The following is a 71,894-nucleotide window of genomic DNA, read 5'->3' on the forward strand; positions in this document are numbered from 1 at the left end:
TAGGCAATGATCCTCTGTCATAGGCTATCTTGATAGTGCTTTTTTTTTTCTTGTTTGTCCTTCTTTCTCGAAAGCATTAAAAAGTATCGTGTTCATTTTGTTGGGTATCATGTGGTCTTTTCCTTTGACCCTACTGCCTCTTGTTTATGAAAAATAGCAAGTCAGCAATTTTGGCCAGCAGTGATCTTGCCTTCAAAGTACGTAGACATTTTTCTTCTCCTTATTTTGTTTTAAAAATAACAAGTTATTTTTCCTTTTGGGAAAATATCTTATTATTCAGAGATACATAGCATAGAGAAAAGCTCTGAAGTCAGGAGACCTGGGTTCAAATCCCAGACTTGAGCAAGTTACGTAAGTTCTTTGGAGCCTCAGTGACTCTTGGGGATATTATGAGGACCAAAGTGTGGAAGCTCTTTGCAAACAAGGAGATGCCCACAAATGTTCTGATTACTGCTGCTTTTTTCAGCAGCAACCTAGCAGGCAGACTTTTCGGAGATTCTGGTTGGAATCTGTATCGTAGCTGTATCGTAGCATATGTGTATTTGATTTGAAACAAGAAAGTCCTGAAAAACGTGTCAGATCTGCTTCTTTACCTCAAAAATGTGGAACCCTATTTTTGAAGTCCAGTCCCTACCTGCTCATTACCCACCAACAATTAGGGTCCACCCTGAAGTTGGAAACTAGACTATAACCCGAGGCTTTCTTCTGCTGATCTGCCCCTGTGGCCATGTTCTTTATTTCATCCAGCTCCAAGGTTGGCTGAACCCCAAAAGTGTCATGCGTGATGACTCTCTTTCACCAGACAATGTGTGACCTGGAGATGAGGCTCATGAATCCCCTTGGGGCCAGATGTGTGGTCCTAACCCATCCGTGCCTGGATTTCCTTGCATCTTCTAAGACTTTGTCATTATGAACAGTCAACAACAATCAACATTATTCTTATAATTTATGTGTAGTCAGCTTTCAGCTTTTCCCCTTTATGGAGGCTCATAAGACTGTAAATAATGAGAAGACAGAACAGCACAACAAGCAAATGTTACTGCTTTTATCTCGGGAGATGCTGACAGGCAGTCCCTCGCCTTTGCCACATTGTGCCCTGGGATCTGCATCACAGCACGGGCTGCGGAAAAGCAGACACTGGTCAGGCAGATTGTATTTTACCCGTAAGAACAGTATTGTAATTGGGAGGCGGAGGAGATCAAGGACTGAGCATCCCGTAAGTTATCGTTATGACTACCTATGTATCATAAAATCCAAAGAAAGTGGTAGAAGGCCGTTAATGTGATAGAGCGGAGCGTAATTAGAGACTGTCAGACTTAGAAAGGATATTAGAGACCATCTACTGTGAGGCCCATATTTTACAGATGAGGAAATTAGAGCCCTGAGGACCAGCCACTTGTGCCAGGACACACTGTTAGTTAATGGTAGAGCTGGGACCATAACAAGGTCTTTGATAGCAGTCCAGTGTTCCTTCAGCTTCACTATTCTTGAGGTCACTGATTAGAATGAGACAGACCCAGCCTGGAATCCCAGCTCTGCCATGTGTTGTGAACTTGGGCAAGTTATTTCACTTCTTTGACCCTCAGTGCCCCCAACTATAAATCTGAGAAATTAATACTTAACTCACGGGGTTGTTGTCAAGATTAAACTAGATAATTAACATAAGAACAAGACTTAACCAATGGCCAAGACAACGCTCAGTACGTGACAGTTATGGTTTTGCGAAGGGCCAATATACCAGTAAGTATGCATAAATCACTTTACCAAGACGTAAGTTTAACCTAACTGAAATGAATTCCTCATCAATTCTAATTTTCTCTCAGCTTGGTTTGCCTTTTATCAGCCTTTGAGTGGCTTTCAGAGGTCGATCTGGATTATCTACACGTGTCTTTCAAATGCAATCCAGAGAAACTGATTTCAGTTTCTCCACTTTACCTTGCTAACTTTCTCAGCCATCGTTAGTCATATTGGAGTCTTTCCGTTAATCTGAGACTTCTACTTAGAATTCAGACATTGGAGAATCCAAATACTTAGAGGCCTCACTAAAGACTTTAGATTCTGAGGATTTTGAATGTAGGTCTCTCTTGAATCGTCCTGATCTCTTTTTCTCTCTTGCCTCTTTTTTTAAGCCACTAAGAATTTCAAGGCTGCTTTGAAAGAAGTAAAGGAGAAATGAAGAAACAACCCAGGACCATGTGAGGTGGAAATGCTGAAGGCGGGAAGAAGGGGCGCGTTAGCTGGTTGCCTTGGGGGCAGGTACGGAGGCTCCGGTGGGTGGCAGCAGTGTTGGCAGTGGACCACCGTGGGCTAAAGGCACCGAGTCGGGGGCAAGTCTGCAGAGTTGGAGTCTGATAAAGGAGGGGAGCAGCGAGAGGCCTAGTGCTGAAGTGCCGGAAGGTCTTGTGTAGGATTAGAAGGGGCAGCGGGCTTCCCTCCGGGTCTTTCCCTGGGTGTGCTGCTCCACAAGACCCGGAGTATGAGCCATGGCAGGTGAATCCATTTGAGATTCAGACGAGGGACGCACCTAAATCCCAGAGCGTGTGTTCACACGGGGGCATCTGAGGGTGGGCTGAGGTTTCTCCTCTGCACCAGTCAGCTTTCTGCAAATCCTGCCTCTTTCTCCTGGCCATGCCCCTTAGAGGCAGGGCAGCGACAGAGTTTCTGTTTTGCTCCTAAAGAAACAGAGGGACAGGGACTTAAATTGGCAGTGTGGCTAAGCTGACCCTGGGATCAAGAGTTTCTATACCCCAAGATGGCATTTTATGGGCATTGTTTATAAATATCCCGTTAACCCTCAGACACAGGGAAGGTGATCTGGTCTTAGAAAATGCCAGATCAGAGATCCCGCAAAAGTCAAACCCATGACTGGGGTGTAAGTCATGGGCTTGGGCAGCGTCTGTCTGGGCAGAACATAATTGTAGCCATTGCTGCATTACTAACCTCTCGCTCAGCCCTTTGTTGAAGCAACCATTCTTTGGCAAATGGGGTTTGGACCCTTCCCCCCTTCTAAAATCCAAAATGCCATCAATGATATCCTTCTCCATACTGCCCATTTTGACAGCTTGTGGTGTCTTACAAGCTGCTGAAAGAATGTTGCCCGGAGGGAGGTTCTCTGGATTAAGACACGCTGTGGATTCAGCCTTCCGGTGGATGGTCTTGCCATAAAAGGGTGATCCAATATCAGGAGAAACTGATTCTAAAACGTTAGACTGCAGCAGAGTCATCTGGGGGACAGTTATAAAAATACCAAATCCCAGTCATTCAAATTCAATATATTCCCGGGGCAGGGCCCAGGAATCTGCATTTGTAACTAGTGTCCTGAGTGACTCTGAAACAGGACATCCTGGACTCTCCTCCATGAAGCACTTCTGAGGAAGGAACACTTCACTTTCCTTCTGATTCTGAACTGGGGTAAATCTGGAGACTTGGGGCCTCAGGTGCCCTGAAGACCTTGACGGCAACCTGGCTGAGCTGAGAGAACGGCTGCTTGATCTGAGAAGCCCCAAGGAGGTTTTCAGTCTCAGCCCCACTGCAACTTCTTGATCTCCTATTTTTCTGCCTGCAAAATAAAGCACCTCATTTTTCTGTTTCTTTTTTTAAAATTGAAGTATATTTGATGTCCAATATTATATACAACATAGCGATTCACAATTTTTAAAGGTTATATTCCATTTATAGTTATTACAAAATACTGACTATATTCCCTCTGTTGTATAATACATCCTTGTAGCTTGTTTATTTTATACATAATAGTTTGTGTCTCTTAATCCCCTACCCCTACCTTGCCCCTCTCCTTTCCCTCTCCCCACTGGTAACCACTAGTTTGTTCTCTTTATCTGTGAGTCTGTATCTTTTTTGTCATATTCACTAGCTTGTTTCATTTTTTAGATTCTATATGTAAGTGATATCATACAGAAGCACCCCATACTTGGCGTTCTTAAGAGGAAAGGTACTCTATGACAATAATGTTGATAAAAAGTGTGCTGCCTTAAACCTAGATACAATGTAATAATAGCTTTCACTTTATCTTTTGATTTTCACAATAAACTTACTTGAATTTCACAATAAACTATTCCACTCCTGAAGATGCTGAGGCACAGAGATGTCTTCTAGAGCCAACAGTGACATCCATCCTTCCGTTACCTTGCGAGTGGACCTTAAGGTTGGGGTCCTGCTTTTCCAACTGGCCATTGAGGAATCTGCATGGCTGATTTGACCTCACCAAGGAGACGGGGTGTGGTGTTTGAATTTCTTCAGTCTCTCGTCTGCCCAGGCTCTCACAGAACTAGATCTGGAACTGGAACACGAGCCAATCACCAGGGTGGCAGTCTTCCTGGTAGGCCCTCCTGCCTTTCTGTATCCAATCCATGGAGTATTATGTGGTTATTGATAATGATTATTGGGTATAGGTGTTGCCACTAGTACCTTAATCCAGAGAGTTACCAAAAAAGAAGTTTAAAATGACCAGGAAAAACACAAAGCGGCCTGAACCAGGACAGGGGCTTTGGAGATGGAGAGAGATTTTGGCTTTTGGAACAATCTGGTGGGTTCATGTTTTTGTGGCGGCCATGGATCCAGGTGGCCCTGACCGCCCCGCCCCCATCATTATCCGCCAGGGGCTGTAAAATGGTCGCTTACCAACTTTCTTGGTTTGGTTCACGTGGCACTTTTTTTTTCTTTTGTGAGCGGGACCCTGAGCTACACTCTCACTATGCATGATTTGATTACTCAGAGAAACATGGCATTATTTTTTATTGTGCATTACTTTCCAAAATAAAATACAGATTTTTAATATCTAGTGGGTACGTACTGGTCCACCTGAACCAGTTGTTAAATTGGTGAAATCTTCCTGTTCTCTTTGGTAAATACTTTCCTGAGTGCCCTTAGTGTCCCCCTTCCTCCGGGGGGACATTCCCCAATTGCACCCTCAAGCCCACTTCCCTACAATCTGGCTATAAAGAGGTTCCATCTGGCATTAAGGGCTTCAGGTCCCCGTTCCATCGCAAGGTCTCACATCCATTTGCTGACTAGTCCTTGCCCTGAGCCATGATAGCTGTTAACTACTTTGACTGTCTCCCCTGCCTTTAGGTGACAGTCTGTGGCCTCTGGGCTGGACCATGCAATCTTGCCTCTGGAGCAGGGGGTGTATTCCAACACAGATGGCTTCGGCGCTTGTGTTGATTTTGTTTTTAACTTTTAATAATAAAAGCTCTTTTATTTTTGGAAGTGTTTACATTTCCATAGCACAGTGCTAACTCTGATCAACCTGGAGAGGATTAGGTAAATTTTTATAACTTAAGGGAAACAGGAAATTATTTTTAATTTTTGCAGCTCCAACATATTAAAATAATGTGATTTTTTTTTTCGGTTATTGAATGCCATTCCAGAGACATGTCTAAATTCTTCATAGTCAGCATCAGGTAGCAGTACAGCTTAAAAAAAAGATAATAATAATAAAATACCTATGGTACTTTCTAAAGCCAGCCTGTTTGCCTTTCTTTCACAAACAGCCCATCTACATGAGACTTAAAGGCCAACCTTAGAGGAACCTGCTGTTTCTCCTCCAAGAAATTGTTCTACGTCTAGAGACACATGTGTTCCGTTTTAATTAGAAACCGGTGGGGCACTGGGCCGGCTGGCTAGCAGCTCAGGCCATGCTGGAAACCAGAGGGCTGAGTGGAGGCCAGGACGTCTGAGCATATCTTCAGGGTAAGATATTTGGTTACATAAGGGAGGGGAGCTATGGCCAGTCCGCCCATCTGGAGAAAACTTTCTGGGTGGCAGGAGCTAAGGATAGGTTGAAAGAAAGTGATACACTGGGGAGAGACGTGAGGTGAGGGGAAGAGGCCAGGCCCTGGCTGCCTGTGTCAGCCTGAGAGGTCAGCTTCGCCTCTCCCCTGTGTCTACCCGTCTACCCCCAAATCGTGGTGGGACTAAATCGTGGTGGGGTTCACTTGGTGCCTGTTTCCACGGCTCTGCAGCTCTCCTTCCTCATGATCACCTGGATAAACCCACTTCTCACCGCGCTGGCTAACCGGCTGACCCACTGGCCCTCCCTCCAGGTTTTCCTGAGTTGGCAGAATTAAGAGAAAGGCAGGCTTTTCTGAATTCCCCTCCCTCTGCTTCAGAGCGAGTAGCTTCCCCCTCTCCTCCCTTCCCCCTCTCCTCCCTTCCCCCTCTCCTCCCGCCACAGTTGGACTTTCCTGCTTTTATAGCTCCCATTCCATCCCATCCTAACTAGAGCTTCCAGACCTCTCTTCCCACTAGGATGTGACGCTGGTGACCAGACCTTCCACTTGCTTGTAGAGCCAGCCTCTGGTGCCATATCTGCACAAACTAATTCAGTAAGTGGAATACATGTTTGTCAACCAAATGCAGGCAAAATCCAGGCTTGGTGGGAAACAGCACTGACATTATCGTGTACTTTTGCCACCATCATGCCGCTTTCAAGGATGCAAAGCGTAGTTAAGACCTTGAGGTTCGTTGGGGATCGGGATTAATGCATCACACGGGACGGAAGATTGAAGCAGATAGGATCAGTAAACTTTCAGGCACTGAATGGTTTAAGAGCTGGGAAATTGGTTGTGGCTTGATGGTGAATAATCGCTCAGATATATGCGTGACCCTCAAATGTCAGTCTCACATTCTGGACAAATCAGTGTTCCATTTGTGTAATTTATATTCACTTTGATTCCACAATACATTTTTTTTTTTTTTTTTTTTTTTTTTTTTGCGGTACGCGCGCCTCTCACTGTTGTGGCCTCTCCCATTGCGGAGCACAGGCTCCGGACGCGCAGGCTCAGTGGCCGTGGCTCACCGGCCTAGCTGCTCCGCGGCATGTGGGATCTTCCCGGACCAGGGCACGAACCCGCATCCCCTGCATCGGCAGGCAGACTCTCAACCACTGCGCCACCAGGAAAGCCCCACGATACATTTTTTTTGCTCACCATTGCCGCTCTGTTGGAATTAGTTGAGCTCATTTGTCGAGCTCTCGCGGCGAGCCGAGGCCTGTGGGAGACGCCTTGTGGGTATGAACCATCACAGCGGTGCTGGGAGACGGAGAGTGTCCTCACTGCACACGTGAGGGTCCGGGGCTCAGACTGGACCCAAGGCAGCATGGCTCTGTGCTCAGAGAGACTCCGTTTCCAGGCTCTGCTGCTTATAATTATGGGACTTCGGGGAAGTTACCTAAGTGTAGTCATTAAAGCCAGAATATTTGGTAAGAAATCAATGTTTGTCTTGGCCAACCCATGCTGGGCCAGTGCAGTTAGAGGAGCAGTGGTATGTGAATGACTTGCTACGCGTCAGATGCACACATATTTACGAGAACTTTGTGACCTCTGTTCCCTTTCTCTGGGATGTGAGAAGTATGCTCTAAAGTCGGCATACTTTCAAGTGTGCTAGTTCCGGAGTTGGGAAGAGCCTGTTCAACTCACAAGCTGAGCAGGCCTTTCTCTTGGACCAGAAAGATTTACGACCTGATCAGAAAAAAGCCCCACCACAAAAACCTCATTGAGCTGGTTACACATTATCTTCCAATATCAGCTCAGATAAAAAGGACCGTCTGGCCCCCTGACAGTCATGCATTGGCTTCTGCACAGTGTATTATTGTACAGCGCTTCCTCGGGAGCTATAATTAGGTGATGGTGTAAGGAGTCCACAGCGCACATTTGAATAGTGACTCTATTTGTTTCATGATGTCACTTGCTCACTCGAGTCCCTTCTCATCATATGGCCTTTGCCGGAGTGTGGTTGGAATTCAACACACATGAAATCAGACCTTCACTGAGTTTTCTGTGAAGTAATGATAGCACTTAGGATGAATCATTTGGGACAAGAACCTTTACATACCTGAAACATTATGACTTAAGAGCCAAAGTTCTGGGAACCTCACTTTTTAGCTCTTTAATCTGGACAAGCCCCTCAGCCTCTCAGAGGCTTCCTTTGTTCATCTGGAACTTGGGATTCATGGTACTAGTTAGTTCAGTGGGTTATAATGTACAGTGTATAAAATACCTGCCTTTCTTCCCCCCAACCCCAATCAATGACCACGTCCTAAACATTCCACCTCTCGACTCGTCCACGTTTCTCTATATTCACAGCCACCATCCTGGGCCCAGCCGCTTTCCTCTCTTGCCTTAGACCGTTGCACTAGCCTCTTGGCTGGTGTCACTGCACCCACTCCTATATTCCTCTTATAAACTGGCCGCTTCCACAGTGATCTTTCAGGACAATTGCCTGGAACATAGCCTCTAGCTTAAAACTTTCCAGTGGCATCGCTGTGCTCTTAGGGTAAAGCCCCCAGTTCCTCATCTTGACCTGTAAGATGCTGCATGATCTGTCCTTGTCTGTATCACAAAGTTCATGTCATGCCACTCTTCCCCTACCACCAGCATTCCAGCCAAATAAGTTTATTTTCAGCAACTCAAATACATCAAGAGCTTCCCTCTTTAAAAGCACTCTGCACTGGATGTTCCTTCTGCCTAGTACGTTCTCTACCCCTTCTTCATCCCCTCCCTGCCCTGCCAACTCCAGATGCTCCTTCAAGAGCCAGTTTGAAATGCCACCTCCTTGGGAAATCCTCCTGAGACCTCCCCCGCCCCTCCCCCCACATTATATAATCTCCTGATAAATAGTCAAACTCTTCTTCCCGGCATATGTCACAACTCCAATTAAATAATTACCTGGGAAGATATTTGTTTAAAGCTATCTCCCTCTCTGGACTGTTTCTAAAAGCCAGTCTTATTCCCAGTACACTAAGTGACACGTGACGCTCACTGATAAACCATTGTGGAGGGGATAAAGCTTGTTACTCCTCTCAGCACTTAATGCTGCCATTTTTGCAGTTGAATATTCTTGGGGCACCTTTACTATTTAATCTCCAGCTTCCTCTTGGTTGAGGACAGATGGCTCTGTGTGAGGGAAACTCATCTCTGGGTTTTCTTGGCCACTGAGGGCTGGGTGGAAGGCATGGCAGGAGTCAGGAAGAGTCACTGACCTGCTGAATGTCAGAGCTAGAAAGACATTTAGGGTTCAACAAACCCCATGGCCACATTTTACAGATGGGGAAACTGAGGCCAAGAGAAATTGAATGTTACGCCCAAGAGCAGAGTTAAGGAATGGATTCAGTGACCCTAAAATATTGTTTTCTCAGGCATTAATACACCCATAGAAAAAAATATATTTATACATGATTTGTAGAACATTTTCTAATTTTCATTTCTATTACTCCATTGATCTTCATAGCAGCCTTAGGAAGAAGGAAGGGCAAGCATTGTTCATCGTCATTATACAGATGAGGAAACAAGAACAGAGGGTCTAGGTGATCTATACCTATACCCAAGGTCAACACAACTTACAAGTGCAAAACCTTGAGTCCCTGAGCTTCTGGTTCTTGGAGGCATCTTTTCCCTCCTGTATTGCTCTGTTCCTCTTACAAATAAATACTTGGGTAACTCCATTTCTGGTAAGAAATGCATGGGCTGGGGAGCACCAGCTGGGAGCAAAGAAAAATTCTGTTTCATTCTCTTCCTTGCTTATTTAGTGGCTGTGATGTCTGTGACCCAGGCTTCCCACTGTCAGGTGACACTGCATAAAGTCAGAGGGTGTGATGGGAAGAGAGTGTAAGCGCTGCGGATTCAGCTTCATCTGGGCTTAAGCCCTGGCTCTGCTACTTACAACTGGGTGACCCTAACCAGCTGAACAGGAACCTCTCTGAGCCTTAGGTGTCCAGCTATACAATGCAGGTACTGGCTGCCTCTCCCTAGCTTTGTTTAGGATTAAATGAGATAGTGCTTATAAGATACAGAGAAAATAGAAGGCACTCCATAAACACTATTTATCTTAACAACCAAGGCAGCCTGGAGCAACAAAGTTGAGAAGGAAAATGTCAGAAAAAGCCAGTCTTTGGGTTGAAGAGGCATGGGGAGTTGTCAGAAGGGCAAAATGAACCCTGGAGGTGTGGTTGGAAGGGGAGCAGCTCGGCGGGCTGAGGCAGTTGTATTTTAGCTGCAGTCTTGTTGGCTGCCTCCTGATGTCATGAGTCCCGGTGTGTCCTGCTACGTGAGGGTGTGCCTGCTCGCAGGGGTGGGGGGCTGGGGGGCGTGGGTGTGGAGTGGGGGGTGCTGGGGGCAGGTGGTATCCCAGCTGTGCCCCCCTCATCGCCAGCATCATCAGTACATTTCCACGCAAGTTACGTTTCCTACTTCTGCATTTGGAGGGTGAAAGTTAAAGAAGTAAAGGGGAGAAAATGTTTATAAATTCATCTGATTGTCAGTCTGAAAATGGTTCCATTCTTAAAGCCATTTGGGAGCTTTTGTTTCTCTAAGCTGTGACTTCACAAAATGCAGCCAGAAATGGTGATTTAAGGAATCTACTCAACTGCACTGACACTATTTTATGAGTACCTTTCTTCACAGTCTAGAAGTTGATGGCTAAAACACCATCCCTAATGGTTAAACTAGAAAATATACATTGAGGATGGTTTTTCATGAACAACATTTAAATAAAAATTTCACGGCAGACTCAGGAGCGAGGTGGAAGGGTTGTGGAAAGAGGTGACAGGTGATCAAAGTAGAGAGACCCAGTCAGAGAAAAGAGAGCCCAAGTCATTCCTGTGGAGGGTGGCCTGCTTCTGAGGCAGAAGTCATGGCCTTGGGGAATTTACCAGGTCCAAGGGCTGTGCCTCAGCCCACAGGCTCTGTCACTGCATTTTGTCCACAGATCAAGGGCAAGTCCAGGGGCAGACCCCTCCTCCCCAAGCTCCTAAGACTGAGATGAAAGCAGCAGCTGGATTAGTTAATTTCCGGCGCAAAATCACCGTGGCAGAGGTCCAGAATCCCCCATTGGCATAGCGAGCTCATTCTCTCCTTGTAGCAGGCAGCCGTAGAACCCAGTCGAGTCAGAGGAATCGAATGTCTAATGGGGAGGGAGAGAGCATCTGAGTCAGCCCTGCCACGGGGGCCCAAGGGCACCAAGTCCCCAAGCCAAGGCTCCTCTTCCTTTGGGAGGACACTGCCCACATCTGCATCTGTGAGAGCTCTGTTCCCGTTGCCACCAGACCCCATTTTAAAGGGCACATCCTTTCTTCTGAGGAGACGGCAAAGCTTTCTCTCCTCCACGGAGTTGTACAGTCATATATTTTCCAAAGATTGAAAATGATGAATCCAAGTTAATAAATGAGATATTCGGTATGGCAAGGAAATTGAGGCATGTGCATATTCCTTGAAATGTCTCCTATGTGCAAAGGAAAAGAAAGCAAGTGATGATGTTACAACGTGTGTGGGTGGGAGAGGAAGGTGGTCTCTAGACTGCTCTGACTACCTTAGGTTAGTTAAATTGTTGAGAATAAGGAAGCAAGCAGTAAGTGTCTAAGTGGTGGTGGTGTGTCAATATGATTCACTGTCTTCTCTGGGTCTGGCTCCAGGTTCCCATTCTCCTGCTTCAACCCACATCCCTGGGATCCATCCACCCAGTGGCATCAGTGATCACATGGGCGCTGGTGACCCTTACCTCTCTATCCCCTTCCCTTTTCTGCTGAGCTTGGGGCTCACCTTCAAGTCCATCTTTGCCTTCAAGTCCCATAGGCAGCCTAAGTGCGCCACATCCAATGTGGTGAACTGGTCATCAAGCATCGGTGGGCACCTGCTGTGCCCACCAGTGGCTCCGTCAATCCCATCATCCAAACGTAAACGTGCGAATGAGTCACAATCCCACCTTCCCCCCCCCCCCCGCCCTCAAATCTAACCTGTTACCACATCCAGTAGATTATTTCTTCTTTCTATTCATCACACTGGTCTCCTCCTCTCCTTCCCGTTCCAGCTATTATTGCCTCGGTTCAGACCTTCAGCCACATCTTTCTCCTGGGCTGTTGCAGTTGCCTCCTAACTTGTGTCACTGTCTCTCCTCGTATCTCCTCCAAGCCATACTCCACGCTGCTGCTGCAGGGATCTTTCTGCAGCTCACATGTAATTACGATGCGACCCTCAAAGCTTTGTGTCACCTGCAAGATAAAGTCCAAACTCTTCACTGAGGCAGGTGAAGCTCACCTGCACCTGGACGCTGTCCACCTCTCCAGCTTTCTCTTTTACTTCACTTCTCTAACCTCTTCACTTAGTACACGTTTATCACATACCTGCTTTGTGCCAGGTACCATGTAGGTGCCGGAGACACAGCAGTAAAAATAACTATCATCCTGTACCTTACAATCCGTCTACACCAAGCACGTGTTGTTTCAGCTTAATGCCTTCGCTCACTCAGTTCTCTCTGCTGCTCCCCTGAGACTGGACATCTACTGGCAGGAACAGTAATCCTTCAAGCCTTAGCTTAGGGCCCCTTCCTTAATGGAGACACCCCAGAACTCTCCTTCCTCTGTGCCCCAACTGCCTTGTATACACAGTTCTTTCCTGTGCTCAAAGTATTCGGAGGCAGGCCTCGCCCACCACATCCGACCTGTGTGACCTTGGGCAAGTACTGGCCCGCGGTTTCCTCATCTGTGAAATGAAGACAGTGATGATATTGCAGGAAAGGCAAAACTTTCTCTCTCTTCATCTTAGGTTTTCAGTTGGGACTCTTCAACAAAAAGATTAACAGGAGAAAAGCAGTTTACTAATGCGTGCAGCACACATCACTCGGGAGAAACCTGAGTAAAAAGTAACTCAAAGCGTGGCTTAGAATTTCAACTTACCTAGCATCTTCAACAAAGAACAGTAAAGCTGGAGAGAAATGACAGGACAAAGGAAAGAAGCTACAGGCTTCCAAGGGTGGCAAACAGTGGGAAGGCAAATAAATGGGAGGGAACTAATGGAGTGAGATTTGTCTGCAGATTCCTCTGGGGCTATCGCTGGTCTGGTAAGAATCTGTCTCCAGTAAAAGGAGAATTTATATTGTGCTTTTAGACAGAAAAAGGGGAACTTCTGAGTTTGTTGCTTCTTAATTGCCTTTAGCTCAAGATAATTTTTATATCAAAGAGGCATATTTTGGGGTGACATATTCTGGTTTCTTTCAATATCAACTTCATAATGTTGTTTTAAACATAGTCTGGCCCATTGTGCGCCCAATAAATATTAGCTGCTGTGATAATGATAATGATGATGGCAACAAGGGGGAGAAAAATGGTGCAGCCACCGTGGAAAACAGTTTGATGGTTTCTCAGAGTTAAACGTACAGTCATCACATGACCCAGTAGTTCCACTCCTAGGTATATACCCAAGAGAAGTGAAAACACATATCCACACAGAAACTTGTGCGCACAGAAAGTTGTACACAAATGTTGACAGCAGAATTATTTGTAATAGCCCAAACCCAGAAACAACCCAAATGTCCACTGACAGGCGAATGGATAAACCAATTGTGTATATAATACAAAGGAGTATTATTCAGCCATGAAAAGGAAGTTCTGATACATGTTACAACTTAGATGAATCTCTGAAACATTATCTGTCAGATGCCTAAGGGATGAGTTGGGGCTTGTAGAAAACAGCCTTCTGACAGCTTGTTCCAAAGTGATTCTGTTAACAGAGACCTGAATTACTAGAATTTGGATGGAAAAGGGAGGAAGTGGTCCCAAACAACAGGTAGCGTGAGAAGAGGATCAAGCAAATACCAGGGAAGATGGTGGGACAGGGAGATTCTTGTCAGCACTGGTAAGAGGGTGGCAAGGAAGGAGGAGGTGGGCAAAGTGCTATGGCCACCACAAAGAGCGTGTGTGACCCATTCTCTGGGGAGAGCCCTGAAGCCAGGGTAGCGAATGAACAGTGAGACTTGGAGCAAAGGGATTTGGGAGGATTCTGTGGCTATGATTTAGAAGTCTGGAGAGAAATAAGGCAGCTGTAAGGAAAGATGTCAACTGTGGAGAATGCACAGGACAGTGTGCCAGGTGAGGCTGAAACAGTCAGTCTGCGGGATTCAGTAGAGTCTGCACCTAATAGCAGGGGGAGCGTGCCACCAGCCCAGGTTGAGATGGTGGACGCTATGGTGTCCTGTAGGACAGAGATGAGGCTGTGAGAGGGGACCACAGACCCCCTTACTCAGGGTGTATCTCCTAGTTCTCCAATTCCCAGAGTTCACTAGACGTTATCTCCCTTGGGTTCCTGCAGCCTTTGGTACCTGCCTCAGTTTTACCTTGTTCTTCTTTCTTAGTAGGTTGAGAGCATCTTAAGGGCAGATGTCTTGGTTGCCACACAGTTCAGGCAGGAGGCACTCACTCTCTGCTCATTCGGTAGAATAGCATCTGATTATTTAGGGAATAAGCCTGCCTTCCAGATACCCTCAGAGAATGAAAATGCCTTCCCAATTGATGGTTACAGATGGCATTCCTAACTTGTTGTCTGGGGGGGACAGGAAGTAGAACTCATAACCATCCTCCAGAAGAGGAATGAATAAGTCCCTAGGAGAGGTCAAAGGTCATCTCTTTTTTCTTTCAGCATCTGCATTTTTGCATGCGGGGGTGCATTTTGGTGGGAAGCTTGGAAGGGCTGTTCTTGGATAATGGTATGTTTGAGCTGGGAAGGGATGGAAGAACGTGAAGAGACTTGGTATGTGATGAAGCAGAAAATAACAAGGAAGAGCTTGGTTTATTGGACTTTACCATGCAAACAGGCTGGGCCGCAGGCATTGGTGGCAGTGAGGCTGTGATCAGGAAACCTTCACTTGGCTGGGTCTCTGCTGCTTCTGGGAGGCCCTGCGCCATGAGGCTGTGTTTCGGGGCTGTGCTTAGTGGACTGGTTGCAATAGTCAGTGTTACAGATGCACTGCAGCTTCTCTTCTGGGTTCTACGTTCCTGGGGGGTTGGTGAGGGGTGGGCAGGATACCATCTGCTCTTCGAGCCTGTGTTACTTGCCTGATAGGGCTTTTCATACAAATTTTTCAGCTTTCAGCATTGTCTGCTTATGACTATTTACCCCGCCACTAAGGCCAGGAAGGTCAGCCTGGCCTCGTTGAACGTAATCCCAGATTGATAGTGTTAAACTGCCGTCTTCACTGTGTCTCCCCACTGTAAACGTCTCCCCTGGTCTGCATTGTTGCTACCCAGAGCATGCTTTGAGGGCCAGCAGCACCTGTATCACCTGGGAGCTTGTTAAACATGCAGAATCCCAGGTTCCATCCCAGACCTGCTGAATCAGAATCTGCATTTTAACAAGCTCCCTGGGTGCTTTGTATGCACATTGAAGTTGGAGGAGGTCTGGTTGACGTAGACTGAGATAAGCACAACTTCTTAGCTGACCCCATATCACTCATTGCCCCTCCAAGTAAATATTCACTCCAGGATATCTTGATCTAAATCAGCTTGGTGTCCTTAAAAGCTCTCTCTTCACATGTGTGCTTCTGGCTTTTAGTTTCAGACCTCATTCTTATTTTTGTGTACAGAAATTTGTCCAGTACTTATTCTTCCATAACTGATTTCTCCTAAGGTGCTGCCTTTATTTCCCCATTATTCCATGTCCCACAATCAACCCCATGTCTTCCCCAATTCCACCTCAAGCCTAAAATTCCGGAATGCTACACCATATGAGAGCCCACTGTCCCTTTCTTTGCCTGGGCATGAGTTGCGCAGCCTTCAGAACATACCATGTTTTTTCATTCACACTTCTGTATCTTTGCTCAGCTGGGGTCACCTATGGAAGTCCTTTTACCCCTTGGCTCATGCTTTCAAGGTCTGTGGGAACAGCTGTTCCCACATGACTTGCTTGAAGCCCTTCCTAGAGACATCAAAAGTATCAAGGCCACACTGCTCCCTCCTTTTCTCCAAACTCAGATAATTTGTCTATACCTACAATTAGGGCAGTAAATCCTATGGACCTTTGCATTGAGGTGGCAACTGGTTTATACATTTACTAAGAAAGAAGACAATAGTTTTCTTTTTTACCTTAAATTTTGAAATAATTTTAGATATAAAAATTGTCGAAATAATAAGAGGAGAGCTCGCATATACCCTTCACTCAGCTTCCGCTAACGCTAACATTTTCCATGGCCGTGTACAGTGATCAAAACCAGGAAATTAACTTTGGTGCAGTACTATTAATGAAACTGCAGAACCTATTGAAAGAGATTTCTCCAGTTTTCCTACTAATGTTCTTTCCCTGTTCCAGGATCCAATCCAAGATCCCACCCTGACTTAGTTGTCATTGTCTCCTTAGTCTCCTCCAACCTGGGAATAAGTCTTCTGTCTTTCCTTGCTCTTCCCATTCTCGACACTTTTGAATATTGCTGGTCAGCTATTTTGTAGAATGTCCTTCAATTTGAGTTTGATGCTTTCTCAAGGCTAGTTTGAGGTTTTGCATTTTTGGCAAAAATTACCCAAGGGTGATTTTGTGCCCTTCCCAGTGCATCATTATATCAGGGGACATGATGTCAATATGTCTTATTACTGATGATCTTAGCCTGCACCACCTGCTTAAGGTGGTTTCTGCCCAGTTTCTCTACTGTAAAGTTACCATTTTCCTCTTTGTAATTAATAGCTATCTTGGGAGAGATTTTTTGAAATTATGCAAATATCCTTTTCTCCTCAAATATATGCCCACTATTTTTAACATCCATTAGTGGATCTGCCTATAAAACATATCACTGTGGCATCCACTGTGTATATATATTCATAAACGCTCAGTTGTGTAAGGTAAGTAAGCCCCTATTTAAATCACTGCAGTAGGGTTTTCTATTAATTGGACCTTCTTTGCATTGTCTTTCTAATGGGGTCCCTTATAACAGGGTTTTAATCTTCTAGATGGCACAATCAAATAAATTAAAACAGTCCTTCATCCATCCATCCATCCATCCAATATTCCATTTTTTTTGGTAAAAAAGTTGATTGCCCATCTTCATTTTTCTCCCAGTTATGCCCTGACTGGTGTCCCCTACTCCCTGCTGCTGTTTTTTTTTTTTTTTGCGGTAAGCAGTCCTCTCACTGTCATGGCCTCTCCTGTTGCGGAGCACAGGCTCCGGACGCGCAGGCTCAGCGGCCATGGCTCACGGGCCCAGCCGCTCCGCAGCACGTGGGATCTTCCCGGACCGGGGCACGAACCCGTGTCCCCTGCATTGGCAGGCGGACTCTCAACCACTGCGCCACCAGGGAAACCCCGTCCCTGCTGTTTTGTTTGAATTATTGTGTGAACTGTTTTGTGCTGTTTTGGCCAAATGAGTAAGCCAAGGTAGGAATGTTAATTTTTTTGAGTAGATGGTTGTCAAAATCAATCTGAAAGAAGAGGTTCCAAATTGTTTTGCTGGAACGTGCCACTGTAGAACATGCCTCTGTCACGGACACCCGCTGTCTGTGCCTGCTCAGTGTCTCTCTTCCCTTCCTGAGGTCGCAGCACACAACTCTCCTGTGCGGAATCTGCCCGTCCATGTTCTGAGTCCATGTGGTTTAGTGGAGCTGGGCCACCTGGTGGTACCATAGGTGGGCACATTCCCTAGGCCGGGACAGAATTAGCCATCCCTCTGGCCATAGTAATTGACTGAGAAATTGGCATCTGGCTGTAGCTGGCCAGTCAGAATCTCCTCCAAGATCTTTGGTGGCATTAATCACTGGGTATTTAAGAGAGTGGGATCAAAGCCTACAGCTTTCACTGGACCTCTTTGCCACCACGTGGGGATAAACAGACTGAGACTAAGGCCCACACAGTGGAAGACAGCGAAGTGGGAGAGAGTGAGAGGGGCCTATTCCTCACGATGTCAGTTGATCACCTGGATCAAGCTTTTCCTGAAGCGATCCACCTCAGGACTTTGCAGTTGCACGAGCCAATCAGTTCCCTTTCATTGTTTAAGACAGCTTGAGTTGAGTTTCTGCTGCTTGTAACTCAAAGTCCTGACAAATAAACATTCTTTTTGAGCATCTGCTACTGGTGAGGGCACATGCTTGGGGCTCTTCAGGATTCAAAGACGAGTCAGATGAGGCCCCTGCACTCAAGGGGCCCTCAACCTAGCACAGAACATAAGGTCAGTGCACGAATATCCACAAGTGAAGGGACCCATGTGGTCAGCCTGATCCACCCATGAAGAGCTTGGCTGTAGGACCACAGTGAAGTGAGTGATGAATACCAGCTGGGGGGAATTTGGAGCACTGAAGAGATGAGGGACATTATTCCTGGCAGAGGGAAAGGCTTGGGCAAGGGTCCAATCATGGAAAGTGTAAACAGCTCAATATGTAGTTTGAGGTTCTATGGGGTCATCCATAGTGACTGAAGGGTAAAGGTTATGCTAAAAAGGAGGACTTGGGAGACAAAACAAAACAAAAAACTAGAGAAAAGATTTGTTGGAAACAAGTTGAGGAGGCTGTGATTGGCAGTCTGAGGGGTCTGAGTGGCAGCAGGAAGGTAGGGCTGGATCTTGAGAGAAGTGAGGTGAGGAAGATGAACTTGGCAACAGCGAGCAGAGCTGGAGGGGCAGGGGACCGGGGCGGGGCCCGTGCAACAGGCCGGCTCCACCTCAGTGCACAGCTGGGAAGGACCAGACAGAAAAAGAAGGCTGGAGGTGGGTGGAATCCCAGCCTCTGAGAACATTCTGCCGAGAGGCTTTGGCCATGTTTGCTCAAGAATCTTCCTCGTCGCATCATTTGAAAGCCAAACTTTTTATTTCATGCTAAACACTGTCAGAGGGAGCAGTGGCAGAGTCCTCCTGAACGCGAGTCAGCCGGCCCGGCACACACACGTTTAATGGCATTCCAGACCTCGGGGCCTGGCAGGCGCCCTCGGAACCCTGCCCCGGCTCTGGCTCCTGCCTCACCCCGAGTTAGGATGTCGGGACCAGCGTCCCTCTTCTTACATGGTGACTTTCCGAGCGGAAAAGGTCCATCATGAGACTGCGACCCTCCCCGACCTGAGCTGTGCACAGCTCGGCCTTCTTAGAGAGGCCGCTGCTTTGCCCTCAGACTCGGCGCCATCCTGTTCGCACCTTCACTCCTCTTGCTCTCCCGGCCTCCTTGCCACCCAGTCTTGAGCGAGCCCCGTCTGCACCGCCATCGCTAACCCCCAAGCGATGGGGGATGATGGTCCAAGTCACCATCATCACTCGTGTGGACTCCTGCCTCAGCCTGGCTGGCCTCCTCGCTTCCATGGTCTGTAACTCAACGAAGCAGCTAGAACAGTCCCTTATCATCACAAGCCAGATCCTGTCTCCCCTCTTAAAACCTCCTGATGGCTTTCTGCCTGAGTCAGAAGAAAATCCTAAATCCCTAGGACGGCCCCAGGGACTCTACGTGATTTGACCCTTGCTTATCTCTCCAATTGTATTTCCTACCACTCCCCCTTCCCTTTGAGCCTTCCCGCCCGCTCCATTGCCTGCCTCTGCTGACTGCTCTCTTTCTCTTCGTGGCCCATAGTGTGCCTCATCACAACAGAAGCTTGTATCTGTCAGGATAGGCTAAGGCATGCTGCAGTAACAAATAACCTCCACATTTCGGTGGCTCAGATGACACAGGGCTACTTCTCATTCACCAGGCCATGTCTGCTGCGGTTGGCGGAGTTGCCTTGTTCATCAGAGGCACTCCAAGTTGACTGAGCAGCCATCTTCTTGAACAGTTCTGGTGGCCATACTATAGAAAAAGAAAGAGATTCTTTTTTAAAAAATAATTAATTTATTTATTTCTTTATTTATTTTGGCTGTGTGGGCTCTTCGTTTCTGTGCGAGGGCTTTCTCTAGTTGAGGCGAGTGGGGGCCACTGTTCATCGCGGTGCGCGGGCCTCTCACTGTTGCGGCCTCTCTTGTTGTGGAGCACAAGCTCCAGACACGCAGGCTCAGTAGTTGTGGCGCATGGGCTTAGTTGCTCCGTGGCATGTGGGATCCTCCCAGACCAGGGCTCGAACCCGTGTCCCCTGCATTGGCAGGCAGATTCTCAACCACTGCGCCACCAGGGAAGCCCAAGAAAGAGATTCTTGAGTCTCACAATGGCAATTAAATGTTGGCTCAGGAGAAGCCCATGTCACTTCTGCTCATGCTCTTTGGTCGGTCACTGGCCTCCGTCAAGCACAAGAGAACCCAGCTGTGTAATCTCACCACGTAGCCAGGAATGGAAGGGATCTGTCTTTATCTGGTGAACAACACAAATGAAGACCGTGAGAGCTGATTCTTCTGTGTGTGTAGCATGGATTAGAACCCCTTGGAGTGTCTTCCAGCTCAGCAGTTGTGAACTATGGCAGGGTTGGCCAGCTGGGTGGAGAGTGAGGACAGGGAAGGAGGGTTGGTTACTTCTGTTCAAGCTCTGGGAGAAACGAGAACACGGCTGAATTTGGCTGCTCACTGGACCAGTAATGCATGTAAGAAAACGTGACGGTTATTTCTCAGGTCCTCCAGGCCAAGGGTACCTGTATACCAGTGGTGGGGTGGAAAGATCCCCTTGGCCAGCAATAACTTACTACCCGTGTCTGCAGTTCTTCCATTAGATGTCCATTCCTTTGGTTCTAAAATAGCATTTCCCAAGTTGTGTCCAGCAAAACACTTACATTAGATGTCAACAGATGCTCCTTGGTCAAATAAGATTGAGAGATGCTGAGTTAAACAACATGAAACGTGTTTTTCCTCTGCAGGTCTTCTCAGGGCCTTGTTTGATAGGTAACATGTACTGTTTCTTCCTGAGATGGAATCAGACTATGCGGCATTTCCCCAATTTTTAAAATCAAGGAACTCTTGCCTCCATGGATGCTTCCCTAGTGTTCACCTAGACAGTTTGGGAAATGCTAGTCTGGGAGCCTCTTCAGTCCTATGGAGTCCCCTGGGGAAAGGGAACATCCCCAGGGGAGGCTTTCTGTGGGAGAAGGAAAGCAGTGTGGACAAGGATGGGACTCCAGAGGGGCCTGGGGGTGGGGGACAGAGGGTCTGAAAGGGAGAGGTCAGGTGCAAAGATTATAAGTGATCCTGTCTCCAGGGTGGATGCAGAGTTGGAGCCCACACTTCTCACCACCCCCAGCCTTTCTGCTCCCTTCCCTCCCTTGCCCAATGACGCTCACCAGTCCTGCTCTCCAAAGCTCTGGCCTTGCCCCATCTCCACCTTCTCCAGCTACCGACAAACCAGGCCGCCTCTAGTCTTAGCCTTCGAGTCCCTGCTGCCCGAAATGTCCTCAACTCCAGTCGGGGAAATTCCTATACTCTGGTTTCTCTTCAGATTGTATAAATCTTTCGCCTTTTAACTCTAGTCTGGGAAATTCCTTCTCTCCTTTAATAGTCTGTCAGGCAGACCACCTCCAAGAAGCCATCCCTGATACCTTTCCTCACCCCACAGCCTCAGCTGGGTTTATTGTCCCTCCAAGCTCCCATAACACACTGCGACTCTTCATCACTGCCCTTATCACTTTGTATTTTCATACTCTTATTTCTATCCCTCTAATCTGGGAGCCCCTCAAGGGCTTTATCTTTATATCCTTATATCCTCCTCTGGTAGGAGATAGATACTCAATAATTAATTGGATGAATGAGGCCCAGGCACGTACAGGAAGTGTGTTAAAATCCCCTACATGTCCCACTTGAAAGAATTTCCCAAGTTAAAAGAATCTATTCTACATGTTTGAAAACCTCATCTTGTGTGTCATGCCCACCTCTGCTGGTTCTCTGACCTCCTGGGGCCTGAAGTCTTCTCTCTGCCTTTCTCTCCATCCATCCTTCTGTCTGCCTGTTCTTCCCTCCGTCATCATCCCCTCAACTACATCTGATCCAGGTCACCTGATTCATGTCCTTTTTCAAGAAGAGCGAATGAGTCTTGGACTGTTAATGGCTATCCTTAGGTTTATGTTTTCCTAAACAGGAAGTAAATATCTTAAGAAGACAATCTAACCTGAAAGGTGAGAAGAAGTTTTGTTTTTTTTTAGTTCAAGGTCGGCTTTAATGATTGAACAAGAAAGGGAAAACTAGAAAAAACTTGCAGGTAGAGAACCTGGACAGGTTGTTGTTGGCAGCCCAGCCAGGGCTGAGTCACGACTTTTGTGGGTCGGAGGCCCTTTTGCCTTTGTGGGCCCCTTCTCCATAAGGAATGTTAACAATTACCAATGACTGCACTGGTATATAAAGGCGAATATAACCCAGGCTGCTTTGGTATTCCATATTCGTTACTGTTACATTCACTTTTTCTTCAGATTTTAAAAATACTAAAAGTTAAGCAGTTTTTGGATCACGAAACATTTCGTGGCCCCTAGGCATGGTGTCTGCTGTGCCCTGTGTGATGAGGAAGAAAGCTGCGAGCCCACCACCCTGCCTGCTACACCCTGAAAACGCACTGCCCTTCCATCCTTTTGCGTCACACTTCTCTTCCACCTGGAATGCCTGTCCCTCAACCCGCCCGCGCCCTTTGCACCGTCTACCTGACAGATTCCTGCTCACGTGCCAGTCCCAGCTAGAACGTCGCTTTCTTTTGCCAGATTTAGCAAATTAAAATACAGGATGCCCCGCTGAACTTCAGATAAACAATGAGTAATCATTTTAGTAGGGTTAAGTCCCAAATAGCACATGCCCCAAATATTGCATGAGACATAATTATACTAAGAAATTATGCATGTTTATCTGAAATTCAAATTATCCGGGAAGCCTACTCTGTAATTTTCCCTGACTCATTTTTTTTTTTTTTCAGGCTTTCTTCCCACCTGCTGCTTGTGGAGGCATTCTGGCACTTTCCACGCACCCGTCACTGCACATCCTCCACCCCGTCTGCACTCCCATCATCATTATCCTCACCTGCCATGGGGCCGGGACGTGGCAGTGTATTACTTGTCACATATGAGTAAGTGGGTGCTTTCCTCTTATTTCCCTAACTCTCTATTTATTTTCAGTGATGACTTGGCAGGATCTGGTTTTGATTTCATTCAGGAAGTTGTGTGGGGAGATAAGAGTCAAGTTAGCTACTGTGTGGGATTGCAGTAACACCCTTTTAACAAAGATGTGTCCCAGGAAGACAGTTGGGGCTCAGACACTTCACAACCTGATGGAAAAAAGCCCGAGGCCCGTGGTGGGCACTTATGGTCCCTCCCTGCCACCGTGCTCCGAGAAGGTAGAGGGTGCGAAGGCTCAGGCTCCCTCCTCCCCGTGATGCTGGGGTCAGGTAGCAAATCAGCTGTGGCCCAAGAGGGTGCCTGTGTGTGAAGGGGAGGGGCTTTCTGTTTTTGAGACTTAGGTTCAGGGAATTCTTATTTTCCATCTTAACTTTGGGAGTGGATCGATTCTTTTAAAAGTTCTTTTAAACTGTTACTTTGGCATCTGACACACAGGAGAAAACCAGTCCGAGATGACGGTGGGTACAGCCCCACAAGACCGTCAGAGCCTGGTGTCCGGGCTCCTGGTCCCGTGCTCTCAAGCCACCCTCAGCAGCAAGGACTCAGAGTCAGACGCCCAAAGAGAGAAACATTCCTCTGAGGACCACTGTGAGGGGGCACCCGCCCCCCCAAAACTATGGACCAGCCAAAGCACTGGTGGTTCCTAACAAATTGAACTGCGTGAGCATTTGCGGTAAGCACGGCGAGAGTTCCTTTTCTTATTGCTGCTAAGAATTTACCAGCTTTCAACTCTCCCTTTCTGGGTTGAACGAAATTTCCAAAGTTGACCACTTGTTGATCATGCTGAACAAGAAACCCACAATGCCCAAATGTCCATAACGTGTGTGTGTGTGAGTGTGTGTGTGTGTGTGTGTGTGTGTGTGCGCGCGCGCGCGCGCGCACGTGGGGAGCTGCCCAGTAGTTTCTGACTCTTATTAATCTCTAGTCCCCCGCTCTGCTCCTCCCGGTGCTTATAGGAGCGGGCAACATGGCCCAAGGTAGTTTCAAGGGACGGGCAACAGGTGTTATGAGAAAGAAAACAAAACCATGGGCAGTTTCATGGTCCCATCCATCTGGGGAAGTCTGCACGCTCTGCCCCTCCTGGACGGTCACAAGGTTCATTAGTTTAATAAAGGCTCTGATAAGTTCTACACTTCTCTAACTTCAAAAAGACGTTGTTTAACTCAATGTTTTCCAAACTTGTTTGATCAGAGAACTACCCCACTTTTTACGAGCATCTCACCTGGTCCATCACCCTGGGAACACACTTTGGAGAGACGGTAAAAGGAGTGGAGGTAAGCAAGCGTTCGCATTCCTCTCCGAGCTTTGGACCAGAATCTGGCTTAGAGAAGGTGAGCTGGCCTCAGCACTGCCCTGGCAGCAGGACTCCAAGTGCCCACAGTGGGTACCAGCCACTCTACCTGGGGGATGGTGAGTGTCCGGAAGGGGAGGGCATTTCCTGTACTTCCCTGACTGTGGTCGGCTGGAAAGCCTAGGCTGGTGGCCACTTAGAAGAGTCTTAAGAGCGTCAGAGTTTCATTTTGGGTTTGAAACACTGTACAAGGCCACCTTTTAATAGTCACAATGCCGCCTGTGACACAGCACGGGGTGTGTGTCATCTGAGGAGGAAGCGTGCTCCCTCCCCGCAGTCCAGGGCCGTGGCATTTCCTCTCTTCAGTGTGTTTTTCTTGCCAGCAACAACTAAGCCCAAGGCCACCATTTGCACAATTCCAGGGATTCTGCTACTTTGCTGCGGAGAACCCACGTGAACGGCGTCTCCCAGGGCTGTGCAAAGCGGTGGTGCGGTCCAAGCGCTTGCCTGCCGCAGGGTTTTGCCAGGACAATCCTATCTATTTCGTAAGTCCCGCCTCAATGTCACCTCTAGTTAGAGCAGGCCCCGGCTATTTACTATTATGATATCCTGTTTGTATTCTTTACAAATGGTGACTCATTTATCGACACCTGAATCCCTACATATTTTTACTTTTTTGAAAATTGTCTGTCTCCCCCTCAAATAAAATATCAACTCCACAGGGTTGAGCAGAGTTTTGTTTGTTTTTTTGGCCAATGCTGGATCCTTGGTGCCTTGGACAGTGCCTGGCACAGTGTCGCTCGCCCCAAGTATTTGTTGAATGAATAAACGAAGAACAGCTTTGCAAGTTCTTCCCCAGTTGGGTGGTGATTGGTTGTGGGGAGTTGATGGACAAGGCCACTGACCAACCAGTGGGCTGAGTGGTAGTGAAGGGCACGGCCTTCCAGCCTGGGCCAGTCATGGTCCGGGCCGGTGAGGAAGCACAGAAGTACAGAGAGCAATAGAAATGAGTTTTTATTTGTAAAAAGTTACAAAATAATATTGTACAAAAATAAAGTCTGTAGAGAACTTTGGTTGTATAACACAAACGACCGAGACAGATCAGAGAAGTCAAAACTTCCAAAGAAGTGCACTCCTTACTGGATCAGATGGTAATCGCGATGATAGAGAAAAATCACAAACTTTACCCTTTTGTGGATTTGGTGGAGCGATTTGCTTCAGTTAAAACCTGCTTATGGTGTGTAGCTGATGCTGGGAACAAGCTGTCAGCACCCGTTGAATCCCACGGCCCCTGTGGGCAGAGACTCTCCACGGGGAGCTGGGGCTGGGGCTGACCCCTGGGGACACCAGCCACCAGGTCAGCCAGGACTCTCTGAATCGGACAGAGGATCCTGGGGCTGCATCGAACTGTGCTTCGTGAATGACTGGTCGGCTGGGTCTGTCCCTGTTTTGAGCAGGCTGCTCCTCAGCAAGGTCCCTGCTTGGGCCCCAAGAAAGGACAGAAGGGAGGCCCTTTTCCTCTATTTCCGAGTCGTGTACGGGGAACTGAAAGGACAGAGGGTGCAGAACGATGGACAGCTCGGGTCTTTGGGGGCGGGGCGGGGGAAGGGATGTCTGGTAACTGCTGCTTCTTGGTTACTTTGTAAAATGAACATGATTATTTGAGGGAGGCCAGTAGGCTATTTAACGGCTAAATCTGTCATAGTTTGGGGCTAATAGTGATGGATGATCTGATAAAAATCCCTTTTATGAGATGTGTAACAAGCTCTACGGTAGGGCTCAGTGCATGGAGCATGGGCCAGCTGCCAGACGAATCCATGATCTGGGGCGCTTAGGAGAGGGTTGTTCTCACCCTCCACCTCCACCCCGTCCAAGGCTTTCAGCATCCAGGTGGCAGGGCATGTGTGCTGAGGCTGGCCCGGGCCCGTCTTGCTTGCCCACCCTTCCGGGGCACCTTCTTCCGAGGGAGGGGCAGCAACTGGTGGCTTTTTTGGCAACTGGCTGACCCCACTTCCGGGAGGCCTAGGGCACTCCTTGGTTGCACTGGGGCCAAGCATGTTTCTCAGGCAGGTGGTGGATGGAAGGATAGAGGAAGAGTCTCCACAATCAGGGCAGAACCCTGGCTACCTGACAGGATTGTTACTTTGAGGTCTGCATTGAATCCAGGACTACCTACTAAGGGGACTTTAACCTTTGATATATATGGTTATGCACATGATAGACAGATACACGTGGAGGGGAGTGAGAGCTTAAATACAACAGGGAATGGAGCACACAGCCTATCTGCTGGGAGACAGAACCGTGAAGAAATGAAGCCGAGTGCCCCGGTCTCTGTGTCCTGCTCCCCAAAAAGGGAGCCGGTCAGAAATGTTCCTTCTGACACGTTTCTTCTCTAAAATATGAAAACAACAGGTAAGACGCTGAGATCTGGGGGAAATCACACGAGAGCTCTTCTTAAAAAAGGTAAAGTAAGTGATTTTTTGCCTAGCGAAAAACTTTTTAATACTTTGAAAAGCATGGACCCTTGTTCCCAATTAAAATTTCCTTTGTCACCTTCTTTTGCATTTTGCGAGCACATATACTTTGGCACCTTTGAAAAGAAACTTTAATAAATAAGGGAAAAAAGAGAAACTCATTAGTGAACGGTAATAAATAACAATAACTTAAATCTCAATAAATATTTTCTCTATACTTCTGTATCTGAAACAGATGCATTGCATCGAGTAGCTTCTCTGGTCACTGGTGACCACGCATAACGGAGCTGGGGTGTATGTAACATCTGTCTCTCTGTAAACCGAGAGCCCGGCGGCCTCCCCGCCCCAGTGCAGCTGGGGGCCTTCCCCGAACGCTCTCCTGCAAGAATGCTGCCGAAAACCACAACTGGTTTCCTGTTTCCAAGGACAGAAAGGAAATACCTTCAGGTTTGGTTTTAGTCATGAGGACAGCCTTTCTGGTTCCTAGCCAACCTCTTCCCACCTCACACACCATGTTTGAAATCAATCACCCACTGTTCCCCAAAACGCTGGCTGGAGTAAACCTCAGGCCTGAACCTTCAAAAGCAAAGGTTACTACCTCTCGTGTGTGTCTTTGCTTTTTTTTCTCCTCCTTGCCGGTGTATGTCTCCACTGAGTGACAGAAAAATAAACCTTTCTTGCTTTCAGCAGTAAAACGTAATGACAGGGAATGACACCAGGAGGACCATTTCCCTGGTGTCTCCAGACATGTGAAAACAAACCACAGGAGATACGCTGGTTTGGTTTCAAGTGCATCCGCAACTGTACCCTTGACCGGCGACGGTGGACTGTATCGGATGAAACGATGGCAACACCCAAGCAGGGACACCAGCCCTGAGCTTCTGGTGACGCTGGCCGCCATCTGGGAGAATGCAGACAGCTGTTTCCTCTCTCTCCCGCCCAGTTTTCTGTCGCTGGATCTCCCTCTGCCAGGCTCCCACAACGGCTGCCTGCCTCCTCCTCGACTCCTTGGTCCTTATCTTCCACTCCGGGCAAACATTTTCTGGGAACCTTGGTCCCTTTCTTTGCACTTTGTGGCAGGAATGCAATACACAGCGGTCTCTGGAGCGGGAGTCAGATACATCCACAGCGTTTGGCGGAATGCTTTCTCAGAATATGGTAAACCAGGTTATCGTCTAAAAAGGACAGGTCGTCATCGAAGGCGAGGGGTCTGCAACACGCCTGCCCGACTTTGTCACTCACCAGCCTTCTATTTTTGGACAAGTTTTTTAATATTTTGTCATACATTGTCTCGGCTGCATCGCATGAGCCGCTGCAGTACCTGAAAATGAGTTCCTCCTTGGTTTCGTAGCCCAAACCCAAGTCAGTGACATTCAGATGCACGGCAGTTAAGACGCACCCCCGATTTCGGCCCCTCTGGCCCCGCCGGCCTTTCCCTCGGGAACTCTCCGGGCTGGTGGCTGCAGCCTGCCGGTGCCGCTCTCTGCGAGGAAGCACGGCCATTTGTTTATCGGGTGACCTTTTCAGTCTTCTAATGGTGGCTTGTATGAAATCCATGACATCATCAAACTGATCAGGAAAATCCTCTGGCATATTTGCTGTGCAACAAGAAAACAGAAATGGTCACGTGAGACAACAGCAACGACCACTTCGAGGAGGCTCCAAGACCCCAGTGTCTCCTAAAGGCGGCCAAGCTCGGCCTCGGGGTGAGACTGCCAGCTCAGGGACCGCTGTCACCCCGTCCGCCCCGACCCTGAGGACACAGGCCGAAAGGTACCCTCCAAGACTCCGCGGAAGGAAGTTCATCCACTCGGAAGAGGAGACTGACACGGGGCGTGACACACTTCCTTGCTGAAAACAGATCCTTAGAAGTGGAATCATCTGCCATTTTGTAACGCGTCCGTATTGAGCGTGCAGATGCTGACGGAGGCCCCTTCTTCTTGTTCTAATAACGTAACCTACAGTTGTGGTTCTCAAATGTGAGTGTGGATGGGACTGTGCTGGGGTGCTCACGGAAATGCAGAGTCCTAGCCCGACCCTTAAGGGAAGCGTGGGGAGGGGCCGAGGAATCTGTACTTCTAACGAGCCCTGGAGAAATTCTGATGGGGGTGGTCCATGGAGCATACGTTGAGAAACCCTGTCTTAGAGGGTGAAAAAAGGATTAACCTTGGATTGGGCTTGGAAGACACTGCTGCTTTCACCTGGAATACCGAGGAGTGCTCTTTCCTGAAATCCACCCCGACTTAGCACCTCTGCTCAGCTGAGTGGGATGAGAACCATTCTGACAGATCACATGAAAAGCTCTTGAGCTCAACTGTATTTTAGAGCTTCCTTAAAAAACATTAAGCCTACTTTTCACTAACACAGAGACTAATTTACCACTTCTTTGGATTAGCATGACTTTAAAAATATATGGTCACACTGTAAGATGACATTATTTTTTTTTTTGCGGTACGCGGGCCTCTCACTGTTGTGGCCTCTCCCGTTGTGGAGCACAGGCTCCGGACACGCAGGCTCAGCGACCATGACTCACGGGCCCAGCCGCTCCGCGGCATGTGGGATCTTCCCGGACCGGGTCACGAACCCATGTCCCCTGCATTGGCAGGCAGACTCTCAACCACTGTGCCACCAGGGAAGCCCAAGATGACATTTTTAAAAAAAATTTTCGTATATTTTATTTAACCTTATATTTCTTTTTTTTTTTTGAGTATTTAAAGTTAATGTATTTTCTTTTTTTTTTTAACATCTTTATTGGAGTACCATTGCTCCACAATGGTGTGTCAGCTTCTGCTCTACAACAAAGCAAATCAGCTATACATATACATATATCCCCATATCTCCTCCCTCTTGCGTCTCCCTCCCTCCCACCCTCCCTATCCCACCCCTCTAGGTGGACACAAAGCACCGAGCTGATCTCCCTGTGCTATGTCTCTGCTTCTCACTAGCTATCTGTTTTACATTTGGTAGTGTATATATGTCCATGCCACTCTCACTTCGTCCCAGCTTACCCTTCCCCCTCCCCGTGTCCTCAAGTCCATTCTCTATGTCTGCGTCTTTATTCCTGTCCTGCCCCTAGGTTCTTCAGAACCATCTCTTTTTTTTTTAGATTCCATATATATGTGTTAGCATACGGTACTTGTTTTTCTCTTTCTGACTCACTTCACTCCGTATGACAGACTCTAGGTCCATCCACCTCACTACAAATAACTCAATTTCATTTCTTTTTATGGCTGAGTAATGTTCCATTGTATATATGTGCCACATCTTCTTTACCAATTCATCTGTTGATGGACACTTGGAAGTTCCTTAAAAAACTAAAAATAGAACTACCATACGCCCCAGCAATCCCACTACTGGGCATATACCCTGAGAAAACCATAATTCAAAAAGAGTCATGTACCACAATGTTCATTGCAGCTCTATTTACAATAGCCAGGACATGGAAGATGACATGTAAATGTATCATAGCAGTACATGGACTGAGGCGCTGTTTGTGGGCAGACGGTGGGAGGGGGGTGTCCAGCCTCTGCTGCGGGCTGTCACATGACTCCCACTGGCTCTGGGTGCAAAGAGGACAAGAGATGTGCATTTTAGGGAGATCACATGGAGGAATGATTGAGGCGATGCTTCTACGATGTTTGAGACCTTTGGACAAACGCGTGAATTTGCAGTCTCGTGGCGTTTTCTGCTGTGTTTCAAGCATTTGCTTTGGGTGATCAAGTAAGAGAAGAGTAACTTTGAACAACTGAATACATTTTTAAAAGAGGAAAGCAATTCAAATGCCCATTTATTAGGTACTCAACCTTTTATGCTCTCCATCCCATTTTCAGGTAATTTAGTATGTTTAGGGTTATATGTGGCTTAGGACAATATGCCACAAAAGAGTTGTTAGCAAGAGGGAATTTTTTTTTGCCAAGCCCACGTTAAAGCAGAGAAGGATTACACTGGGCCTAACCCACGTCAAATTGTTTTGTCATGAACAAATTGTTAAAACAGATACCAGGTATCCTGTTGTGTAAAACATAACCCAGCTAAGGCAACGTAACCACATCTATTTCTATTTCTCTCTCTCCCTCTCATCTGTGTGTGTGTGTGTGTGTGTGTGTGTGTGTGTGTGCAAAACATATGACATATAGTAGTGAAAAGAGTGGGGATGGTGTGGAATTTCCAGATCACCTTGTTGCCCTAAAGCTAAAACCTAAAATCTGGCACTGGATGGTCCTGTGCACAGAATTCTCAAAGCTGCTTCCACTGGTCTGTGCCCCATCGCCTCTTGCCCCCGAGCCCCTGCATTCCAGCCCCTGCATTCCACCCTCCTTCAGTCTGTTGCAGTTTTAAGAGCAACACTCTTAAAACTGTTAACGCAGCTCATGTCCCTCCTCTGCTCCAAGCCCTCCAATGGCTCCCCATTTCCCTTGGCATAAAAGCCAAAGTCGACACTGGCCCAAGGCCCTCCCTGACCTGGCCACCCACTGCGTCCCAGCCTCTGTTACCACTGACCTCGTATGCAACTTCCTTCTTCCTTACTGCCTCCCCCTCCAGCTTCTCTGGCCTTCTCACTGTTCTTCAAACACAAGGTTTCACAACCTCAGTACTACTGACATTTTGGGCTGGAACATTCTTTGTTGTGGGAGCATTTAAGGATGTGTAGTTGCATCCCTGGCCTCTACCCAGGAGACGCCAGTAGTGTCCCCCAGCCCCATCCCAACAGTGACGAACTGAAGTGTCTTCAGATATTGCCAAACGTCCCCTGGGGGCAAGATCACCGTGGTTGAGAACCACACAGATCAGAACACAAACAGGGACGCAGGGCCTTTGCGCCGGCTGTTCCCTCTCTGCCTGAAACACCATTCCTGCAGAGTACCCAGTGGCTCACGCCCACATCCCCTTCAAGTCTGCTCAAATGTCACCACCACCAAGCCCCACCTTGACCTCCCTGTTTCAAATGCAATCCCTCCCGAGCCCAAAGCCAGACCCTCCTGCCCTCTTCCCTCCCCAGCATAATACTCACTACCTTCCAACACACTGTCTAACTTTCCTTGTGTTGCCTACTTGTTGTCTGTCTTCTCTGAGCGAATGTCACCTCCACGAGGCAGGGACCTTTGCGTGGCTTGCTCACCAGTGGAGCCCAGGTGCCTACAACAGGATCTGGTCCCTGGAGGCCCACAATGATTTCCGAACGAGTTAGGTCACTTTATGAGGGGAGAAAGAGAGAGTCCTTAATTTATCCAGGGGACACTTGGGCTTCAGCTGAGAACCTCACCATGATGAAATGAAAGCCTCCAAAATAAACAGCCTCTGTCAGGCGGGCAGCCGCAGTGTGAAGAGCAGCACAGTCATCTCCCTCCTGCAAGCGAATAAGCAGCGAATAACCAAGCTCACTCCCTTGCCAGCTTCCGGCAGCTTTAAAGTGTCAGCTCTCAAAGCCCACTTCATCCTGAGGATTCAGAAAGGTTCTGGCTCCAGGGGAGTAACGTTTTCTCAAGAAGGACTGGAAGAGTGGGAGAGTATTGGAATCTGAATTTGTCGTTTCCTCTGAACCTCTTCTACTGGACTTCCTTAGGAAGTTTCCATCCTTCCTCCCTCCCTCTCTCCCTTCCTTTCCTTCTCTGTTCTTAAAAAAAAATGTTGAATCGATAAAGATATGGCACATATATACAATGGAATATTACTCAGCCATAAAAGGAAACGAAATTGAGTTATTTGTAGTGAGGTGGATGGACCTAGAATCTGTCATACAGAGTGAAGTAAGTCAGAAAGAGAAAAACAAATACCGTAGGCTAACACATATATATGGAATCTAAAAAAAAAAAAGATGGTTCTGAAGAGCCTAGGGGCAGGACAGGAATAAAGACGCAGACATAGAGAATGGACTTGAGGACGCAGGGATGGGGAAGGGTAAGATGGGACAAAGTGAGAGAGTGGCATGGACATATATACACTACCAAATGTAAAACAGATAGCTAGTGGGAAGCAGCCGCATAGCACAGGGAGATCAGCTCGGTGCTTTGTGACCACCTAGAGGGGTGGGATAGGGAGGGTGGGAGGGAGGGAGACGCAAGAGGGAGGAGATATGGGAACATATGTATATGTATAACTGATTCACTTTGTTATAAAGCAGAAACTAGCACACCATTGTAAAGCAATTATACGCCAATAAAGATGTAAAAAAAAAAAGACATGAACTACTTATTTCGAAAAATGAGTTGCTTATGCTATTTGTGACTTTTTTTCAATAATAAGCTATAAAAGAGGAAATTAGGTGTGCTCAGTTTCAAAAACCCATGCTTGAATAGAAGTCTGAACTTCTAAACCTGGTATCTTAGGGGTGATTAGTCAAAGTACAGGAAAAAAAAGTCTTCAAATTTCTAAAGAGACTGTTTTACAAAAGGATCCACATGATGGGGTCCCTGGCTCTTTTCAAGAACTCCTGAATAGATCATTAACTTAAGAAACTGGGAACATGGAAGTTAAAACTGATTGAGAATCAACTGAGGATTAATCAGAAATGAGGATGAAATATTACTAAAATTTTAACATAAACGAATGGGAAAACATTTGACTTACAAAAGTTCAACTTACACTGGTTTAGAGACTCATTAATTTATATAACATGATAAATTACATAATTTTATATTACTAGGGTTATAATGATGATTTGAATCAGCATTTATAATGTTCTTATTTATTGCCTGACACTTTCAAAGTTCTGGAAAAATGTTGTCCCTCCTTTTTAAGACATTTTGACCACATGACTCTGTCCACTGGCTTTGCTTGCCAGATAAAATACAGAATACCTAGTTAAATTTGAATTTCAGATAACTAGCAAATAAATTTTTAGTATCAGCAGTCCTCAATAACGTTTGGGACATACTTATCCTTTGTTATGAGAACGTTTAGTTCCTTTATTTTAATTTCTGCTTGGCCTTTTTGGGGTGATGCGTGTAGCAGTGTGAATGCACCAGCCACTTATGCTTTTGGGTGAGGTGGTGAATGGATCATTAGGCCTGAATTAAAAGGCTTCCAGGCACCTGGGAAGCAGTCAATCTGTGTTTGATGTGTTAAACCAAATAGCGTAGGGGCTTCCCTGGTAGCACAGTGGTTAAGAATCCGCCTGCCAATGCAGGGGACACGGGTTTGAGCCCTGGTCCGAGAAGATCCCACATGCCGCGGAGCAACTAAGCCTATGCGCCACAACTACTGAGCCTGCATGCTACAACTACTGAAGCCCGTGCGCCTAGAGCCCGTGCTCTGCAACAAAGCAAAGGCACCACAATGAGAAGCCCGTGCACCGCAAAGAAGAGTAGCCCCAACTCACGTACTAGAGAAAGCCCCCGCGCAGCAACGAAGACCCAATACAGCCAAAAATAAAAAAAAGAAAAAGAAAAAGAAAGAGTGTAGGTAATGAGGACTGCTTTTGATGGGACATCTCCCTCATACATTGTCGTTAAGGTGGAAATGTTTATTTAAGGCTCAGGTTCAGGACATAGGTGATTCTTATTGAACTGAAGGGATTCCCCCCTGCCCCCTTTCTTCTCCTTCTTGAACAATAGAGGAAAAAATACATATTTATGCTGAAAGTTTTACATGGATATGAATTTTGGAAACTAGAAAAGGGCAACATTATATTTTCCAAACCACAGAGCAAATTGGCCTATCTCTTCCAACTGAATTCCTAATCCCAGGCCTTTTGCTGCTGACTGAGTTCATTTCTAAAGAGACCACAAGTTATCAACACTAGGCATTTGGCGGGGGCATTGTGAGCCATGCCCCCACTGAGCCAATCTTTAGGGTCTCTGCAGAGGCCTCACACCTGGCTCAGGCAAGGAAACTCCCCGGGGGACCAAGAAGCCCCCAGCTGCCTCCATGTTCCTGGAATTCACTGAGCCAGGGGCAGCAAAGGGGCTGGGTTTGGATTAGTTCCCCAAATTAAGACTTAATGGCATATCACTTTCTTTATCCTATAAAGGGCTTGGCAGTATGTCAGCTACACAAATGGCCCTCATTAGTATGAACTTTGATAGTAAAATACTTGCCAAGCACAAAAGAGGAGCATCGTTTTTAAAAAGTAAGTCAAACACTTGCCCATTTCCCAGACCCACTTGGAGGCTAGATCTGGGAAAACATGGACATCTAGAAGCTAAAGTTTTCGAAAACTTAAAACGCTCAAATGCATTTAAGTCATCCTTCAGGGTGCAACTAAATATTTGGGCATTATTCTATTTAAAATACTTTAACTTTGATGTGTCCTTTGTATAAACAATGTTATTTAAACAAATGAAACCTTGTACAGGGCCAGACTCTGGGAACAAACCAAACCATTCACTGCAGAGACTTTGCCCCCCTCAGTTATGGGAAAACAGTAACATTATCTCAGGAACAAAGGCCTGGGATATTGACTCTCTGGTAGAGTTAATTGAGTTTTTATAGCAACAATGGTGAGACCTCGGAGTACTCCTTGTAATAGCTGAACCAAGAAGCACATAATTCAAAACATTATCTTGGCGAAGCTGGCATTTAGCAGACAAAGTATTCTTTTAAATGTCAGATTTCTCTTCCAAAGAGTACAGGTTAATTATATATATATATATTTTCAGGTTAATTGTATTTTAATCAAAGGGTCATTTTATACTCGTATTGGGTTGTCCCCCTCCTCACCCGGCCTGGCTGGGTGTCTAAGCCAGTTTTCAGCCTGTCTTTGACCTGTGGGCCCATGAGGGAGGCAGCACAAGGTTGTGTAGAAAGCAGTGAGGAGGTGACCCCTTACCCGGAGTGGGGTGGGCCCCAGCAAGGAAAGGGCTGGACCCTAGCACGCACAGTGGGCCTCTCCTACAGGAGCCAGAACTAGCCTCAAGGATGCAGAGGCTCTGGAGAGGAGGCCCAGGTGTTTCTCGCTCTGGGGAGGACCCACCTCTGTACTCCAGCGGAAAGCATCCAGCTTCTGTGTACTGGAAGGGCAAGGGTTAATACGCTGAGGTCCGCAGGGGTGACCTACTGCCTAGGTCAAGGCCACACAGGCGAGAGGCACATCTTCAATCAGCACCTGGGTGCCCTCACTCCAGGTGGTGCCCAGTTCTGAGGTGGGCTAGACCCTGGGTGTGAGCCCAGAGATGCTGTGCCCGCAGAGCCTCTCCTGAAAGGCTGTCTGCAAAAGGAGGCACGTGGAACCCACCCCCCCGGGGGGGAGGACATTTAATCTGATATTCGTTGCCTACCTGTACCCCAGGTAAAGTACAAATTGCTCTGTAGACCAAATATATAAAAAAGAGAAGTTGTGTGTGTGTGTATACACACACACATATATACAAACATATATGTGTATATACACATATACACGTGCATGTTTACATGAAAAGATCAGCCTAAGATTTATGTAACCTCTCAAGAAAATTCCCAACTGATGTCATTCTTTAGAATGCTGTTTTTACTTTTCAGTAATGTACAAACATGATTTTCTTTCACTAATACTGCAGTATTATGAGAACTACATGATGGAGTCTTACCTTTAAAATTCCCCACGTTACCAAGAATATGCATCATCCTCTATTTGAAATGACAGCTTCCTTGACGCACTTAGTATGACCAGTGCAAAGGTGGGATGGATGCCACCCAGCATGAGTTTTAACCCTGACAACATCCCTGCAAGGCTAAAGTCGGGGTCGCCTATTTATCTGTACTTTACAGATCAGGAAACTGAGGCTCAGAGAAGGTAAATATCTATCTGCTCAAGGCCACGTGGCTCATCAATGTAGACTCAGCTGGTTTTGGTTTCAAAGCTCAGACTTGCTCTAGGGCTCCAAGCTGCCTATCTGTTTTTAAGTAAAAATGCCTCTACGGTGCAGCCTGCCTAGTGTCGGGCGTGTGGTAACTTACTCTGGAAGATGTGCTGATTTCACCTGCGCGCATTTACCACATTCAGGACAGGAAGTGAGAAATACACTTTCTACTGGAAAGTTCAGCGTGAACTGAGGCACACTGAGTAGATTCTAAAGTTAGGCTGCCGTGGACCACAGAATACAGTAAATCGTCTCCAGAAAGGGAAAAGCATGCCGTTCAGGGGCAGCTCTCCCACATCCTGGGTCTGGCGTATCACCCTAAGGCAGAACTGGCAATTTCCCAGTTAAAACCGGAAAACCGGCAGCCACGGGCGGTGGCAGATTCAGACAGAGAGGCCCCGTCTCCGGAAGCTCCTCAAACTCGCGCTGGCACCAAGCGATAAAGTCTCACTGCAGAGCTGGAGAGGACAGAGCCTGGGATTCCAGTCCGGGGTCAGTCCCTGCCCAGCCTGTGACCTTGGACTAGTCACTGAACCCTTCTGAGGTCGGCGAGCCCCTCTCGGGGGCCTTCCCCCAGTGCTAATGCCCTAAGATGTGGACAGTCTAAGTCTTGGTGTCACCCCCGTCAGGGAGAGGACTGCCTCTGCTGATGCCCCAGCAGCATTCTGCTAACCGCCAACATCAGGGGCCCCAGGAGACCCCATAAGAGGTATTTTAGGTTCTAGCAGTTCTCAACCTTTTCCGTTTGCCTCTTGGTTCAACGTCTTGGTTACACCTGAAATAACCAAGTGCCTCTCAACTCATCAAGTCATCTTCCTACGTCTTATTTAGGAGAGGTGAAGAGGTGTGTAGAAAGGGCCCTATACTTGTGTCTCAAAGCACCCAGGTTCTAGTGGGAGGTATCCTTACACCCCAGTCTCCATCTGTAAAGGCAGAGAAGGAGACAGTGACCTGTGAGAGGACACGGACACCAACATGCTATAATCCTGCAGTCTCCCTCACCCAAATGGCAACACTGCCATTTTCTCAAAATCTCTATTTTATTCATTTCTGGTTTTGCTGCTTGGTCTTAGGACTCTGAGGCTAGAATCATCCACGGCAACTGCCACCTAATGCACTGTCAGAGCCCCACAGCTTGCCTTGGGGGCTCTTGACGCTTGTTTTTTATTTGACCTTCAGCGACCTCTGAAACGTGTGGTGTTAGTTCAGGAGCGTGTTGCAGTTCTCTGAAAACTTCAAAGTTCTGCCATCTGCTACTATTTAAAAGTGTTGACTTTGCCACTTATTTGAACTAATTAAAATAAGGCACCCATGGGTCCCTAAGTACTGGAATGCTGAGGCATCTCGTGTCATGTGACGGCCACCCTTACTTTCCTATTTTGGACAGAGTATTCATCCAGCATTACATAGACCATCCTGGTCAGCGTGGACTTGGGTTAACTTCAAGAGGGGTCCATAGCATCTGTTCTCCCGTGAACAATCACCAGCTGAGGCAATTTACTAAGTCACTGTGACCACTGCCAGAGCTACCAGGGCATTCTCTCCATGACCAGTGGTTTGCCGGCAATAAAACATGACATGGGTTTATTTGAAAAGTATTTGCGTTGTAAAAACACCAGTGTTTTGTTGTTTTAAAAAAGCATTTCTGGATCCTCTCAAGACAGAAGAAAAGACCAACCAGTTCACAATACAGAAAAAGAAGCCTTGGGTGTACTTTTAAAGGCCATTTGCCCACCAGAATGCCGTTTTAGTGACCACCTCCACCTACTTTGACTAACATCGCACACACTTATTAGCTATACCATGTCTTGACTACTTATCCTACAATTTAACTGAGAAAACTTGTCATCACTGTAATGGAAATTACTCTATAAATACAAATAGCCAAAAACCTACTTAGGAAAGCTGGACTACATTCATTTTGTTACTCAGCTTCTAATTGCCCTGCTCTGATTTCCACCTATGTGGTCCATACTTCTATTATAGTGATGTTAATAATTTTATGGTAATACAGAATGGCTCCCCTGAGGGGAAGAGGTCCATTCTTCTGCTTTTAAGTCAGGAAAACACTCAATAGGGTGTCCATTTGTTAGCTAATCCATGAACACCTGGTGCGAGCTAAAAGCAGACCCCAGCCAGCTGTAAACACCTCACGCTCGAGTGCACACCAGGAGCCCAGCTACTGCCCTTATAAAACACTTAACAGGGGAGGGAGAGAAAGTTACCCAATAAAATGACGCATACAAAGCGCCCCTTGGGAAAATAATCCCTTGAGGTGTTCTCAGAGGCAGGTGGTTTTTTGAGGGGAAACCCCAAAGGAACCTGGAAAGCAACAGAACCTGGCTTCTTCCTTCCCACAAAGCCCTGCCTGCAGCCTGAGAGGCCCCAATGGTTCCACGGGGTCCTGCATTCAACTTCCCTGGGCCCTTCCCAGTGGGCCCACCTGAAAAGTGGGTAGAAGGAACTCGAAGGGCCTGAGGGACCTGGGCAAGAAGAGGAGGGATGAAGAAGCTGAAAGGAGAATAAAGGGGGTGAAAGAAAAGTATTCTTTATCATTTGAGCCTGCCTGATGGATTCCTGTGGTCAGATGTGAGGAGGGACTTTCTACCCCTTGGTGGATGAATTTACTGGAATCTCGAAGACTCTTCAGGTAATTAGCTAGACATACCATTCAAAAACAGCTGCATTCACAAAACCTCCACGCCTGACTTTTCTCCTCGCTGACGTAGCCAGAAGAGTTCTGTAGGAGAGTGGTGGGCTGGCAGGAAGTGGTCATGTGGTGTGGTCAAAAGAGTGAGTGTTCCCTCAGGCTTTCCTGGGTCCAGTCTGGTTAAGCTGATTGACCCTGTGCAGCTCCGATCTCCCCTGAAAATGGGGAGAGTTACACGGATTGGAAGAAAATTTTCGGTTCAGCGCCTGAAAGTACTTAACAAATGGCACCAAAAGTAAGTCCCTATGGTTTTCACGTCTGTGCCCGTTCTTCACTGACATTCCATTGGAGGCAGTGGCGTGAAGACTAACTCTGCTGGCTCTGGACAAAGGGGACGCAGACACTGGCCCCTTGCTCGTCCAGCATGTCGCATGGAGGAGAAGGCCTGGAGGCCCCGGCATGGTGGTCTGCGGACGGGAGGTGCAGGCCTGTCCTGGGAGTCTGGGCTGCCTCTTCTCTCTTCCTAGAAATGCCCCCAAGTTAACCACACAAACATCAGCTGACTCCACAGCCCATGAACGATATTTTGTGTCCACCACGGCATAGATGGGTGTCTTCAAACTGTGGCACGTATCCCTCTGGGGCTACATGAGGACTTTCTACAGAGTCTACGGGTAGCTTTAAGAGCATCAATGTCCAGATCCTCAAATTCCACATGCGCTGCGTCCTAAGACTGGTCCACCTACGAATACTCCTGCAGCCAGTTCTCCTTTCACAATCATCCTTCTGCCTTCCTGCCTGTCTCACTCATTTTACCACCAGGCACTGTCTGGTGGATAGACACCTCTAAGGACAGTTCAGGCGTGCATGGCTCCTTGGGATAAACTGGTATCGGTGACTCATGATGTGAGGACACGTCATCATGAACTTAGGATTCCAAAGATGTGTACCTAAATCTAATCATGTGGAAAGAATCACACAAATGCAAACCGAAGGGCAGTCTGCAGGACAGCAGGCAAGACAGTCTGGACTTCTCAAAACGTTGTGGGAAAAAAGGCTTGGGAGCTAACTCTAGATTAAAGGAGAATAAAGAGACATGACAATCAAATGCAAGTTGTGACTCTCAATTAAGGGGAAAAACTATGAAGAACATTATTGCCACAATTGGGGGCATCTGAATATGGACTACCTATTGGATAACAGTATTGTGTAAATGTTACATTTCCTGAGACTGATAACTGAATTGTGGTTATATAAGGTAATGTCCTTGGCTCCTAGAAGGTTCATGCTGAACTACTGACTGTTATGTTTGCAAGTAATTCTCAAATGGTTTAGGGAAAAAAAAAATGAAGCAAAATGCTAATGAAAGGTCAGTCTTGGTGAAAAGGGGACATGGGTGTTCATTGTACTATGAACACTTACTAAAAAGTCCCATATGAATGAATCAAAGTAGGTGATTCCATATTTCATTCTGTCCAGGCACTCACGGCAAGGCATGGTGCTTTATTTGCCTGTCTGTCCATCCACCCATCCATCTTTCATCTTATAATAAGGATGCAGAGGCGTGGTGCTTGTCATGGATGTATACTACCATGGGCATTTGAAGTGAAAATGAAGTTGGACCTTTTCTGACCAAAAATTAAACTATTTGAGCTGATTTGTTTGATAATTTTCCACGAATTGAATAAGTTACATTTGCAGCTCCAGGGTTTTGCCAAAAATAGATTTGAAGCACATATCTAGTTCCCAAATGGGCTGGAAATTACATCTGCTGCAACTATTTAAACTTGTGATAAAACTGCAGATATCACTTTAGAAGTGTGCAATAGTTTTTCAACATAATTTTGTAGGTTTGCAAGCAAAAAAGTTCGAAGACTTTAAAAAACCATGCTCAGTTATACAATCATACAAAAGTGGGTTTTGTCTCTACTGAGCTAAGCAGTTGATTCCCAATAGTGACCCAAGATCTGTGTGTGCACACCCACTCCTGTTCCCACAGAGGCCATCACTCTGGCACGTGTGCAGTCACCCTTGGTTTCCCAAGTGGACGCTTCCTTCCCTGGGCGGAACAGAAGCCACCTGAGGGCAAGTGCCTTCTCGAAGGCCTCCCAAATGCCATCAGCCTATCAAGTATTCTAGGAGACCTCACTTTGTCCTGAAGAGTTAGGGAGCCTTCTCTCACCGCAAAAAGCATCGATATTATAGGACCGTGCGGAGAAATGCATGCTTCTCTCCCTAAAATGTCCTGATTTAGACTTCGAAATATCCAGTAATAATATGAGCCTAGGCCCACTGCAACCCAAACAGGGATCAAAGAAAGGGCCTCAAGGAAATATAATATTCCTTGCTTCTTGCTATTAGTTTGCTCATTGATTTTCCTAGAAATACATGTTTCAGTTAGTGAATACATTTTTAGCAAGCCAAGGTTTGTGTTTTCTTAATCTACTAATACAAGAGCAGTCTGTGTTAAGGCAGCATTATTGGCTTTGGGACTAGAAGTTTGAGGTTTGCTGGCTTCACCACTTACTGGATTTGTGACCTTGAGCAAAACTCTAGGTCTCATTGCTTCATCTGTACAACGGGGATAAATGACATCTCCTCTTGTCCAGTACAGCTCAAACCTACTCGATTTTAGGACAATATGCAAAACCTATTTGTTAAAATAACAAAATGCTGGAGAGGGTGTGGAGAAAAGAGAACCCTCCTACACTGTTGGTGGGAATGTAAACTGGTGCAGCCATTGTGGAAAACAGTATGGAATTTCCTCAAAAAACTAAAAATTGAATTGCCATACGATCCAGCAGTCCCCCTCCTGGGCATATTTCTGGACAAAACTATAATTCAAAAAGATACATGCATCCCTATGTTCAAAGCAGCACTATTCACAACAGGCAAGACATGGAACAACCTAAATGGTCATCAACAAATGAATGGATAAAGAAGATGTGGTGTGTGTATATATATATATATATATATATATATATATATATATGTATATATATATATAATGGAACACTACTCGGCCATAAAAAAGAATGAGATAATGCCATTTGCAGCAACATGGGTGGACCTAGAGATTATCATAAGAAGTGAAGTAAGTCAGAAAGAGAAAGACAAATACCGTATGATATCACTTATAGGTGGGATCTAATCTCATCTAAAATATGACACAAGTGAACTTATCTACGAAACAGAAATAGACTCACAGACATAGAGAACAGACTTGAGGTTACCAAGGGGGAAGGGGGGAGAGGGAGGGATGGATTGGGAGTTTGGTATTAGCAGATGCAAACTATTATATATAGGATGGATAAACAACAAGGTCCTATTGTATAGCACAGGGAACTATATTCAACATCCTGTAATAGACATGGCTAGGGTGAAGAGTAAGCTGGGACGAAGTGAGAGAGAGGCATGGACATATATACACTACCAAACGTAAGGTAGATAGCTAGTGGGAAGCAGCCGCATAGCACAGGGAGATCAGCTCGGTGCTTTCTGACCACCTAGAGGGGTGGGATAGGGAGGGTGGGAGGCACACACAAGAGGGAGGGGATATGGGGATATATGTAGATGTATAGCTGATTCATTTTGTTATAAAGTAGAAACTAACACACCTGTTTCATAAATACGTTCATCTGTATGATACTAACTTAAGTTTTTATTTGTAGCTCTTCACTTATTTGAGGATTAACAGGTTGATTCAATTGTGCTTATGCCTAGACACTTTAAAAATAAGGGCACACTCAAAATGAAAACTATGCCTATGCTACAGACTCGTGAAGCTTGGGACTTGAGTAAGTTTTGCAGCAAGAAGGCTTTGCAGTGAGATCCTGCTCGCCGCCACCTGCTTGTTTGAGACACTCCAGCGGCACCCCGCTGCCATCAGAAACAGAGCAAGCACCTTCTTTTCCTGGATTTTACAGTATCTCATAATCTGGGTATCACCTACAGAGATATCCTAAATTTCACACTACTTCCCGCCACCTGTTCTCAGTACTTGGCGACTCGTCTGGCCTCCTCCTTGTATCCACCACCTGCCCCTTCCCCATATCGTGATCACAAATTTGCCTTTGCTTCTCCTTTGTCTGGAATGTGCCCTTTTCCCTTTCCCTTCCTTTCCTAATACCCATCTTTCAAGTACCAGCTCAAATCCCCCCTCTCCCCCAAATTCTTTCCTGCTATAATCTCCAAATCCCAATGACTTCATTGCTAGGAATTCTTACCATGACCACAGCTAACATACATGCCTTGGTAGACATAGCTATCTCTCGGACTGACAGTCCACCCACCCACCCACCCATCGGCCTATCCGTAGTTTACAACTAGATCATAAGCTATTTAAGTTCACAATTTTGCCTTTTAGATGCCCACACAGCACCTAGAGCATGAAAGATATTTAATACTTGCTTCCTGATTGAGCTCAAGTGATTAATGAAAGAATATGTGTTTTAATTGAATAAAGGGGCTATGGACCATTAAGTGCTAAAGAAACAAAGATGAAAGGGACATTAGGAGGGGAAAATGCCAGATAGCTTTTATTTTTCTATCAGTGAAAGTAGAATCTTTTGAGAATAATTCTTTGGCTGTTGGATCGGCCTAAGGTCCTACGACTGGCCAATTCAAATTACGCCTGAAATAGATTTCTCTAAACAGCAACAGTTTGAAATAGGTCTTCAGACTGAGGCCAGAATGAGATGTTGGTCTCACATCTCAAGTGAGAAATCAGTGCTTCCTAAAAGTCTGACATGCGATTTCCTGATTCCAGGACCCCCATCCCAAGTGGCAGAGCCCTTTTTCAGCCTAGGGACTTTATTACAGTATCATCTATTCATATAGTCCCTAAAATAAGAAGAAGCAATAGGTGGACGGCACTTATTTATTCTGAACTCTGAACCCACAACATTAGATTTGAAAGCTTAAAATTTAACCAGCTTATTGCACTAGAAGCTTTCTTAGCCGAAGAACCATGGGCTGAAAGTTTACTAAATTCACTAACAGTTGTGTTTTGCTGAGTTTGTGACACATCTTAAGTATCCAGGTGGGATCACTTAAAACAGAAATACTCTATCTCAAGACAGGGAGCCTCCAACTCACAGCCCCCCTATCACCTACCTGTAAGGATCTAAGTGTGCCCTGATCCTCTTCTTCCCATGAGGAAGAGGGTCTTCCTAACATGACCATGGGAATCTGGTGGGAACAATTCCATAGGAACTATGTGGGCTCAGAGAATGGGGAAGGGAAGGAGCTGTGAAACCTGGGAAGAGCCAGGGGGAGCTGACCCCGGGGGGCAGAATCCCAGGCAAGACTGGCCCGCCTACGTGCTGACCAACTGACTGTCTCTGGGGCCCAAAATAGCCTCCCTGCAAGGCCTGCATTTCTTTCACTCTCCATGCTTTGTCGGGGCTGCTTGAAATTCCACCAGTTAGAGCAATGGCTTGGCAGGGGCTGAAGTGAAAGTCTGTGTCGGGAGAAAAGGCATTCACTGGGTGCATGCCGCAAGGAGGAGGGTGGCAAGTACACTCGTTGTTTATGGGGCACAGGTTTTACAAAGCATTATCTCGTGTGACTCTCACAGCAGCCCCCGGAGGCAGGATGAATAGTATTCCTATTTTACAGATGAGGAAACTGCGCTTTAAGAGCTGTTAAGTAACAGCTGGGTAAGTGGCAAGACTGGGATCCAAACCATAGACTGATCTGAATGTGTGAACGTGAGCTCTTGCTTGTTGAAACTCCATGATTTGCTCTATGCCCTCCTTCTGCAGATTAGGGGACCCAGCAACCTGGGAAGAGACTCTAGCCCAATAATATTGTGAATTATATCTCAGTTCTATCAGGGTTTACATAGATTTTTGTGGGCTAGTCTGGGAGCTTGATAGCTTGATTTGTCAGATGGTTTCTCTAGGAAAATGTGTGACTTGCTACCAAACTGGTGGAATATAACCCCATTAGATTACAGTAAATTGTGGATTACCTGCAATAATTTAAGAACGCCCAGTGTTTCTTCTAGTTGGTTTCCGGTCACATAGAAAGCCCACCTTTTCAGCCCAAGGTTCTTCATGTTTAGTTTTAGTTTACAAAGCTACCAAATTGCACCACACACTGTACCTTTACTAGAGAGTACGTTTCATGAGGACGGGGCTTTTGCCTGTGTACCAAGGATTCCCTAGCACCTAGGACAGTGCCTAGCACATACAGCCACACATTAATTACTTGTTGAATGAATACGTGCTTTTAGATCACAAATTTTTAAAAACCATCCTCCTGCCATCATGGAACTCTGGCACTTTGGCCAAGCTGCTTTACATCTTTAGGCTTGGGGACCACAGGAGTACCTTTGGGCTCTAAAATGCTATGACATCTGTGCGTATCACCTTCTAGTTTCGCTTTCTAGATGCCTCAGGCCTGCTCTAATCGCCCTTTGGAGAAGATATGGGTAAAAAGCAAAATAAAAAAAAAAAACCAAAGATAGTGAAAGGGAAAAGTCTTGGATGCCCCAAAGGGAAAATCACAAGTCTTTGAGTTTAGACAAGTTCAAAGTTGCTACAGGAGGCAGCCACAGTCCATGAACTTTATTGTCAACCTCTAGGCAAACAAGTGAGCCAGTTATGAATTCTACTTTGTTGGTTCAGCTCATGATAATGGTAGGAACAGAATTCTGGCTGTTTCATTTATATTGGAACCAGCAAAATACACGCAACCTCAAAGGTGTGTGTGTGGACAGGGTGCAGTCCAGCCCCCTTTAAACAGCACAGAATGACTCAAGGTGGCATGAACGAGCCTTTGCTCAGTCATTAAGTTACAAGCATTTGAAAAGAAGAGGGACCAGTATTTACGGTACTTTCTATTTTCAAATGAAACGAGTGACTGAATGTTTTTCTACATAAGCCTTAACCAGTTGCATGGCGTACAGTGCAGGATATAAATGTCAGCATGTTGACACCGGTTGAGTGTTCAAAGTCTGCACATTGTCATTATTCCTCCTTCCCCGCACTGACAGCTTGCTACCGAATTGAACATACCTGGAAAGGAGTCAGTTTGGCTTAGAATGCAGCTCACTTTCTCTTTGGGAACATTTCTCTTTCAAGGATCTATTGGGTCTTCCGATAGGTAAAACAGAATCAGTTGTGTTCTGCTGGTTCTAATGTAAACACAGTGGTCGGAATCTTGTCCATTGATGACTTAGCGTCACTTTTGGAAAAGGGAAGTGATCTCCCTTTCCCCAGAACCCCCAGCTACCGCCGTCCATCAGTAGGATTATGGCTACCTTGCTTGCTTTGTGACTGCCTGTACCTTACATGAGGCATGGATTTTCTTAGGGTATTATCAGGCCATAGGGATTCAACCCTGACTACACATTGGACTCACTTGGGGAACATCTAAATATCTAGATGCCCAGGCCACGACCCAAACCAATGAGATCAGAATCTCTCCTGGTGGAGCCCAGCATCAACAGTCATTAAAGTTCCCCAGGTGAGTCCAGTGAGCAGGGGTCTTTTCTTATGAGTCTTTTCCCAAAGGAAGGTTAGGGTGGAGTGTGCAGGTGTGCGGGGGGGGGGGGGTTCCGGGGGGGGGCAATCTCACGGTCATTGGCATTTTGGAGTGGAAAGGCCTTCCTTTACTGTATAGCTGTAAACTGTTCATTGAGTTCTGTAGTAAGTAATTTGTCCAAGGTCACAGAATTAGCCCAAAGCAGAGCCAGCACCAGGAGCCAGCATTAAATAAGCCTAGGTAGACAGGATACTGATATGCTAATTAAACCTCCATGAATTAATCAGCTTCACAATCAGGCACAGTCATTTTTCTCTCCAGAATGTCTTGGTTAGAAAACTATTACCTTCCACTGTGTTCCTGTTCCTCTGATCTAGGCTGCTTGAACCAATGAAAAGCCACTTACTCAGCCCTCATGGGTACAGTTCTGAAGACAATGGCACTAAAGGGCATTTTAAGTTTCTACTGCAGAAACATTGTATACGCTAAGATGGAAACATTGTACACGCTAAGATGGAAACTCGAGGTTGAAACCAAAGCCTTTAAAAATAGGTTTATACAACTAATGGACAGAAACTCTTGGAACAGTTCCTTCAATTTCAAGGGATCAACTGTGTTCTCTTTCCTACCCTAAGTCACTCTTGAAGTCTTAATTTGCCTTAGAAAAATGCACTTTTTCTTTTCCCTGGGACTTCTGGAAGACGTGCTTTAATTGTTGTAATTAAGTATAAGATAAACACATCACATTTCCTGGGCAATTTTTAGCCCAAGGCCATAGGTTTGGGGGACTCTAGCATACAGCTGACTCTGGGACCCTTTCTACTGTGCATGTTTCAAATGCAAAATAGCTTGAAGGGTAACGGGAGTGGTGAGTGGTTATGGTGACGCTCACTACTGCTTTAGTTTGGGGTTGTGCAAACTCTCTGCTGCTACCTTTGTTAGCTACGTACCTCCCCAATAATCTCTAACTTGTGATGAAGCATACTCTCCTTTATGCAGTAGATAAACTTCTCAAGAGCGGAGGGTAAATTATATCAAATCATAGCTGACGTGCCCTGATAAACTGCTAAGACATTTTTGAGAGGCAAATCACAGACTCATTTCCTAATATTAATAACCTGGTCTTTTCTTAAGAGTTAACATTGTCATGTGTGGAGTGAACGATGGTTTGTTTCTTTTCCCCCTAGCCCCAGCTAGCACTATGTATCGTTGTCTTTCTAGAACTGGAACTTTTCTGAACAGATTTGACACTGCCCAGATGCTTGTTCTGGAAATCAAGGCCCTTCTGTGTTTTCTCCGACTCTGGCTTGGTTTTGTGAAACCTCAGCCTCTTCCCTTGCAAGGGCAGTTTAGGATGGAGAATTCAGCACAGCCAGGCACACCCAGAGAAAGAGGGCTTTGGAAGAAAAAAACGGGGGTGTGTATATGTGTGATGGGGAAGCAGAGGAAAGGGGACAACTGCGTGTTCTCCTACGGTGGTGGTGGTGGTACTGCTGGGGAAAACAGCTGTTCCTCGGAACGCTAAATGAGCAGCAGAAAAATGTTTGCCCCTCTGCGGGGCAAAACCAGCGCGTGCCACATACAGACTAGGTGTTGGGGTCCTGGGGCACCAGTCGGTGGCTACGAACCGCGAGGGGGCGTCGGCGCCAGCGCGGCTCTGCCCTGGGTCGGGAGGCCACACTGCGGTCGGGGCTGACTTGGGGTGCGTGCGAGCGGCGGGTGGGGTGACCCCCGCGGGGAGGGAACGGTTCTTACAGTCACTGCTCGGCGCGAAGGGCGCGCGGCGGCGGCCGAGGGAGCGGTCTTCGGCGGGCGCCTCGGGAGGCCTCTTACCGGCGGGCAGCGGGAAGGCGGACGCGGTGTGGAGCAGCACCAGGCAGACAGCCACGACATCCCATAACTTCATCTTAGAGTCCCGTCCGGCGGCGGCACCTGGGCGGGCGGGCGGGCGGGCGAGAGAACCGGGGAGAGCGCGTTAGGCCTGGACGCCGAGGGCCGCCGCGCTGCCCGAGGCGCCTCGGCCCGGCGGGTCCTCGGGGCTCCCCTCCAAACTCGGCACCGCCCTCCTCCCGGACCGCGGCAGCCCGGCGGTTCCCCGGGCACCGCCCCCCCCCCACACACACATCCTCCTTCCTTCCCAGCCGCCTGCTCGTCCCCGCTCCTGGGTGCGCCTCCCTGGCGGCCATCCCACAAGTGCCCTTCTCTTCCGCCACCGGATCCCAGGGGTCGGATTTTCGAGCAGCGCCGCTGCCCCCGCCGGTACCAACACGACGACACCAGCACTGGCGCGCAACCCCCCCCTTCCCGGCCCCCGCTTCCTGGGGGTCGACCGGGCAACCCTCACCCTGTGCTTCCCGCCCCGTCCAGCAGCTCCCACAGGCCCCGGGGAAGAGCCCTGGACCCAAGCAAGAGACCAGCCTTTTATTTTAGGAATAAAATCAAGTGCGGGACCGCCGGGGGGTCCTGATCCTGCTCTCAGCTAGGCAGAGGCAGGCTCAGCGGCACCACTAACCTCGCCCACGCTTTCCTCCACCTTTTTTTTTTTTTTTTTTTTTTTGTGTGTGTGTGTGGTACGTGGGCCTCTCGCTGTTGTGGCCTCTCTCGTTGCGGAGCACAGGCTCCGGACGTGCAGGCTCAGCGGCCACGGCTCACGGGCCCAGCCGCTCCGCGGCATGTGGGATCCTCCCGGACCGGGGCACGAACCCGTGTCCCCTGCATCGGCAGGAGGACTCTCAACCACTGCGCCACCAGGGAAGCTCTCCTCCTCCTCCTCCTCCCATTTAACTTAGTGTTTTGTCGTCGGAACAAGAAGTTAGTAGGGACTTGGAGACTTTGGGGCTGTCCGGGGAATATCTGAGTTAGGTTACTTCACTTCCCAAAGCTTCAACTCAGTTTAAAATAAATACTACTTCCATTTCTTAAGGTTATGAATATTAACACAGGAAAAGGCCTAGCCAAGCAGAAAGTAAGCGCTCAATAAGTGCTTTAGCGTTACTGTTAGGTAGGGATTGCCTTTGTCTTGAAAATGTTCGTGGTGTCCCCGAACGCCCTCTTTATTTTTGCAGTGTTGCGAGATTGTGGCCTTAAATCCCTTCCCCTTGCAGAGGAGTTGCGAGCTCCCCACGCCCGGTCACAGTCACTCCTGGACAACTGCACCCGGTCCGGGACGCTACAGAGGAGTACGGGCACCAGAAGGACTAGACCAGGAAAGGGCGCGCGGTGGGGCTCAGGTCCTCTGAGTCAGGGGCCTCCGTTTGGTCTGTCCCTCCGCACACCCCTAGAAAGGAGGGTCACGCAGCAGGGGGCTGGTGAGAAGAAAGCCCCCTCAACTCGGGGCCAAGCCCCACACAATTAGGAGGTGGCGGGAGACCCGGGCGCCTTGGGGTGCGGTGTGACCCAGTGCCTTCCCAATGCCAGTGTTCAGTTTCCAAGGGCTACGACACTCATGCAGTTATTACCCTCTTTCCTCCAAATAAAAGGGATTCTTAGGAAAATCTCCTTGAACTTTCTCCGTGGGAGAGAGTAAGAGTTTCCAGGTAAAAACAAAAACTTTGACCCCTTTCCTCTCCATTAGCAGCCAGGAGCGCCCGCCTCCCTTCCAGCAACCGCCCCCCATCTCCACCCAGAACTCCCGCCCGGCTTCCGGTGCAGGCCACCCGGGGAAGCGTTTCATTCGACCGCCACCTCCCACCGCTGCGGAGGCGAATGCATTTTCCATCCTTTGGGCGTCTGTTTGTTCGCTATGCAGCTGTTGGGCTCGGGGAGTCTGTAGGGACTAGGAACTCCGAAAACCTGCAGCTCCGAGCGCCCCATGCCCCGCTGGCTGATTTACAGACCCGGGGAAAAGGAAAGGCTCTGGGTTGGGGCGCGGGGGCCCAGGCAACACCTGACCCAGGCCGTGCAAAACGAGCCCAGCGAGGCGCTCGAGCAGAGAGGACTGGGGAACGCGAGGCCTCCCGCCCCCTCGCCCAGGGCCCGCTCGCGGGTGCGTGCGAACTGGCTGGCGGCCCTGAGGGGCGGGGAGGCGCGGGATTAATGCGCTATCCCAAATCGCGGTGGCCGCCAGCAGGAAGCGACAGAGCCACCAGATTTCCCTTCCGCATTAAGAGGGTTTTTCCTTTTTTTCCTGCTTGGCCGACGGAGGGCTTTTTAAATTGGATGTGGAGATCCTCAATTAGAAGTGTGGCGAAGCTGGCAAAAGAGTTCAGCGGAAAACTCCCCGCCTCGCCAAAGGAGGCTCCCGACTCCGGTTCCCGCCCTCGGCCGGGTGCGGCGCAGGCCACGAAAAGAGCTCTCCCACCTCCCCCGGACGGGGAGGGCGCATTCTTCCCTCTGCGCACCGCCGGGGCGGGCTGCAGCCGGAGCGGCTCTTTAGTTCCCGGTGTTTGCTTGGCGCAGCAAGAGGAAGGAATCCGGCGGCTCGCATTCACAGCGGTCCACGCAGAGGTTTTTCCCACCCCCCCCCACACCCCGCGGGTTCCCTGATGGTCTCTTTATCGCTTTCTTAAAGCACATCTGTCCGACGTATTTCTGCCGCAACCGTCCGCCTTTGCTACGAGCGCGAATTGCGGAACGCGCTGCCACGTGCGATAACCAAGCTCTCCTCCCGAAGTCGGCTCCGCCAGGTGCCCCCGCACCCGTCCTCGTACCCTACAGGCTGGTTCCCCTCTACGCCCAGGACTTACGCGCCCGGCAGGGCAAAAGGGGAGCGTCGCGGGCGCCGGCACCTGGTGGTCCCCAAGTCCAGGGAGGAAAGGACGTCCCAAGAGCCAAAAGTGTCGGCAGAAGCCGCCGCTCGCCGTGGGGCGCTTCTGGGTTCCCAGCACCAGAGGGCACCAGAAACCGCCGGAGTCCTGGAGCGCCCACGCGGCTGGGGCTGCGTTGTCATTTTAAGCATAGAACCGATGAACGAGCACTCCCCTTACAATCCTTCCCCAAATGCAAATTACACCACCCCCCCCCCCCCCGGAACTTCGGATGTCCTCACGAGCATCCCTGCTTTTCAGGCTCCTAGCCCTCTTCATCCTCACTAATTTTTCTCTACCCACCTCACTTAAGCTGGTTTCTCGGCAACCTGCTTTTTGAACTCCCCCCCTCCCCCGCGTCACAGTGACAGCTTCAGCGCGTGTGAGCGCTCCCGCCGCCAGTGCCCCCGCGCCTTCTTGTGTCTGGCAGGCTGGGAGGTTTGTTTAGGCTTTGCCTTCGATATCCAGGTCTCAGGAGGAGAAAAGGGAGGCGGGGGTGGGTGGGTGGCGGCGTGCTGTAACTCGGGGGCTTTCTTTTGGGATAGGGACAGAAGTTGCTGAAAAGATGAACTGCTTTTCTTAACTGTGTCTTGTGTCCTGGACGGACGGAGGACTTATTCTGTCGGGCCCAAGACCAGAGTAGGAAAAAGAATGAGCGCCGCCTTCTGCAGACAGTCTGGGAAGGGGTCTGTCTGTTAAAGGGCCCGAGGCCGGGTGCCAGACCCAGGGGCACCCGAACCCCTTGCGAGAGTGGGCTGGCGACGCAGCGGGCTCCCCGAACACCTGACACTTGTTGAAAAGGCGACACTGTCCCTGAACCCTGCCGAAGCGAAGACGTGGCGAAACTGTGAGAGCGAGACCTGGTCGCGGCTGGGCGGAAGCCCAGCAGCTCCCTCTTCCAGGGCTTTGCGGGAAGAGGTGCGTGCGTCAGGTTAGCAGCAGCATCTCTTCCTTGGGATACTTAAGTGTATATTCAAGATGGTCTAGATGGGTGGGATGGGGGCGGGGAGGGAGGTCCAAGAGGGAGGGGATATATGTATACATATAGCTGATTCACTTCACTGTACAGCAGAAACTAACACAACACCGTAAACCACTTATACTTCCCCCCAAATATACTGCGGAAGAGTGAAGTGCGCTCTAACACATCCGCAGCAGGGCTCGGAAGAGTTGTGTTTGTCCCCACCAATGAGCAAAAGTGCTGCGAGCGCGGGGCTGGGCAGCTCCCCCGGGGCGCGCACGTCGGCTCTGCGGGCGCGTGTGCCAGCCCCGAAACTAGGGAGGCGTCAGGAGGCTGGGGGTTCCGGCGGGAGTCATTCCCCGCCCCGAAGAGGGTTCGTTTTCACCCGGTGGGTCTGGAAACCAAACGACAGCGAAATCAGCCCTGAGGCTGTGCCAGGGTGGTGGCGGGGGTGTTACTGGGGGAGGTGGCACAGAGTACAGACGAAAGTCATTCAACCCATCACCGAGATGGCTTAGGGGAGACCTTGAGAAGGTTCAAGAGTCTGCTCGGGGCGGAGGCCCTGGTCCTGGACTGTTCAGGAAGCCCGTCTCTTAAGCTTGACGGGGATGGTGAGGTGGGATATCGGGCATTAGGACAGTGCCAGCAACTGGGTTCCGACCAGGGCTAGGAATGTAGATTTGCAAGACCACGCCGGAGGAGGTGAGCTCTCTATTTTTAGGTTCTCAGCACCTTTGCAGCAGTCCCTCCCGGGGCCTACACTTTCCCTTGGAACAGACCAAACCCAGTTACACTCCCGTTAATGATATCTATGCAGCTGCGCGTCCACAGAGAACCCAACTCTGGTCGTGGTAGGTTCAAAGGCGATTCCAGTCCCGCACCTTCCCGGGACTTGACGGAAGAGCACCTCGCCGAGTCGGGGAGGGAAACTGCCCCTGTCGGATATGCCCGCTCCAGAGGCAGCAGGGGCACCAGAGATTTTTGCCCACGAGGAAAGGCAACCTGCCCCTCCGCAAACCCAGCCTCTCCCCGGTTCCACTTCTCTCTCTCTTCTGCCCTCTCGGCGCTTCGGTTCCTTCTAGTGTCCCCTCTTTCTAGTCTCACCGCCTGCTCTGGGGTGCAGCCGCGCCCCCTCTGTCTCCAGCGCCGCACAGGCCGACGCACCCGCTGGTGACTCGGGCGCCACCCGCCCGCTCCCCCCAGGCCCGCTCCGCCAGGCCCGCTCCCCTGCTTACCTCGGATCCGGTCTCCGCAGACCTCCAGTTGGACATTAACTCCAGGTGCCCCAAGTCCCAGCCAGGAGACCCATCCGGGCCGAGGGCAGGAGCGCGGAGCCCCGCCCGATAGGTCAGGGGCACGAGTTCGCAATCCTGGGGCTGCTCGGGGCAGCAAGGGCGCGCAGGAGGCGGCGGCCAAGGCTCCCGCCGCCGCCGCAGCCGCCGCCGCCGCCGCCGCCGCCGCCGCGAGAAGGGCGAGGGATGCAGACAGCTCCCCCGCCGGCTCCCCGCACCCCCAGAAACCGAGGTCCGAGCAGCCGCCGCTGCCTTGGGTGGGGGGTGACAGGGCTGCGCGCGCCGCGCTTTTAGCCCGGGCTGCGCGGGCGGGGGGCGCGGCGGCCGGTTCAGCGGCGGCGGCCGCGCTCTGCGCCTTCTCGGGGCGCAGCGCCTGGGAGCACGAGACGCGCCGGGCTGATGCTGCCGCCGGAGCTGAGGTCTGGCCTGGAAATCCGAACGAGACACCACGTCAACCGGCGCCGAGAGTCCCGTGAAGACATGAGGGCGCCAGGAGCGCAGGCTGGTCCTTGAGAGCCCGGTCCGGGGGGCCGGGTGGGGGAGGGGAGGCGCGGGGCCCCGTGAAGGGAGGGGTCTAAAGTCAGCGGCGGCGGGGAGGGAACGGAGAACAGTGAGGAGGCGCCCGAGCTCCCGAGGCGGGGGCTCGGGGTACGAGTGGGTGACGCGAGGCGCCCCTCCCCGGGGTGCAGGGAGAGAGCGCTCAGCGCGTCGAGACGCTGCCGGGCTCGCGCCTCCTCCTCGCTGGGTAGATCCGAAGGAATGTGCGGAGCTCTGCGCAGACGAACCGAAGGGAGCAATCCGAACTTGGCCGCGGCGCCCGCGCCCGGCTTCGCCCTCGCGCCTCGCTCTCTGAGCCGGGGCTCTGTCGGGTAGAGGGCTACCCTGGGCTTTCCTCGCGCCTGTCGAAGCCTCTCCTTCCTCCTCGGGTGTCTAGCCCTCTGGCTTTTCTGCAGGGCAGAAGGCAGTGGCGAGGAGAACAGCTGCTGGCCGGAGTTCTCCTAGCACTGCGAAGGAGAGATGTGCAGCGGCCCGGGGAGGGAAGCCGAGTGTTTGCCAGGGCACGCTGAGAGTGGGGAAGAATTTATAGGGCTGTCACTCCGTGACGTGCCCTCCAGTGGCTTTTCTGATTCGCTTTCTGACCCAAACACACATTAGTTTAGTCCCCATGCTAGGGCCAACACGGTCTCCAAATATCTGCTGGCTGAAGTCAGAGGCTTTGCATATCATGTATTACAGGGCAGGCAATGAAGAAGGCTTCTGAGGCTGGCCCGCTCCTCAGTCCTAGGCTCCATTTTCATGCTGTTGTAATATAATACCAGACGTAGGGTAGGCACATACATTCAGAATCCCAATTCCAGAGGCGTAAGATCACTTTATCAGGAACAGGTCGGGGGAGGTTGGACTAAAACCTGCTTTCATCCAGATTTTCGAAAATGCAGATGGAAACCTAAGCGAGCACTCCCTTGGGTGCTGCGTTTCCAGTGAGCAGGGGCCCAGCGCCTATGCCTGTTATCTGTGAGACCTTTTAGGAATTCCTTTTGTTGGTTTGCTTACCACCAGAAGCGCCAGAGCCTTCTTTCGTAGAGGACATGAGGAGGGCAAGTCCTTACACACCCTGCACATGACTCTCCCCATAAATCCGTTTCATTAACCCAGGGCATGAAATTAGCTCTACCTTTAAAATAATATACTGTGTAATGTATGTCTTTGCTAAGCAGAAACCTGTTTTCCGGAAGCCACTGGACCTGGATTCAGTGGGACCTCTTTTATTTTATTAGTTGGGGCCAGGGAGAGCGTAAACAGGCTCAGTTTACATCCATGTACCTCTTATTTTATGACTCATCCGGTTGTTGGGGAGTACATGTTCCTCGAGTAGCTGATACGGACGATAGACAGGGGGAATGTGTGTGGCAACGTGGGGGGGAGATCCTATATTATTAAACTTCTTAAAAGTCAAAGATCAACTACTTCGGGGGTTTGTCAGTGAAGCTAGTGTGGGAGGGAAATTGTTCTTACTAAGGTTACTGTGATTTAAGATTAAGCGGAGTGAAAATCACGTCATCCAAACATACCTTAGCTGAAATGAGGATGCTACTGTAGTTCCGCTGAATGTGACATTTGCTTCTTTGGTAGATTACAGTAGAAATGTAGATGGACTTGGAAACGGCACGAGCTTAATATTTTTATCCTAGTTGAACATTGTTTTGGGAATTCGAAGGCGACCGTAGTCAGTGTTCTTACCATGAACGATTTCATCATTTTCAGAAGGCTTTTCGCTGAGGGTGGTCATGCCTTCCAAGCACCTGCAATGATTTAGTGCTCATTATGTGCCAGGCGAAGTGCTAGCTCCTGGGAATTGTGCTTGACTGGGCTTTTGGGGGGGTTGCAAAGCACAAATATCACTGAGTTTACCCTATGTAATGGGAGTTCCCTGTGGAAGGAAGGCTGACCGGAATCTCCACCACTCAGCCACGTGTCTCCGAAAAGCCTTCCGGAAAGGCCACCCGGCCAGGCCTCACGAAAACTGGATTGAAGTTCAGGAACTGGAAGGTCATTCAGGATCCGGCTCTGTGCCTGGGTTATCTTGCTGCCCCCTGAGCCGTAGGCATCCGCCGTCCCTTCTAACAGGCTTAGCCGCCAAGGTGATTCAGCTCCTCTCTCTCTGTTTTTCTCTGGGTGTCTCTTGGCTTCTGCTCCTGCTACCAACTGCTCAGCTCTCTGTTGATCTCACATTTAAACTCCTTTAGTGAAAGGATCTAATTGGCCCTTCTGGGCACTAACTAGGTGCTTGAAATGGACTGAGCTTTTGGGTCAGGACATACGGGTTACTGGATACCCTGCAGCTCAGCAGCCCTTGGTCAGGTGCTTATTCCCGGGCTAATCACCCATGTTCACGTTGTTGGGTTACGTGGTTCAGAGACTGGCCACCTTCCTAGAGTTCCTTCTTGCCTTCCCTCCACAGGAGCTGGGCCCCCAGAAGTAGCTGTGTCAATGGCAGGCACTTGGAGTTTAACAAACCTCTGTCTACTACAAGACTGAAGGATGAATAAGATACAACTCCTGGCTCTCCGTACGCTTACCATCTCTAAGGAGAGGGAGATGTGGACACAAGTAATCATAGTGTAAAGTGGTAAATGCTGTGATAGAGGTATATATGAGGTGCTCAGGTCTGATCTTTACATGGCCAGTGAAACCCTGAAGAATTGCCAACACGTACCCATGCCTAGGCCCTAGTCCTGGGCAGTTAAATGAGAATTTCTTGGGTAGTGGAGCCCAAGAATTGGTATTTTGTCTTAAGTTGTTCCAAGGGCAGCCAGGGTTGAGGTATTAATTAGCCTTTTTTTTTTTCAGTGATTATAATCATTATCATTATCATGATTCTTTTTGAGAGCAAAACTAAGAGGCTCACCTATTTTGATAGGTTCTAGGACTAAGACTCTTCCAAAATATTAAATCCTTTTGAAATACTAATTATCTTAAATAGTAATATAAAGGAAAGTACAAAATTAATTTAAAGAAAATACTCCTAGTTTTGAAAGAACATTTATTTGCATGGTTACAACATTCAGGTGACTGCAGAAGAGGTGAAAAAACCTAAAAATTTTCAAGATCCCCGACCGCAAAGCCCAACATTTAAAAGTACTATAATTGATGTTGACAAAAATCTCCTCAGACCTTCACAGACAATGAAAAACAAAGCGGCTTCCAAAGCGAGTGCCAGGAAGGAAGCATTTGGTGCCTTGGGGACAAGGGGATGGCCTGATGTCACCATCTCAAAGCCCCCTAATGCTGGAAGTAGGGACCCCCCCCAATAGCTCTGCGGCTCCATCTTCTCGTTTCTTGAGGAAACAAAGATATGTTTGATTTGAAGCTGTCCCTCAACAAAGTCCAGAAGAGAACCACTTCCGCTCTGAATAGCTGGATTGTCCCCTGATAAAGTAACAACACCACACTGCTAAGAATTCTCACAGGGTCCCTAGGTCTCGGCCTCTTGTCTGGAAAACCCTGCCAGAGAATCAGAAGGAGAGAAGCAAGTATTGTTTAAGCATCTCATCTCCTCTTTGAGAAAAAAGTTTCATAACCTTACTAATTTCCCATTTCAGTGTCATTCTCTTCATCAGAACTTATTGTGGGTCTTTACCTGAAAGATGTCAGGATGATGGGTGCTCTCTGTGCCCCAGGATCTTACAGTCCGGGGGAAGAGAAAACACAAACATAAAATGATTAAAAAAAATACAGGGTATCCTGAGGCTATGGGCCTTGAGTATGACCATATTTGGAACTCAAACTGGGCCCTGATTGGGATAGGTAAGCAGAGAGGCCGGGGAGCTGAGGGGGGCATTCCAGGCTAGGTGGAGGAGTCTCTGGGGACTCAGTGCTGAATGCTGCGGGTCAGCCTTTGGCCATTCACAGAGCATCCTCCCGGAGCTCCCAGTGGAGCTTTGCAGCTGCTTTGCCTGGAAGGGCCAGGACCCGGGTCCCTGGACTCCCTCATAACATGGGTCATGACGGCTGAAACCGAACCCATCACTTGAGCAGGGCAATTTCCTTTTCAAAGTCACCACTTTATTGGGCAGGGATTTGTTTCATGCTTTGCTCACTCTTTCACAGTCATTTTCACCAATGATACGATTACTCATAAGGGAAAGATAAATGCGCTATCCTTCAGACCACTTAAAAAAAGAGAAAAGAAAAAAAAGAACAAGGGAAGAAGGGACTATTGGCCTCTTTGTAAAGAGTAAATTGTAAAGTAGCTAAATTCTTTGGAGTAAATCGTTTCTCATGAGAAATCAATTCTGACATTGACATGGTAGATTTATCAGTGATTTCCAGCAGTTTCTTTTATAGGGATCAGGTTGTCTAATTATCCATAACTTTGTTTTTGGTTCTTAGGATTACTTTATGGGACTCTTCGGGTAATAAAACTTTAATCAGGTAAGAGGGTTACAGACTTTGTTACTCTGCACATGGTCTAGTGGCTTAGATCTAGGGGTGGCAAACTTTTTCTGTAAATGGCAAGCGTTTTCTGTAGATATAGTAAATATTTTAGGCTTTGCAGGCTACACAGTTTCTCTTGCAGCCACTCAACTCTACCCTTGTATTGCAGAAGCAGCCATAGATAATATATAAATGAAGGGGCACAGCTGTGTTCCCATACAGCTTTATTTATGGACACTGAGATTTGAATTTTATGTAATTTTCACGTCATGAAATACTATTCTTTTGGGTTTTTTTTTCTGCAGCCATTTAAAATGTGAAAACTACCCTTAGCTCTGGGACCATATGAAAGCAGGTGGTGGGCAGGATTTGGCCCGAGGGCCATAGTTTGCTGACTCCATTTAGGTTGAAGTTGTAACTCTGAGGAGATGTATCACCTCTAGAATTATGGAATTCCAGAGCTGGGAAGCCCCTGAGGCTTCTAGTCTAATCTCATCTTACCAGGAGAGAAAACTGACTCGGGGAGGGTTAAGTGACTTATCCCAGGTCACTCTTTGAGTGAGTGACACACCCTTACTATGGAGAAAACATGGGATCAAATGACTTCATGTGTGTGTGTGTGTGTGTGTGTGTGTGTGTGTGTGTGTGTGCGCGCGCGCGCGTGCGTGTGTGTGTGCGTGTGCGCACGTGCGTGCTCTGGTGGCAGTAATGGGGAGTACATGTGGGATGTATTGTATCATTTTTCTTTCAAATTGGGATTTAGTATTCTTTGTTGAGGCAAGAAATGAGTCCAAATACAAGGAAATCAGTTGGACTCCTTATTGGTGGCAGAGGTTGACGTCTGGCTGAATGGGGAGCTATGCTCTAAAAGGCGGCAACAGACTTTTTTTCAACTTTGAAAAGAAGTCAGTTGCCGCCTTTTAGAGCATAGCAGAGTTCCCAGGCCGAGCACAGTGCTAAATAGATTTTTCCCCTCCTCCCTAAAAGGCCTTTATATTTCTGTGATTGGCTCTTAGCAGATACACAGGGTCTCATCACAAAGGCACAGAGATGTGTTGAGAAAGAGGGATTTGAGTGGGGAATCAAGACACCTGCATCCTGATCCTTTTGTAGACCGCCTCGTGCTTGTCGCAGAGCTTCTGGAGGCTTCCTAAAGATGTGAAATCACAGGCAATAGCTAGAGATACTGCCAAAGTGGATGGTTGACGCTGGGGCAAGGACTCAGCGTTTGGACCTTCAAGCCAAAACATTCCAAGGGACCACTTTGCCACGTATTAATTGCGTAACACAGACTTCAATCTAGTCTTCTCCTTTTGCCTAAAATAGACCCACTATTTGACCATTTCCAACTTTGGCAACAAAACAAGAAGACAGCCTTCTCTTCTCTGCCATCATACCCCCGCCCCCATTGCCTTCTCCCCTTTTCCTCAGTGTGGGAAAACAAATTAATCAACTAACGAAGCCTCATCAATATTTACGGAGTTAGTAGAAGCAAGTAGTAAGTCAGTGCGGATTTTGTGGTTTCTTAGGTGGTTTAAGCCACTACGCAAAGCAAATATCCTTCGTTGAATTAGCAGCAGGCCCAAGACTGGGAGGCGGCTCATTTTGCATCCTAGGCACCTCACTTGCCTCACCTCCTCCCAATTAGCAGAAGTTTCAAGTTGAGAGCCCCAAATCCTGGGGCCTAGTTACGAGGAAGTCAACCCAAGGGTCAGGCAAATCGAGTTGGAACTCCGTCCCTGACAGGCTGCGGGAGCTTAGGAAACTTCTAGCATCGCCAGCCTCACCAATTTTTCTCTTCTTCCTTGTTGTCTCCATCACCGGGATACTGTGTGAATAGATGAGATGATAAACCAGACTTTCTGAGTTCATTAATGACTCCCTGGGAATAATTTATATTACACGTATACTTTCCGGCCACTGGGGTGTTGTTTGTTAAATGACTGCCCTCCTGCAGTGCTCTAAGTGGAACCCTAGTGACCCGAAAGAGTTAACACCTTCCTCCAAGCAATTCGCTTACTCCTGGGGCATAATTTACACTCTGATCTGGCTGACCGTATGTGAAGTGCTTGGCATTCTTTGAGAGAAAGTCAGCTTGAGAAATGTAAAGAATTAATATTACAAAAAGCACATTTGCAAACCATTCTTTGAGGGATCCATCATGTAACTTTTGCAGAACAACCCCTAACCATAAGTTAGGTCATTGTTATCCTTTTCAGAGTCATTCTCTATCCAGTGCAGGATCAGTGCATAATATACCCAACATGAATTTAGGGAAGCATGTATTTGTAGAATGATTTCCCTATTCAAAAAATAATGGATGAAAGGTTGGAAAGTGCATTTTAGACATCCGAGTAAAAAACAAAAGATAAAAGTAAGGTAAATGTAATAAAGCATCTGCTTTACAGTGTTGAGTGGTAGCAATATTACCTAAATGAAATGGATTACTTTTTTATACAAACACAGGAGCACTGACATATTAGGATGTGGCATCCATTTCAAAATGGTCATCTGAGGAGATTTTCTGTGTATTCTGACAAGAAGCTATTGCTCAAAACACTTTTATGACATATGAATGTGTTTGTTCATTCATCCAGCATAAATCGTTTAGGCATCTCTCTTCATAAGGCCTTGTGTTGGCAGTTGTCAAGGGAACTAAAAAGGCCTGAGATAGCATCACCATGTTCAGTGGTGGCAATTAACTGGAATTTGAAGATGGGTTTAATCTGGGGCAAAGACCAAACCATCTGAAATAAATTCTAGTGATAGAGGTGGGCTAAAACCAAGAGAAGGTAATTTAGAGACTGCTCTTCTGGTATGGCTTGGTGGTTAATTGCAGCGATGGGCTCTCTGTAGCCAGGCTGTTTGTCATGTGACTTTGCAGATGCTCTTTTACTATAAAGGTGGTGTCCATTTCCCCATCCCTTGAATCTGAACCGGCATTGTGACTTGTTTTGGCCAGTAAAATGCAGTGGTATTGAGGGTGTGCCACCTTTGAGCGTAGGACCCAAGAGGCTAATATGTTTCCACTTACTCTCTCAAACCTCTGCCATTACTGTGAGAACATGCTTGGGCTAGCCTACTGTAGGATGGGAGACAGGTGACAGCTCAGGTCAGCTGAGAGCCAGCTGACTCCTACCCCTACTGCCCCCACCCACGTAAGTGAGCCTAGTAAGATCAACAGAGCTGCCTTTCTGACCGCTCCAGAGAGATGGGCAATAAGTACTTCCTGTTGTATGCTACTGGGATTTTGTGGTTGTTACACAGCATTGTTATGGCAACAGATAACTGATACAGCTTGCAAACTGATTCCAAAAGAGGAACTCACAGTGTTGAACAGGAACAACAATGTTCCTGGATTTTAGTGGTGTCTCCAGGTGACTGTAGGAGACAGTCACCTGGAGACACCACCTTTATTTTTGGACGGTTGGGCCTACTGGATGTAGCCTTTAGGTTCTTTGTTAGAGTTTTGGAGGAGCTATTACCCCCTAGTTTGCTCCTTTTTGATTCAGCAACTTTCCCTCAGCTTGTTTAAGGTTTGAACATTGCTGGAATTAACACAGCTGTTTGTGTTTACTTCTTTGCTTGTCTACTTCTATCACATGAGATGTCAGCCCAGCTCTTGGAGCCTGGTAATTACCATGGAACCAGGCGGCAGAAGGAGCAGATAAACTTAAAACATTGAGTTTTTTGGGTGACAGGGAGCCAGGAGCTCTGAAGTCCTAAAATGAACCTTTTATCATGGAGTACCCATGCCTTTATTTGATGATGATAGTGGGGTGAGTATAATTTTAATTTAGAACTCTTAAAGGAATCTTTATAGACCAGCATCTTGCCTCTGCTTTGTAACAATGCAGAGATTTATGAACATGGCGTACCCACGTTGGCTGGAATAAAGTTGGCATTGTATCTTTTAAGGCACATTTTTGGGGTTCTATGAAGTGGTTTAAACCAAAGCCACAAAACTGAGAAAAAATTTATTTTCAGATGGATTTTAGTACTGCCGACTCCTCGTATTTATATGCTAAAGATGCATATTTTTAAAAAAAATCCATTTTAACAATTAAGTGGTTTAAAAATTTTCCTCATGATTCATGGAATTTCAGGTTCAACTAGTTTTTGAGCACAAAATATGTACTAGGTCTTGTATTAAATGTTTGTATATATATTTTCTCACTTAGAAATATATTGTTCATTAAATATTATGATACAAAGATCAAAACAAGAAAACACTTAAGAAGTAAAATGATGTGTTTGTTTTATATCTGCTTTTTATATTTGCATAACCTTGGTTTACATAATATGGTTGCCCATAATCTCTCTATAGAGGAAGTCTTTGTATGTTTAGCACCAAATTTAGCATGATTCATTGACACTTCTGTGTTGGCCACTCTCAGAAGAAAAACTCCTGCATCCTGGCATGACTGGGATGTTAGTTTTTTCTTTATGATTGAGGGACTGTTTCGTCAAAACATTGTTTTAAACAGATGTGTTCTGGTGTTTACAGAAGGGAGAATTTAAGCCAGACTGATTAATTAGCAGTTAGTCAAGATGTTTCCCTGCTCTTATCTGGGTAGTCTGGGGATTATGAAGCTGTCAGTAGGTTATATTCAGATGATGAAAAAAATGACAAACAGCAAACCAAAGTAAACCAAACCTCAGATCACTGTGCTGGGATATAAAATATGGTGTCCTAAAGGCTCAACATGGTTTTTTATTGGAACATGAGGGTTTTTTTTTTTTTTTTTTTTTGAGTGGGCGTGATAGGACTAACACGGGAGAGCAAACTTTTTCTGTAAAGGGCCAGGTAGTAAACATTTTTGGGCCATAGGGTCTGTCACAGTGACTCAACTTTGCAATTGAAGCATTAAAGACAATAGTGTAGACAATAGGTAAATGAATGAGCACGACTGTATTACAATAAAACTTTACTTATGGAGGGACATTAAAATGTGAATTTCACGTAGTTTTCCTGTGTCACAAAATATTACTGTTCTTTTGGGTTTTTTTCCAACCATTTAAAAATGCAAGAAAAATTCTTGGCATGCTGGTTGTACATTTGGACCATGGTTTGCCAACCTTTGGACTAAAGTGGAGAGTCTTGAATCCATTTTAATTTTGGTTCTCTTTGTTTTTTCACACAAGACTAATTCTTTTAAAATCTTAGTTTCTATATTTGTAAAATGAGGGATAATAGTTGCGCTCTTTCTTCCCAGGATTGTCGGCAGGATTGAAAGAGGTGATGGATATGAAAGTATTTTGAGGAATGTGACGTGCCATGCTAATCTAACATACTGACTATGTTGTGATTTATATCAGGAATGCGTTTGGTTACAAGTAGCTGAGAGCTGGATTAACAGTGGCTTAAGCCATAAAGACATTTAACATTCACTTACCTGGATGTGCAAGGCCCTGGGATTGGTGCAGTGGCTCCGTGATGTCATTTGAGACGTGATGTTTGTGTTCTACATTCTGCTAATATCCATGTGTCAGCAATACCTCCTTTCATAGTGCAAGATGGATGTCCTAACTCCAAAAGTCATGTTCTTACAGGATAGCGTCCCAAACAAGAAGGACAAAGGGAATGGAGAGAAAGGACATCTCTTTCCAGCCCTTTCTCCTTTTATCAAGGAGGAAAATCTTTGCTAGGACTCCATATGTCCATCTGGCTCATATGTCCAAACTAGCCCAACCTCTAGCAAAGGGGAAGAGGACTGATATACTCAGTTTGTAGGCCAACCATGAAATCAGCTTTGGGGATGGAGTACAATGCTGCCTGAATGAATAGTCAGGGTCCTGCTAGCAAGGAAGATGAGGGGCAACTCATGGTTTCTACTGCATTACTTTCTTCCCTATTACAAGTGGTGTGGCCAGCATCAGGTGGGGGAGTAGCTGATGAGCTCATTCCTTAGGAATGCTCAGATGAATCCTCCAGATGCCATACAAGCTGTCCTCATAGGCATCTACAGGTGGAGGGAAGGCTTCTTTGAGGAAGCAGTGTTTGGTCTGAGAACTGACACGTAAATAGGAGTTAATTAGGTGAAAGGTAGAGTGGGATGGAAAAGGCATTCCTGACAGAGGTACAGCGTGTGTGTTGACCTGTCCATCTGTCCAGTCTGACCATCTACCCATCCATCTTTACAAAACAATATAGTAACAGGTGATCACAGGGCTGCCAACAAGTAGAAATCAGCTGTTTTCTAAGTCTGTAAGGAGTTAGTCTTCTAACTCCTCTGGGAGACCAGAGGATTATGTTTAAAAAAAAATCCTCAGAGAACATTAAGAGGTTATTTTAAGTAACAAAGACGTGAGACAATTTCAGCCCTTCCTCTTGCTGGAATGGGATTTGCATGTGTGAACACCTAGAGGCAGCTCTTCCAGGTATCAGCTGTGCTCTATGTTTCCCCCCCCACCGTGGAGATGGTGCAGATTGAAGAGGGTAAGACACATGCACCAGCAGCCTAGCGCTGCTTCCATGGGAACTACAATTTGCAGTTAAAAATTGAAGCAAAATCCTGCGTTAACAGGGGAATTTATCTAATTTTACATGGAATTACTTTTTCCTAGAGCTTTTAGGATCCACCAAAAAGTAAAATTCAATATTAAAAAGTGGGAATTAATTGGTATCTATTTTACATAAAGAGACTTTACCGTCTCATTGTAACCTTGGAGAATAGTTACTTGTACTGAAATCAGGGGTAGTTTGTGGGCTCGTTTTTAGTGATTAGCAAGTTATCCATTTACAGCTGTTGTCAGATTAATGGTAAGAGTTCTACTGAGTTCACAGAACCTTGGTATTAAATTTATACCTGGAATGAGCTGAGAGATCCAATGCGGCTCTCATTTTACACAGGAAGAAATTGAAAGCCAGATAGGTTAAATGACTTTTTTCAAGCCATTTAAAAATTTATGCCCCAACTCACTCCCCAGGCTTGTGTGGCGGCTGTGCCAGTAGAGGACAGGCTAGGCCTGGGGTCTTCTAACTCCTGGTTCGCTATGAGGGACCTTGGAGGGTGACTGTCTGCACTCAAATCCTTGATATTTACCAGCTCCATGACCCTGGAAAAACTGTTTAACCTCCCTTAGTTTCACTTTCTTCATCTATCAATATAAAAGGGGATAATAATTGTATCCACCTCATTGCATTGTTGTAAATGTTACAGTGCCTGAGAAGAGTCAAACCTGTATTAAATGCTCAGTAAATGCTTTGCCAACAGAAAGAGGACGGAGTGACTGTAGGTCAGTCCTGAATGGGACTTCAAGAGGCATGGCAAACTTCCCTGCTTTCTTATGACCCTGGACTCTACCATGAGAAAACCATGTCCCGGGCAGCCAGTCATCCCAGAGAAAGGAGACAGATGGGACACATCTGAACTATTACGACTAATGTCACCATGCACGTTCTTCTACAAGTCTTTTTGTGGGCATCTCATTTATTTCTTTTACGTGTGTACCTAGGAGTAGGATTATATTAAAAGCAACCAAACAGCTTTCCAAAGTGGTTGCACCATTTGACACTCTCACTAGCAACGAATGAAACTTCCAGTTGACCTGCATCCTCATCAACATTTGATATTGTCAGTCTTTAATTGTAGCCGTTCTAGAGGGTGTGTGATGGTATCTCATTGCTGGTAGCCTACTGAGTTGAGAAAAGTTTCTGGCTTGTTTGAAGACTTCTTCTAATACTAACTTCTGAGTCCTCTGTTTCACTCTCAAGGATGGAGCTCAAAAAGTCTGACTAAGCCCAGACCCAGATTTGACACTCAGCCTTGCTCATTGACACCGCCAACTGGAGATTGGCCAGACCAAGCACCACATACCCCAGAAACACTCAGCCAGGTCACTGGGTAGTTGGTGAACCTTCCAGGTGGCCACGCTACTTAGATGCGAAAGCTCCTTCTCCTAAGTAGAAGGTGTATCTGTGAATGTGATGTGGAGGTGTTGAAGATCTTTTCTATACCTTCTGTGTATTTAATGAACAGCAAAAATTCACCCTTTTTTGGTGGACTAAATCACATTGCACGTGTGTAGCTCGCAGAGGAGGAGCCTGCTCAGGGTTTTGCAGGGGGTGGCGAGCACAGGATGCTCTTGCAGTCACTTCAGGGAGCTTTCTAAATCATCTTCCTCTCCCTCTGCTCCCCTTTCTATTTGTACTTTCTACCTCTGCTGTCTCCCGTTCTTTCTCCTCTCTCTCCCTTTTCTCCTCTTCCTCCTTGTTTTTCCTCCTTTCATCCACTGAACAAGAGTTGAACAAAACATATGAACACAAATTTGCAATCACCAGAAAAACTCAAAGCCCTGAAATGTCATGTGTGTACCCTAATCCTGGATTTGATACAGACCTGCTCTATTTCATAGATAATTTTAATATGTATATTATTGAGTTCTCTCTTGTCCTGTTATTACTTCATGTAGTTATTTCCATATTTCTAGATAACCCTCATAATTGTGATTCCTAATGTCAATAGTCCATTGTATTAACACACCATCCTGCTGAGCCATTTCATCCAGTAGCTATACAATATCACAGCGTATGGATATGGGAGAATTTATTAGACCAATCCCCTTTCATTGGACATTTATATTACTTTCAGTTTGGAGCATTAGTGATAATGCTATAGAAAATATCTTTTTTATGTAATCTTTATCTGCATTTCTACTTATTCCTAAGGATTAAGTTCTAGATGTGGAATTACAGAGTCAAAGGGAAATGAACCTCTTAAAATGTTCTTTCCACACACAACAAACAATATTCCACAAAGACCCGACATAACTTTGTTACTAAAATTAATATACGAGAATGTCTATTTCATGGCAAATGAAAACTTTAAAAAATTGTATAATTAAAACAAAAACCCTTTTTTTTTTTTTTTTTTTTGCGGTACGCGGGCCTCTCACTGCTGTGGCCTCTCCCACTGTGGAGCACAGGCTCCGGACGTGCAGGCTCAGCGGCCATGGCTCACGGGCCCAGCCGCTCCATGGCATGTGGGATCTTCCCGGACCGGGGCACGAACCCGCGTCCCCTGTATCGGCAGGTGGACTCTCAACCACTGTGCCACCAGGGAAGCCCCAAAAATCTTTTTTTTTAATTACCAGCTTTGCAGGATGCTCCAGGCAGTGGTAGATGCTGTTGAGTCAGGACTAGGGTTCGGTCGGTGACAGCAGGTAAGGTTTCTCCGTGTGCCTTTCTCAGCAGCAGGCAGTTGCTGGCTTCTTCTCCCTTCCTCCCCACCATCCTGGTGGTCATTAGTGCTGCTCTCCAAATCTTCTGGCTCTGTGACGTCTGAGCGCAGGGTACGTTTTCACTTCCTGGCCCCCTTGTAGCCGGGTGACTGTGGTTGGGTCATCTGACTAGCTCTGGGCCATAAGATGTGAGTGGAGGTGATGTGTGTCACCACCAGTGCAAGCGTGTAATTGCTGGTGTGAGGTTGTGCAGATGTTTCCTCTCCCACGTGCCTGGCTGCAGATGATGGGGATGTAGTGGAGTGAGAAAGATGTCTTTTTCTTGACGTTGAAATTTTGGTAGTGTTGCTACCACAGCGTAAACTAGCTGGTTCTCAATGCAGTACCTTCTCCTCCCTCTCTTCCTCCTGACGTCATTTATGAGTAACTCATCCGTATCCATCATATCGTCATAAGGCCTTTGCCATGAGCCTAAGGGTTGGGAGTCAATAGAAATGGATTTGAATTTCATACGTTGGAGAATTGACATAAAGTGCTCATATACAATTATTACTTAATTTTTTAAAAACCCTATTTGATGGCAAGTAGACCAAAAATAAGCACCTTTATTTACTCAGAGTGGTTCAAGAACAAATAGATTGATGGTTGCAGGGTGAGAAGGTAGTAGGTAGGGAAGAGATATTGATGACCAGCTCAGCAAGAGATGGAAGCCTGACCAGTTGGTACCGTAGAGGCACAAGTCTAGTCTGTAGCTTTATTTCCCAAGGTAATACAAAAAGGCTAAGCCCTTTATTACTCAGTAACCTGCCCGAAGAGTTTTATGCTGTGTGCACAGATAGGCTGTGTGTGTGTGTGTGTGTGTGTGTGTGTGTGTGTGTGTAATTGTGAAGAAACCACATGTGCGGTGGAAAATAATGCCCCTTCTAAACAGGCTGAGCAGGTCTTGATACAAGGCAGGTATCTCTCTGTTTACAGAGATACAAATGCTCCTCTGTTTACAGCGGAGCCCTTTCATGTGGGCGTGATATATGGAGGATTTAAACCATTGAGATCCTTTGTGCTAACAGACCGTTCATCTTGGATTTTCCACGTTTCCAGGTTGTCTTCAAGGAGTATACCATTGGCTCTGAAATTGGCTGATGTGTGGACAGATACGTTACAAGTCCCTAAATTATCAAGTTGCAGGAACTAGTCATTCCAGTGCTCTAGTGGAGTCTAGTTCTGCCCCAGCCCTGCTCCCGTCCTGAGACGCTGTCACACAGTCAGTGTCAGAGCTCTTTTGCTTCCAGATGTCAGAGCCTCTTCTCCTCCTATTTGCTTCTTTAGCATCAACATTTTCAACTACTCTTTCCTACTTCTCTTTCTTTTTGTTTCTGTGATACATCCAAACCTCGCCTTTTCCTAGAGGGCAAAGTGGGTCTTCTACATAGAAGTGTGTGGCTCCCCAAATTGTGCTCGGGGGCTCTTTCTTTAGTTTTTAGACTTTTGGGGAGCTCAGACACTTTGATTGTTGGATTGTGTGTGTGTGTATGTGTGTGTCCCGTACCACCACAGAAAAGACAGGATATGTGTTACAGCATTCTCTTTTAAATTAAAGTAAGTTAAAGTCTCATTTAGAGAATGCTTGAGAATTTCCCTGAAGAGATGTCCCAGGATGACATCACACATCCAGATGTGGGAATTATTTTCCTGGAGGCACTCTGGGACGAAACTTTTCCTCCTTCCAGAATTCTTTCTTTCTAGCCCTGTCTCTAACGGTTTATCATCCACACCAGAGTCACCAGGGTGGTAGTTACTATGCAGATTCCCGGGTCACACCCCAGATCCTCCAAGTCGGAGCTTTGGAGCCTCTTCTGGTCAGGGGCGATGGAACCAAGCACCATTTAGTGTTTTCACTCGTTAGTCCTCACATATTTATTTAGTGTTAATTGCCATGTGCCACGTATCATTCTAGGGGCACTCTACCAAACTTTGCATTCCTCAACGTTTTGTCAGATATGAAAAGTGAAGCTGAGGTTTAACTCCCAAATTACCCCCAAATAGGCAGCACCTGCAAAATAATTAGGGGAATTAAGGCAGCTCTCTCCCTTTCTCTGAGTATGTGCGTGCCTTTGTGTAACATATGCATATATGTGGGTTAAGGACTTTAGCTTGTGTTTTCCAAACACATGTATAGGACTTATTTATTTCTTTATTTCATTTATGCATTTGCTTATTCATTCAGTAAACATTCATTCAGTCAGTCAACTAATATTTATTGTAGGTCTGCTATGTGCCAGTCTAGGTGGTAGGGATACAGTGATAAATGAGACAAAGTTCTTGTTCTCACGGAGCTTTGAATGCGGAGTAGACAGTGTTTTTATGTGCTTATTAAACGAATAACTATGATTTTACAATTTACGTTTCTGGTAGAGATGGGCAATTCAACAGCACGCAAATTAGAGCACAGGAGCTCAGCCCCTTGCTTTTTCCTCTTCCTGGCTTTACAAACATTCTTTTCAGCAAAGGTGCCTTCCCAGACATTTCACTACATGTTTGAAATATTTATACACATAACTGGGGAAAATGAATTAAAACTGTGAACTCTACGTGGCACTTAAGTCAAAATAGGAAGTTAAATTGCTCAGCTGTGGATTTTGCCTGCTTCCCATGAGGAACCCCTTTCAAGAAAAATATTACTCAGCCATACAAAGAAACGAAATTGAGTTATTTGTAGTGAGGTGGATGGACCTAGAGTCTGTCATACAGAGTGAAGTAAGTCAGCAAGAGAAAAACAAATACCGTATGCTAACACATATCTATGGAATCTAAGGGGAAAAAAAAGTCGTGAAGAACCTAGGGGTAAGACGGGAATAAAGACACAGACCTACTAGAGAATGGACTTGAGGATATGGGGAGGGGGGACGGTAAGCTGTGACAAAGTGAGAGAGTGGCATGGACATATATACACTACCAAACGTAAAATAGATAGCTAGTGGGAAGCAGCCGCATAGCACAGGGAGATCAGCTCGGTGCTTTGTGACCACCTAGAGGGGTGGGCTAGGGAGGGTGGGAGGGAGACGCAAGAGGGAGGAGATATGGGGATATATGTATATGTATAGCTGATTTGCTTCCTTGTAGAGCAGAAACTAACACACCATCGTAAAGCAATTATACTTCAATAAAGATGTTTAAAAAAAAAAAGAAAAAGAAAAACCTTCCGGGAGCACACACTTCAAACAGGTTCCCAGTAATGCTGTGTTTAAAATGTGTTAATTGGACCTAATTGCAAACAGCTGCCAGTTTAGCCACTGTTGGGGTTGGCTTTCACCCCCTCTAGACCTAGGTCATCTTTTTGGTTACATTATATTCATATTGGGATCTTAATATATTTGTTGTAATCTCAGAATGTGTCGCCATTCAAAGGATTACGAGATAAATAAAAACATGGAGATAACATATTTGTCAAGCCCTGCAGTCACTGCCAAGTACAAAAGTATTTGAGAGCAGATGCCCTATATGACACACTGTGTAGGGTCATGGTACCTCACTTAAATATATAGGAAAATTTCCAACCACAACCAAAAAAAAAATCCATGGTGTTTGCTGGCTTTTGGATGTAGGTGGAAGCGCTGAACGATCTTTTGTTGTCTATTCTTTACCACTTAACTATTGAATTTTAATGCCATTGTAGGAAGGAGGGAAAAATAACAAATACTTATTATTTTATTAGGTGAATTGCTGTCGGATCTAGTTTTATAGAACATTGACATTTCTCAAGAAGCACTTGTGGTAGCAACTTACTGGTTAAATGTGAAGAGGTGGTTTTCAAAATATTTAACAAGTGGGCTTCCCTGGTGGCGCAGTGGTTGAGAGTCCGCCTGCCGATGCAGGGGACACGGGTTCGTGCCCCGGTCCAGGAAGCTCCCACATGATGCGGAGCAGCTGGGCCCGTGAGCCATGGCCGCTGAGCCTGCGCGTCCGGCGCCTGTGCTCCGCAACGGGAGAAGCCACGGCAGTGAGAGGCCCACATACCTCAAAAAAAAAAAAAAAAAAAAAATTAACAAGTAGTAAGGCATGAACACTGAGCAATTAAAAGGAACACTCACTGGCCATAATAAGTGGCGTGGCTGTACTGATGCATAGTTGTGTAGCAACCAAAGGTTCGTTATCCAGCAAGTTATTACTGAGGGTAACTGGAACGTGATCCTGCTGGGATTCAGTATAGAACATGCACCTCAGAGTTATCTTACCCTAGGAGTGAGAGAGCTGGGGTATCTCTACCCACTCCCATTTGACATTGGTTGAAGGTTGCTTCCTGGGCATTAATTCTCTGACATTTCTGTCCTGCTGTTCAAGTGGCAAAGTG

The 71,894-nt window shown here is 47.2% G+C and overlaps 1 protein-coding gene across 3 annotated transcripts; it reads right to left on the reverse strand.

Annotated features, from left to right (window-relative positions):
- Positions 1-26,385: 26,385 nt before the first annotated feature.
- GDNF (glial cell derived neurotrophic factor) lies at positions 26,386-53,549 on the reverse strand (the record flags this gene model as incomplete). Of its 3 annotated transcripts, none has more annotated exons than XM_079916301.1 (3): positions 26,386-28,108; positions 48,261-48,359; positions 53,369-53,549. In XM_079916301.1, the coding sequence occupies 2 exons, from the start codon at positions 48,331-48,333 to the stop codon at positions 27,624-27,626; spliced, it is 558 nt and encodes a 185-aa protein (XP_079772427.1). In that variant the 3' UTR covers positions 26,386-27,623. The 3 variants fall into 3 exon arrangements, with proteins under 3 accessions (XP_079772427.1, XP_079772426.1, XP_079772425.1); XM_079916300.1 differs by having other exon boundaries at positions 48,183-48,359; XM_079916299.1 differs by lacking the exon at positions 53,369-53,549 and adding an exon at positions 50,112-50,145 and having other exon boundaries at positions 48,183-48,359.
- Between the last annotated feature and the right edge of the window lie 18,345 nt (positions 53,550-71,894).

This window comes from Stenella coeruleoalba, assembly GCF_951394435.1.
Source record: "Stenella coeruleoalba genome assembly, chromosome: 3".
Taxonomy (NCBI): domain Eukaryota; kingdom Metazoa; phylum Chordata; class Mammalia; order Artiodactyla; family Delphinidae; genus Stenella; species Stenella coeruleoalba.